Below are 72,089 nucleotides of genomic sequence, written 5' to 3' on the forward strand. Positions count from 1 at the left end.
TTGAAGGATCGAGCATCTATAGGGTTCCGTTTGTGAGGGTGTCCTGCCAGAGCGAACCGGTGGAGTCTTCGTCGACCGAACCTAACTGCAAGAGGAGAAAAGTAGTTGGCCCGACGACGCTTCCCCGCCATCGTCTCCCTCGCCGTTCACATCGTCTCACGGGGCGGCTGTCTGCCGCCGAGGAATAGGAGGGGGCTGCCCCCCCAGCCCAATAGTCGGGCAGGTTGTGAATTGTCAGGAGGAGCTTAGGGTTGTCAGTATTTGCAGGTTGTGAATTGTGTTTTGTGTTGTGTATTTTGAGAGTACTTTCAGATATGAATGTCTTTTGAATTTCAGATTTGTAGTATTGAGCATATGAAGTATTTTATGAATTCTAGAGATCTATTTTTAGCACTTAAAAAATGTAGTTTCATAGGAGTATAAAAGTGCAGACAATGTGATTCTCAGAGAAGAAACTGCAAGTTTCAGTTTCAGATAAGAAACTGCAAGTTCAGTTTCCGATAAGAAACTGCAACTTTCAGAGGCAGAGCATTTATATTAACACGGCCTTTTCAAACAGGGTTAACATCATGTTGGAAGTTTTATTCATGGTCGAAAATGGAACTACCAGCCAGTTAACATCATGCTGATCAACATTCATGCATAGCACATCTTCATATGATGCACAGTCAAAATGCCCACACAATGTCGAGTGTGCGAAACACAGAGAAAAAGAGGGACGAAATTTTGGCAAGTGTTGGACGTGGTTTTGGGCTGCCCCGTCTAGGCCTGCTCCCTCCTCCCCGCGGCCGGCTCTACTGCCGCGCAGGCCTCACCGCCCCACCGTACTCCCATCGCTGGCCTAGCCATCCCTCTACTCACCCACACCTGCTGTTATTCTCCGGCGACGGCAGACGAACCAGTAAACCCTCGTACAGTCGTACTCCCCTCCGCATGGGAAACAACTGCCGAGTCTTCCCTGCCTCCGTGTCGTTCCCTTCCTAGGCCTCGCCGTCGTCCATCGCCCTGGTGCTCCCGGCGCGGCCTGGTCAACGTGGTCAACGACCAACATGCATCTGAAGTGGACTGTACATGGAGAGGCCGACAGCTGGGTCCACGGCCGCACGCAAGGAAATGCCTCCTTATTACGCGCAAAATAATGATTCCTCCACCTGACATCAGGGACCCACCGAAAGGGCCTCTGTATTTCATGAAAAAAACGTTACCACCGCTGACAGCTCGGACCCACCAGCTATATCTTCGCACGCAATGAAGTGCCTCCTTATTACGCACAAAAAAATGAATACTCCCCCTGCTAGCTGGGACCCACCATGGTGGGAGGCTGACTTGTGGGCCTACTAAGTTGACTGGGATGGGGGCCTTTGTCAACTTTAGTCAATATGAACGATTCTAGCTCCAGTGACCGTACGATGTCCATCCAATGGCCGTAGTGCTTCTTCAACCTCTGGTCTTCTTGCTCCAGCCGCCCAAAGCAGCGCCGGTCGTGCCGCATGCTCCTGCCTCCCGTGGCCGGCTGTGTTGCCGCGGAGGCCTCACCGCCACTACTATTCCCACCGCTGGCCAGGCCCTGCGGTGACGGCAGCCTCACACCGCAGCCGAACCAGTGAACCCTCGTACTCCTCTTCGCGCGGGCTTCCACTGCAGCGTCTTCCCCGGCTCCGCGTCGTCCCCTTCCTAGGCCTCGCCGTCGTCCACCGCCGTGGTGCTCTCCGCGCGGCGTGGTCAACGTGGTCAAGGAACGACTTCCATCGGAAGAGTACTGTACGTGGAGAGGCTGACAGCTAGGTCCACGGCCACAGCCCAGTTTTTTTGTGATTTGCCAAGTAAGTCGCTTTGTCAGGCCTGTTGGGCTGCAAATCTTTCAAGACGAGGAGAGCTTTCATTCGGTTGGTCGAGAAAATGGCCCATCAGTAATGAGAAATGGGTTGTACATTTTTAAAACACATCAAACCAGCAATTAGTTTCAAATATCTTTTTTTTCATTTCGAGATTTTAAATTACATTAATTTTTATGCGTGGAGAATTTGTTGGATTTTATATTGATATACATTTATTTTTAAAATCAGTTTGAATGTGAGTCGAAATTTCGGGATTAAAAACAGTTCGGACCGCACCAAAATATGCAAAATTTCATATAATTTTTTAACCGTGGCCACAATATGGGCTGTAATGCTAACATAAAGAATATGGGCTCCAAAAAAACCTTCATAATTAGCAAATGGGCTGTAAATTATTAGAAATAATGGCAGATGGGTTGTATGCTGTTTTCCACAGATTTGAGGCTTTCCTAAAAAAAGGTTGACGCACAAGCAGTGACTGTTGGATGGCCATCCAACGGCCGTCGTGCTTCTTCAATCTCTGCTCTTCCTGCTCCAGCCGCTCAAACAAGCGCCGGCAGGATTGCCTGCTCCCTCCTCCCCGCGGCCGGCTCTGCTGCCGCGCAGGCCTCACCGCCCCACCGTACTCCCATCGCTGGCCTAGCCATCCCTCTACTCACCCACACCTGCTGTTATTCTCCGGCGACGGCAAACGAACCAGTAAACCCTCGTACAGTCGTACTCCCCTCCGTGTGGGAAACAACTGCCGAGTCTTCCCTGCCTCCGTGTCGTTCCCTTCCTAGGCCTCGCCGTCGTCCACCGCCCTGGTGCTCTCGGCGCAGCCTGGTCAACGTGGTCAACGACCGACATGCATCTGAAGTGGACTGTACGTGGAGAGGCCGACAGCTGGGTCCACGGCCGCACGCAAGGAAATGCCTCCTTATTATGTGCAAAATAATGATTCCTCCACCTGACATTAGGGACCCACCGAAAGGGCCTCTGTATTTTGCGAAAAAAACGTTACCGCCGCTGACAGCTCGGACCCACCAGCTATATCTTCGCATGCAAGGAAGTGCCTCCTTATTACGCACAAAAAAATGAATACTCCCCCTGCTAGCTGGGACCCACCATGGTGGGAGGCTGACTTGTGGGCCTACTAAGTTGACTGGGACGGGGGCCTTTGTCATCTTTAGTCAATATGAACGATTCTAGCTCCAGTGACCGTACGATGTCCATCCAACGGCCGTAGTGCTTCTTCAACCGCTGGTCTTCTTGCTCCTGCCGCCCAAAGCAACGCCGGTCGTGCCACATGCTCCTGCCTCCCGTGGCCGGTTGTGCTGCCGCGGAGGCCTCACCGCCCGCTACTATTCCCACCGCTGGCCAGGCCCTGCGGCGACGGCAGCCTCACACCGCAGCCGAACCAGTGAACCCTCGTACTCCTCTCCGCGCGGGCTTCCACTGCCGCGTCTTCCCCGGCTCCCCGCCGTCCCCTTCCTAGGCCTCGCCGTCGTCTACCGCCCTGGTGCTCTCGGCGCGGCGTGGTCAACGTGGTCAAGGAACGACTTCCATCGGACGTGGATTGTACGTGGAGAGGCTGACAGCTGGGTCCACGGCCGCAGCAAGGAAGTGCCTCCTTATTACACAGAAAATAAGGATTCCTCCACCTGACAGCTGGGACCCACCGGACGGGCCGCTGTATTTCGCGAAAAAAACATTTCCCCCTGACTGCTGGGACCCACCAGCTACATCTTCGCACGCAAGGAAGTGTGTCCGGGCAAAAAAAACGATTTGCCCCCCTGACTGCTGGGACCCACCAGCTACATCTTCGCGGGCAAGGAAGTGCCTGACAGTCGGGACCCACCTGGTCGAAGCGTACGTAGCGTTGTCATTCTGGTCGCGAACGTGTACGTACATATATACTGGTGGATGTAGAGGCGCGCACGTGTCGTAGTAGAGGCGCGTACGTGTCGTAGTAGAGGCGCGCACGTAGCATGTACACGTACGTACAACGGCCAGGGTGCAAGAAAGAAAATACGGCCACGTATGTGTACATACGGGCGGGGTCTCGAACGCCTACTCGCGCATACGTACGGCCAGGGCTCGTGTACATGGCTGGGTCGGAATGGAGAAACAACGTCGTCGTCGTGTTCATGGGGAGGCAACGGAATGCGTCGTGTTCATGGGGAGGCAACGGAATGCGTCGTGTTCATCGGGAGGCAACGGAACGCGTGGGAGCCAACCGGCTGGGTCGGAACGGAATGCGTGGTCGTGTTCATCGGGAGGGCTTGGACGGAACAGGCGATGGAAACGAGGCCTGGTGTACCGCACAACGGAGGAAACGGACCTCCTACGTTCGGAACGGGGTCCTGTTGATCGGGGGGTGTGGCGTACCGCAAAACGGAGGAAACAGACCTCCTACAGTCAAAACGGGGGTCCTGTTGATCGGGAGGGGTGTGGCGTACCGCAAAACGGACGAAACGGACCTCCTACGGTCGAAACGGGGGTCCTGTTGATCGGGAGGGGTGTGGCGTACCACAAAACGGTCGAAACAGACCTCCTACGGTCGAAACGGGGGTCCTGTTCATCGGGAGGGGTGTGGCGTACCGCAAAACGGGACTCCACGGGATAGTGTTCATCTCCACCGTCGACCTCCTCCAGCCTCCACGGGATATCGTCGACCTCCTCCAGCCTCCACGGGCTCCTGTTCATCCAGCCTCCACCGCGCGCTACTCCACCGGCTACTATTCAACCACCCCTCCACGGGCACCCCTCCACCGTCTACTGTTCATCCAGCCCTCCACACCACAGGGTCCTGTTCAACCACCCCTCCACGGGCACCCCTCCACCGTCTACTGTTCATCCAGCCCTCCACCACACCACGGGGTCCTGTTCATCCAGAGGCAACGCCACCGCTCACTGTTCATCCAAACCCCCCCCCCCCCCCCGCAACGCTCACTGTTCATCCCAGAGGCAGCATCGATCGGCTTCAGTTAGCAGCAGTAGCGAAGGAATCGCTCGATCGGGTTCAGTTAACAGCCATCGATCGATCGCTCGGGTTCAGTAACGCGTAGCCTGCAGTGCAATCGCTCGGGTTCAGTTAGAGCCCAACGCCTCACTCGGGTTCAGTTAGAGCCAACACCTCGCACACACGCGCGTACGTGTACGAGAGAAACGCGCATCGCTCGGCCCCCGACCTCCCACCGTAACCGGGAACTCCCCGAAATTTTCCTCGCCCTCGCTTCTACCACGGTTTTTTCCGTCATGGACGGCCCAAAGAATGTCATGCAACTGCGTCTCCGGCCCGCCCAGGACGAAAAGCCCATTTTCTGTCATGATTTTTTGTCATAGAAGTAGGAGCCCACCACATCTATGATGATACCGGGTTTTGTCACAATTATCGTCAAAGAAGTGTCATATGTATGACAGAAAAAAAATTTGTTCGGCCCAAAATGTCACGGATGTGTCTTTTTTTTCTAGTGATATGAAAGCTCAGCGAAAGAAACTAAGTGGGTGTGCATCCAACTCGCTTGCTCACGAAGACCTAGGGCATTTTGAGGAAGCCCATCATTGGAATATACAAGCCAAGTTCTATAATGAAAATTTCCCACTAGTATATGAAAGTGACAAAATGAGAGACTCTCTATCATGAAGATCATGGTGCTACTTTGAAGCACAAGTGTGGTAAAAGGATAGTAACATTGTCCCTTCTCTCTTTTTCTCTCATTTTTTTCTTTTTTTTCTTTTTTTTATTTGGGCCTTTTCTCTCTCTTTTTTATGGCCTCTTTTTTTTATTTTTTTATTTTCCGTCCGGAGTCTCATCCCGACTTGTGGGGGAATCATAGTCTCCATCATCCTTTTCCTCACTTGGGACAATGCTCTAAAAATGAAGATCATCACACTTTTATTTTTCTTACAACTCAACAATTACAACTCGATACTTAGAACAAAATATGACTCTATATGAATGCCTCCTGCGGTGTACCGGGATATGCAATGAATCAAGAGCGACATGTATGAAAGAATTATGAACAGTGGCTTTGCCACAAATACGATGTCAACTACATGATCATGCTAAGCAATATGACAATGATGGAGCGTGTAATAATAAACGGAACGGTGGAAAGTTGCATGGCAATATATCTCGGAATGGCTATGGAAATGCCATGGTAGGTAGGTATGGTGGCTGTTTTGAGGAAGGTATATGGTGGGTGTATGATACCGGCGAAAAGTGCGCGGTATTAGAGAGGCTAGCAATGGTGGAAGGAAGAAAGGTGCGTATAATCCATGGACTCAGCATTAGTCATAAAGAACTCATATACTTATTGCAAAAATCTACAAGTTATCAAAGCAAAGTATTACGCGCATGCTCCTAGGGGGATAGATTGGTAGGAAAAGACCATCGCTCGTCCCCGACCGCCACTCATAAGGAAGACAATAAATAAATAAATCATGCTCCGACTTCATCACATAACGGTTCACCATACGTGCATGCTACGTGAATCACAAACTTTAACACAAGTATTTCTCAAATTCACAACTACTCAACTAGCATAACTCTAATATCACCATCTTTATATCTCAAAACAATTATCAAGCATCAAACTTTTCTTAGTATTCAACACACTCATAAGAAAGTTTTTACAATTCTTGAATACCAAGCATATTAGGATTATTTAAGCAAATTACCATGCTATGTAAGACTCTCAAAATAATCTAAGTGAAGCATGAGAGATCAATAGTTTCTATAAAACAAATCCACCACCGTGCTCTAAAAGATATAAGTGAAGTACTAGAGCAAAACTATATAACTCAAAAGATATAAGTGAAGCACATAGAGTATTCTAATAATTTACAAATCATGTATGGCTCTCTCAAAAGGTGTGTACAGTAAGGATGATTGTGGTAAACTAAAAAGCAAAGACTTAAATCATACAAGACGCTCCAAGCAAAACACATATCATGTGGTGAATAAAAATATAGCTCCAAGTAAAGTTACCGATGGAAGTAGACGAAAGAGGGGATGCCTTCCGGGGCATCCCCAAGCTTTGGCTTTTTGGTGTCCTTCGATTATCTTGGGGGTGCCATGGGCATCCCCAAGCTTAGGCTCTTGCCACTCCTTGTTCCATAATCCATCAAAATCTTTCACCCAAAACATTAATTTCTTCTATTGCATGCACCTTTTTATTAGTAGATCTTTCAGTGTGCCATTGAGAATAATTAACCATAATATTATCTAGGAGTTTAGTAGCTTCTCCTAAAGTGATTTCCATAAAAGTGCCTCCCGTGGCCAAATCTAAAATATTTCTAGAAGCAAAATTCAATCCAGCATAAAAAATTTGTATAATCATCCACAAATTCAAACCATGAGTAGGGCAATTACGTATCATTAACTTCATCCTCTCCCAAGCTTGTGCAACATGTTCATGATCAAGTTGCTTAAAATTCATAATATCGTTTCTAAGAGAGATGATCTTAGCGGGAGGAAAATACTTAGAGATAAAAGCATCTTTGCACTTGTTCCAAGAATCAATACTATTTTTAGGCAAAGACAAAAACAAGCTTTAGCACGATCTCTAAGCGAAAAAGGAAATAGCTTCAATTTAACAATATCATTATCAACATCTTTCTTCTTTTGCATATCACACAAATCAACGAAGCTATTTAGATGAGTAGCGGCATCTTCACTAGGAAGGCCGGCGAATTGATCTTTCATGACAAGATTCAACAAAGCATCATTGATTTCACAAGATTCGGTATCGGTAAGAGGAGCAATCGGAGTGCTAAGGAAATCATTATTGCTGGTATTGGTAAAGTCACACAATTTTGTATTATCTTGAGCCATCGTGACAAACAAGCAATCCAACACACGAGCAAACAAAAAGCAAACGAAAAAGAGGCAAACAGAAAAGAGAGGGCGAATAAAACAGTAAGGGTGAAGTGGGGGAGAGGAAAACGAGAGGCAAATGGCAAATAATGTAATGCGGGAGATAAGGGGTTTGTGATGGGTACTTGGTATGTTGACTTTTGCGTAGACCTCCCCGGCAACGGCGCCAGAAATCCTTCTTGCTACCTCTTGAGCACTGCGTTGGTTTTCCCTTGAAGAGGAAAGGGTGATGCAGCAAAGTAGCGTAAGTATTTCCCTCGGTTTTTGAGAACCAAGGTATCAATCCAGTAGGAGGCTACGCGCGAGTCCCTCGTACCTACACAAAACAAATAACTCCTCGCAACCAACGCGATAAGGGGTTGTCAATCCCTTCACGGTCACTTACGAGAGTGAGATCTGATAGATATGATAGGATAATATTTTTGGTATTTTTGTGATAAAGATGCAAAGTAAAATAAAAGCAAAGGAAATAACTAAGTGTTGGAAGATTAATATGATGAAGATAGACCCGGGGGCCATAGGTTTCACTAGTGGCTTCTCTCAAGAGCATAAGTATTTTACGGTGGGTGAACGAATTACTGTTGAGCAATTGACAGAATTGAGCATAGTTATGAGAATATCTAGGTATGATCATGTATATAGGCATCACGTCCGAGACAAGTAGACCAACTCCTGCCTGAATCTACTACTATTACTCCACTCATCGAGCGCTATCCAGCATGTGTAACGCCCATGATGCGGCTATATCTCCCACGTGTCGAGGCACGACTTAGAGGCATAACCGCATTGTGGTATTGTCGCAAGAAGGGTTATCTTCACACAATCCCATGTAATGAACAAGAATGGGATAACGAGAGTTGGCTTACAATCGCCACTTCACACAATACATAAATTAATTCATACATCATCCAAAATCCACACATAGACCGACTACGGTCAAATCCAAATGAAAATAAGATAACCCCAAATGCTAGATCCCCGATCGTCCCAACTGGGCTCCACTACTGATCATCAGGAAACGAAACATAGTAACGACCACGTTCCTCGTCGAACTCCCACTTGAGCTCGGTTGCGCCATCTGCACTGGCAGCGTCGGCACCTGCAACTGTTTTGGTAGAATCTGTGAGTCACAAGGACTCAGCAATCTCACATCCGCGAGATCAAGACTATTTAAGCTTATAGGAAAGGATGGTGTAATGAGGTGGAGCTGCAGCAAGCACTAAGCATATATGGTGGCTAACATACGCAGAAAAGAGCGAGAAGAGAAGCAACGCAACGGTCGCGAAGCTAGAAATGATCAAGAAGTGATCCTGAAACTACTTACGTTCATGCATAACCCAGACCGTGTTCACTTCCCGGACTCCGCCGAAAAGAGACCATCACGGCTACACACACGGTTGATGTATTTTAATTAAGTCAAGTGTCAAGTTCTCTACAACCGGACATTAATAAATTCCCATCTGCCTCATAACCGTGGGCACGGCTTTCAAAAGATAATACCCTGCAGGGGTGTCACAACTTAGCCCATTATAAGCTCTCACGGTCAACGAAGGATAAACCTTCTCCCGAGAAGACCCGATCAGTCTCAGAATCCCGGTTTACAAGACATTTCGACAATGGTAAAACAAGACCAGCAAAGCCGCCCGAATGTGCCGACAAATCCCGATAGGAGCTGCACATATCTCGTTCTCAGGGCACACCGGATGAGCCAGACGTCGGGTTGGCATAGTCCCTGGTTGCCCAGGGGGCGCCGGACATCGCTCGGTTTGGGCCAGCACTCGAAGGAGCACTGGTCCGGGGGTTTAAATAAAGATGACCCTCGGGCTCGCGAAAACCCAAGGGAAAAAGGCTTAGGTAGGCAAATGGTAAAACCAAGGTTGGTCCTTGCTGGAGGAGTTTTATTCAAGGTGAACTGTCAAGGGGATCCCATAAATCACCCAACCGCGTAAGGAACGCAAACTCAAGGAACATAATACCGGTATGACGGAAACTAGGGCGGCAAGAGTGGAACAAAACACCAGGCATAGGGCCGAGCCTTCCACCCTTTACCAAATATATAGATGCATTAATTAAATAAGAGATATTGTGATATTCCAAAATATCCATGTTCCAACATGGAACCAACTTCAACTTCACCTGCAACTAGCAACGCTATAAGAAGGCCTGAGCAAAAGCGGTAACTTAGCCAAACAACGGTTTGCTAGGAAAGGATGGTTAGAGGCTTGACATGGCAAATATGGGAGGCATGATATAGCAAGTGGTAGTTATCGCAACATAGCAATAGAACGAACAACTAGCAAAGCAAAGATAGAAGTGATTTCGAGGGTATTGTCATCTTGCCTGCAAGGTTCTCAGAGTTGTCGAAAGGTTGATCCTCGTAAGCGTACTCAACAGGTTCCTCGTTCACGAACTCTTCTCCCGGCTCTACCCACAGCAAGAACACAAGCAATGGAACCACAATAATTCACGAGAAATGCACAAGCAACATGATGCAAAACATGCATGATATGCGAGATATGATATGCGATGCATATGCGTGCTCCGGAAGAAAAAGGATGAACAAGGCAGTAGCTTGGCAAACCAAGTATGCCACTGGAAAGATGAGATGATTTCGGTCGAAAACGATATAAAGATCACCGGAAACGGATGCACGGTTTGCAAATGGCAAGCAAAACAAGAATGACACGATTCTACGATTAACAGCATGATAGCACTTAGAATGCGTCAAGTAACTATGCTACAGCACCCCAACATAGCAACAAAGTATATGACTGTAATCTACAGGAGATGCTTGACAAAAGATGAACACTGAGCTACGGCTAGATCACAAAATAACAGGCTCAAACAAGCATGGCAAAAGTGCAAAAGATATCAGCTTCACTGACTTGGTAAAAATACTGGACATGGCAGAAACAGCATCAGGTAGCAATGTTCAGAGCAAGCAACCAACATGCTATAGGAACTTAACATAGCAAAACAAGGCATGGCATGAATCTACTAAATTCATATAACAAAAGTCCCTTACTGACCATGAGCCAAAAATGATCAGAAGATATGATGGCACCCATGTAAACATAGCAAGTTTCGTTAACAGTTTTCAGACTTAGCAGAAAACAGAGCATGGCATTAACAGAAATTATGAGGGCATCTTGGTGAGCTTGATTAACTCACCACAAAGTAATGCATGACAAAACAAGCATACCTACAGCAAGAAGACATGTTTATGAAACTATACATGGCAAGAGCAAGTTCATAGCATGTATGGATCAACTACAACAACCTTGGCAAAATTGAATATCATGTTAACAATCTGCCAGGAATATTTTATAGCAAAAGTAGAGCAAGCTTGAGACATTCTAGGGCACTCCATAATTGCAAACAAGGGCATGGATGGATATAGCACAACTATATCTACAGAACATCCTTAGTCAACATACCCAAAAGAAGCATGGATCTCACTTAGACACATGGATACGTAGCAACAAAATAACAGCAGATAAAAGACAGCAAAATCAAATCCCTAAAAACAGAAACACCACGAAGCCTAGTTTGCATGCTTGTGCTAGTCACCACATAGATCACAAAAATACATGGAATACACCTCTATAAATATGGCATGGCACAGATCGAATCACCTGTAGAGCTCATGCCCAGAAGATGCACACATCAAATGCAACAAAAATAACAAAACACCAAGTTCTGATAAATAACAGCAGTAAACATCACATAGCACACTTGCACCAGAGATTTGGGAATCAAGATGGACTCAAACGAGCATGGCACAATGGAACAAAATGAAGAGCATCTCGTGACGAACATTTCGATATATCATGGACGCAAAATAGAGCAGTATGCAAGGAGATATGATGCGATGAACATGAGCACATAATGCAATAATTTCGGGTACTTAGAGAAAAAACGGGTGAACCTCTCTAGATCTGGATCTGAGCAGGCACGCGAACCGAGGCAGCGGGGCGGCTCGCCGGAGTTCTTGCCGGAGAGGGGAGAGGAGGCGCCGGCGGGCGAGGACGGTGGGGACGGCGTCGAGGCGCGGGCACGGGTGAGGACGGGCACGGACGCCGAGGCGTTGGGGAGCGGACGGCGGTCGGCGGCCGCGGGTATGGGCGTCGGCGCCGGCGGGAGAAGAGGAGGCGGCGGCACGGGTCGACGAGGCGGCGAAGACGGCGAGGCGGTGGGGTGCGGTCGCAGTCGGAGGCGCACACGGGCTCGGGCGGCGGCGCGAGGAGATGGGCCAGGAGGGCCCGATCCGGGCTCCCCGGGCCGCGGCGGCGGAGGCGGACGGGAGGACACGTGTCGCACCCCGATTGGTCAGGCGTGGCGGAGGGATTCGTCCGGCCGGACCGGACACGTCCGGCTGCGGAGAGAGGAAGGGTTAGGGTTTTGATCTGCGCGAGGAATCCGAGAGGGATCACATATTTATAGGTAGAGGGAGCTAGGAGACTCCAAATGGAGTGCGGTTTTCGCCCACACGATCATGATCGAATGACCGAGAGCATGGAGGGGACTTAGAGGGGTTATTGGACTGTTTGGAGGGGAGTTTTTGCTGCAACACACAAAAGACCTTTGCGGTTACCCGGTTAACCGTTGGAGCATCAAACGACCTCCAAATGGAACGAAACTTGACAGGTGGTCTACCGGTGGTGTACCAAGGCCACTTGACAAACCTCGGTCCATTCCGAGAACGTTTAACACCCGCTCACGAAAAGAAACAAGAGGGGTGCGCCGGTGCGTGTGGGGGGGTGCCGGATTGCAAAACGGACAACGGGGAAAATGCTCGGATACATGAGACGAACACGTATGCGAATGAGATGCACATGATGACATGATATGAGATGCATGACATGAACAAAATGCAAAACGAGAGACAAAACCCAACCACGGAGGGAATATCATAACACATAGCCGAAAATGGCAAGAGTTGGAGTTACAAATATGGAAAGTTACATCCGGGGTGTTACAGCATGCATCTAGAGTATTAAGTTCATGGAAACAGAGTAACGCCTTAAGCAAGATGACATGATGTAGAGGGATAAATTCATGCAATATGATAAAAACTCCATCTTGTTATCCTCGATGGCTACAATACAATACGTGCCTTGCTGCCCCTACTGTCACTGGGAAAGGACACCGCAAGATTGAACCCAAAGCTAAGCACTTCTCCCATTGCAAGAAAGATCAATCTAGTAGGCCAAACCAAACTGATAATTCGAGAGACTTGCAAAGATAACCAATCATACATAAAAGAATTCAGAGAAGATTCAAATATTGTTCATAGATAATCTTGATCATAAACCCACAATTCATCGGTCTCAACAAACACAGCGCAAAAAGAAGATTACATCGAATAGATCTCCATGAGAGAGGGGGAGAACATTGTATTGAGATCCAAAAAGAGAGAAGAAGCCATCTAGCTACTAACTATGGACCCGAAGGTCTGAGGTAAACTACTCACACTTCATCGGAGAGGCTATGGTGTTGATGTAGAAGCCCTCCGTGATGGATGCCCCCTCCGGCGGAGCTCCGGAACAGGCCCCAAGATGGGATCTCGTGGGTATAGAAGATTGCGGTGGTGGAATTAGGTTTTTGGCTCCGTATCTGATCGTTTGGGGGTACGTAGGTATATATATATAGGAGGAAGGAGTACGTCGGTGGAGCAACAGGGGGCCCACGAGGGTGGAGGGCGCGCCCCCCTACCTCGTGGCCTCCTCTTTTGTTTCTTGACGTAGGGTCCAAGTCTCCTGGATCATAATCTTCCTAAAAATCACGTCCCCGAAGGTTCCATTCCGTTTGGACTCCGTTTGATATTCCTTTTCTGCGAAACTCTGAAATAGGCAAAAAAACAGCAATTCTGGGCTGGGCCTCCGGTTAATAGGTTAGTCCCAAAAATAATATAAAAGTGAATAATAAAGCCCAATAATGTCCAAAACAGTAGATAATATAGCATGGAGCAATCAAAAATTATAGATACGTTGGAGACGTATCATTCAGCTATCACTCTTTCAACATAATCTTTTTTAGACATTAACTGTTTTCAATCTTCATCTCTATTTAGGCACTAACACACGGAAAAAAGGTATAACCAATCGATGGTTCAAGAAGCACCGGAATTTTCTCAGATCTCACGACATTCGTTTGAAGACAGTAACACTGGAAGGATATGCATCCAACAATGCAAACACTAGCTTTGTCACATTCTTCATGTCGAATGCGAGGGCACTATTATCCGTGAGGATTAAGTTTTTCAACAAGAAATTTCTTACGGCTGCAGGTGTTGAACAACCTAAAAAGAAGTTTCATGTGGACCTAAGGGCTTCTGATCGTGCTCGGCTTCTATTTACAACAACTTGTCATCATGGACCAGTAGAATTTTTGGCCGTTGATCTTGATTTTATGGATCAGACCGATCCATTTGATTGTGACTGCCGAAAACTTTGGTTGACTTAGATGTCATTGTCCTGTTCAATCTGGATTTAGTCTAAACCTGATGAGCAATTAATCCTCGTGCTTTTGTATTGTTTGTTAGCTGGAGTTAGATATTGTTGCCCTTTTCAACTCGGCTTTGACCCATATTTTCTTTCATACTTGGCCAATGGCTGGCCATCTCTTTAATTAAGACATAAATATTATAAGCATTCACAACATAGGCAAAGAACATCACTCTCTCGGGATCCTTGAGATCTTTGTTCATTACAGAACCACAAGTTTTTTTGTTCCGCCTCATCGCATGAACCGTATGCTCTATATCGCACACGCTTCATCAGGCTGCCCGTTTCTTTTGTTCCGCCTCATCGCAAACAGTTCATTGGACTGAACCGTATGCCCTGGATCGCACACACAACTAAAATCTGAACCGTGTTTGATGGCTCCCCCATTGCAAACGTTTTGCACCTTTTTTACGGTTCTTTTACACCACTGTTTGCGATTATTGCATCGCACATAGTTTCGTCGAAGGGTCTCTGATCGTAGTGTCGCGTTAGCAGCATCCTGCAGTAGTGGGTACTAAGTTCATGATAAATTAAAGTGTAATTAATCATATTACTTAAGAACTCCCACTTAGATAGACATCCCTCTAATCATATAAGTGATCACGTGATCCATATCAACTAAACCATGTCCGATCATCACGTGAGATGGAGTAGTTTTCAATGGTGAACATCACTATGTTGATCATATCTACTATATGATTCACGCTCGACCTTTCAGTCTCAGTGTTTCGAGGCCATATCTGCATATGCTAGGCTCGTCAAGTTTAACCCGAGTATTCTGCGTGTGCAAAACTGGCTTGCACCCGTTGTATGTGAACGTAGAGCTTATCACACCCGATCATCACGTGGTGTCTCGGCACGATGAACTGTAGCAATAGTGCATACTCAGGGAGAACACTTGTACCTTGAAATTTAGTGAGAGATCATCTTATAATGCTACCGTCGTACTAAGCAAAATAAGATGCATAAAGGATAAACATCACATGCAATCAATATAAGAGATATGATATGGCCATCATCATCTTGTAACCTTGATCTCCATCTCCAAAGCACCGTCGTGATCACCATCGTCACCGGCTTGACACCTTGATCTCCATCGAAGCATCGTTGTCGTCTCGCCAACTATTGCTACTACGACTATCGCTACCGCTTAGTGATAGAGTAAAGCAATTACATGGCGATTGCATTTCATACTATAAAGCGACGACCATATGGCTCCTGCCAGTTGCCGATAACTGTTACAAAACATGATCATATCATACAACAATTTATATATCATCACGTCTTGACCATATCACATCACAGCAAGCCCTGCAAAAACAAGTTAGACTTCCTCTACTTTGTTGTTGCAAGTTTTACGTGGCTGCTACGGGCTTAGCAAGAACCGTTCTTACCTACGCATCAAAACCACAACGATTTTTTGTCAAGTGCTGTTTTAACCTTCAACAAGGATCGGGTGTAGTCACACTCGATTCAACTAAAGCTGGAGAAACAGAGACCCACTAGCCACCCGTGTGCAAAGCACGGCCGTAGAACCAGTCTCATGAACGCGGTCATGTAATGTCGGTCTGGGCTGCTTCATCCAACAATACTGCCGAATCAAAGTATGACATGCTTGTAAGCAGTATGACTATTATCGCCCACAACTCTTTGTGTCCTACTCGTGCATATAACATCTATGCATAGACCTGGCTCGGATACCACTGTTGGGGAACGTAGTATTTCAAAAAAAATCCTACGATCACGCAAGATCTATCTAGGAGAAGCATAGCAACGAGCGGGGAGAGTGTGTCCACGTACCCTCGTAGACCGAAAGCGGAAGCGTTTAGTAACACGGTTGATGTAGTCGAACGTCTTCGCGATCCAACCGATCAAGTACCGAACGCACGACACCTCCGCGATCTGCACATGTTCAGCTCGCTGACATCCCTCGAACTCTAGATCCAGCTGAGGCCAAGGGAGATTTTCGCCAGCACGACGGCGTGGTGATGATGAAGTTACCGACACAGGGCTTCGCCTAAGCACTACGACAATATGACCGAGGTGGAAAACTATGGAGGGGGGCACCGCACACGGCTAAGAGATCAACTTGTGTGTCTATGGGGTATCCCCCTCCCTCGCATATAAAGGACAGCAGGAGGGGGTCGGCCGGCCTCAAGGGGCGCACCCAAGGGGGTGGAATCCTACTCCTACTAGGAGTAGGTTTCCCCCTTTCCTAGTCCAACTAGGAGGGGAAGGAAGGATGAAGGGGAGAGAAGGAAGGAGGGGGGCGCCGCCCCCACCCCTTGTCCAATTCGGACTGGGGGCGCGTGCCACCTCCTAGCCGGCCCTCTCTCCTCTAAGGCCCATGGTGGCCCACTAACTTCCCGGGGGGGTTCCGGTAACCCTCCGGCACTCCGGTTTTATCCGAAACTCTCCAGAACACTTTCGGTGTCCGAACAACATGGTCCAATATATCAATCTTTATGTCTCGACCATTTCGAGACTCCTCGTCATGTCTGTGATCTCATCCGGTACTCCGAACAACCTTCGGTACATCAAATCACGTAAACTCATAATACCAATTATCATCGAACGTTAAGCGTGCGGACCCTACGGGTTCGAGAACTATGTAGACATGACCGAGACTCATCTCCGGTCAATAACCAATAGCGGAACCTGGATGCTCATATTGGCTCCCACATATTCTACGAAGATCTTTATTGGTCAAACTGCATAACAACATACGTTGTTCCCTTTGTCATCGGTATGTTACTTGCCCGAGATTCGATCGTCGGTATCATCATACCTAGTTCAATCTCGTTACCGGCAAGTCTCTTTACTCGTTCTGTAATGCATTTTCCCGCAACTAACTCATTAGTCACATTGCTTGCAAGGCTTATAGTGATGTGCATTACCGAGAGGGCCTAGAGATACCTCTCCGACAATCGGAGTGACAAATCCTAATCTCGATCTATGCCAACTCAAGAAACACCGTCGGAGACACCTGTAGAGCATCTTTATAATCACCCAGTTATGTTGTGATGTTTGATAGCACACTAAGTGTTCCTCCGGTATTCGGGAGTTGCATAATCTCATAGTCATAGGAACATGTATAAGTCATGAAGAAAGAAATAGCAATAAACTAAATGATCATAGTGCTAAGCTAACGGATGGGTCTTGTCCATCACATCATTCTCTAATGATGTGATCCCGTTCATCAAATGACAACACATGTCTATGGCTAGGAAACTTAACCATCTTTGATTAACGAGCTAGTCTAGTAGAGGCATATTAGGGACACTCTGTTTGTCTATGTAGTCACACATGTACTAAGTTTCCGGTTAATACAATTCTAGCATGAATAATAAACATTTATCATGATATAAGGAAATATAAATAACAACTTTATTATTGCCTCTAGGGCATATTTCCTTCAATTTACATATGCAAGTTGTCAAGGACTTGGGAGGCGCTCGAATCTAAATTCGGTGCAACCAATGCTGGTAGCGAGATGTATGCAATCAAGAAGTTCCACGATCACTAAATGGTTGAGAACCGTTCTATATTGGAACATGCTCATGAGATACAGTGCGCCGTTAAGGAACTTGAGCTTCTTAACTGTAATTTACGAGACAAATTTGTTGTAGGATGCATAATCCCGAAGCTTCCTAATTCCTAGAGGAACTTTGCTACTACTCTGAAACATCAGAGACGAGAATTCTCAGTTGAGGATGTCTTAGGTCATCTAAGTGTTAGCAAAACTCGAGAGCAAAGGACTCACACGGAAAAGGGAATGAGGGAGCCTCTGTCACCAATGTGGTACACAGAAACTTCTGCAAGCCCAAGGGAAAGAATGGTCTCCAACAAAATACCGACTTTAAGAAGAAGGGTAAGAAGACCTTCAAGAAGAACAAGAAGGGGGGTGGCTGCTTCACTTGTGGTTCAGAGGAACATTGGGCTAACAAATGCCAACAAGTACAAGAAGCGAGGGCTGGACTCTAAGTCTGCAAATATGATCGTGAGCAGCAATGAGAGTGGTGCATCTATGCACGATAATCTATTTACTATATTTTCGGTTTGTCAGTCCACCGATTAGTAGGTGGACACATGTGCAAATATTCATGTGTGTGCTGACATTTCATTGTTATCTTCTTACCATGTCACAAGCCATGGGTCTGTATTGATGGGGAATGGTGCGAGTGCTTCTATTCATGGTGTTGGCATAGTCGATATGAAGTTTACTTTGGGAAGGATCGTGCAGCTGAGGAACGTACAACATGTCCCTGCCATCAAGAAGAACCTCACTATTGGCTCCCTTGTTTGTAGAGAAGGGTTTAAGTTGGTCTTCAAGTCTAATAAAGTAGTTACGAAATATGGACTATTTGTTGGAAAAGGTTATGAATGTGGAGGTTTGTTCCGCCTTCCCCTCATGAATTTTGGTAATAAAGTCATGAACAATATTCATTTGAGTCTTAATGAATCTGAAGTTTGGCATTCACGTCGTTGTCACATTAGTTTTGGTGTTATGAGACAACTAGCAAAATTGAATTTAACCCCGAGTTTCACTTTAGCTAAATGTTCTAAGTGCCATTCGTGTGTGCAATCAAAGCAACCTCACAAGCCTCACAAGGCTGGTGAGGAGAGACGCTTGGCACCATTAGAAATCATACTTTCTGATCTTTGTGAGATGAATGGTGTGTTGACTAAAGGTGAAAAAAAATTCATTTCATAATGTTGATAGATGATTCCACTAGATATTGCTACGTTTATCCGTTAAATACTAAAGATGAGGTTCTACACTACTTCAAAATCTATAAGGCAAAAATTGAGAATCAACTTCAAAAGAAAATTAAACGAGTCCGGTCAGATCGTGGTCGAGAGTACTTCTCTAATGAGTTTGATTCTTTATGTGCAGAACATGGTATTGTTCATTAGAGGACGACTGCCTATTCACCCCAGTCGAACAGGGTTGCCGAATGGAAAACTGTACTCTAACGGATTTGGTTAACGTCATGTTAGGTACATCGGTTTTATCCAAGCCATGGTGGGGGAGGCTATATTGACATCATGTTATGTCGTGAATAAGGTTCCCATAAAAGATAATGATACCACTTCCTATGAGCAATGGAGAAGAGAAGAACGACACTATCGTACTTACGTACTTGGGGTTTGGACACCAGCATGCATGTGCGTAGATTAGCTTTCCATTTTTGGACACATAGGGGACATATCTATGCTGCCAGATTTAAATCTACGCCATTTTAAACTTGTAGTTCTCCTTCTCCTATATGTGATTGTGATTGCACCTCTTTCATCTAATACATGTATGTGGCATATGTTTTATGTACAAAACAGTGTTAAAAAGTGCAATTAGACATGTAGATTATATTTTTATATTATGTTTACATCTTTAAATCTTAACCGTTTATATTAAAATTAATGGTTGAGATAATTTAATATATGTGAACGAATGTGATGGCTTATTTTTTTTAAATATTTTTGAAAGACGACAATGTTATGTCATAAGATACCAACATGATAATTGCTGGGTGCGGCGAAGTGAGCCCATTATTCTAGTAATGGTATAAAGATAGATTGAATATAATAAAATTATAGATACATTTGAGACGTATCACAATCCTGAATGGTTTGGCAATGCCATACTGGTCTTCATGGATCATGGGATACTTTTTCTTTTTGTAATTTATAGTAGGGAGCTTCGTAAGAATTTTCAAAAGCAAGATTGTCTAAGGAGATGGGCCTATAATTTGAGGTAATTTCTGATTGCTTTTCTTAGGAACGAGAGTGACAAATGTAGTGCTAATACTCCTGGTATTAAGGTTTCCCTTGTAAAGGTCCTTGCGCAATTGGATGAATTAATCCTTGACAAAACACCACCATTTTCTCCTTCAGAAACGTACCATTAGAACCTTCTAGTCCCGGGCTCTGTCAGTTAGCATGCATTTTACCGTATCCTCAGTTTCCTCCTTCGGGCACCTCAAGCACATAGAAGTCAAGTGCAACAATGATGACATATGCTGAACACGAAAGGACCTAGATGCCACCGAGTGGGCTAGGTTGGGTTTGGTGGGGGTGCACGATACATGCATAAACCCCATACGCGATATCATCACTCATCGGGAGTAGGTGGAATCCCCTATCCCTCAAAAAAGATGGAATCCTCTATTCTCGCTTGTAGCGAATGCTAAGAGATATTCGTAAGAACTGCACACCCAATCGCTCTATTAGACTAACCCATCTACTTCACACCCAAACGTTAACCTAGCATGAGCCGATTTTCTTCCATTTGTCATTTTTTTTCTCTGTCAGGTTCAGCGGCCTCCTTCCTTTCTTTCTCATTTTCTCCTTTTCCTTTTCCTTTTTTCTTTTTCCTCTTCTCCTAAAATTCGCGAACATTTTCAAATTTCATGAATATTTTAAAAATTCATGTTTTTCTGTTAAAATCAGTTACACATTTATTAAATTAGAGGAAATTTTAAATTAATTAACAATTTATTTAAATTAGTGAGCATTTATTTAAATCCATTGAATTTTAAAAACTATGATTTTTTAACATTTTTTATGTCTATCAATAAACCCATAGCATGTTTATTTCAATATAATATATATTTTAATCTGTTTTTCATGATTCTTTATTCTTTTATTAAAGATAAAAGAAACCTGAGGCAGCATCTTTAGCTTTCTTTGAAGGCGAAGACTGCAGCTGTTCGGTGCAGCCTACTTTTAATTTCGCGAGAACGACGAGAAAGGGAATGAGAGCGCTGTTGTCGGTCAGCCCATATCCGCGATACCTCCGGAGTAGGCCTGCCAAGAAGATGCACAAAATCTACTATACGGCCCGTACAAGGCCTGCTACGCTCCCAATTCGGCGGCTGGCCCATCGACGAACGGCGAGACATCCCCCCACCCCCCCAGTCCTGCAAAGACTCCGGCCGAGGGAGCAAAGGGGCAGAGGCAGTTCGCTGCTCCACAGTCCCAGACCAGATCCGACGTCGCGGCCATGGATCCCCCGCCGCTGCCGCGCGTCCTCCCCGTCGCCCTCCCCCTCCTCCTCCTCCTGCTCGCCTCCCCCGCCGCGCTCGCCTGGAAGAGGGACGAGTTCCGCAACTGCAACCAGACCCCCTTCTGCAAGCGCGCCCGAACCCGCGCCCCGCACTCCCTCGACGCGCCGCTCTCCCTCGTCGCCGGCTCCCTCGCCGTCTCCCCCGAGGGCTCCCTCACCGCCGAGCTCTCCCACCCCTCCCGCCCCCGCCCGCTCCTCCTCCGCCTCTCCGCGCTGCCCCCGCACGCCCTCCGCCTCCAGATCGACGAGGACTACTCGGCCAACACCCCGCCCAGCCGCCGCTTCCACGTCCCCAACGTCCTCCTCCCCGACGTCGACTCCCGCGCGCTCCACCTCTCCAAGCCCAAGACCGTCGGCGGCGCCTCCACCGTCGCGCTCTCCTCCGACCTCGACGTCGTCGTCAAGCACGATCCCTTCGAGCTGACCGTCCGCCGAGCTGGCTCGGGCGACCCCGTGCTCTCCTTCAACTCCCACGGCCTCTTCGACTTCGAGCCGCTGCAGGAGTCAAAGCCCGAGGGCGATACCTGGGAGGAGCAGTTCAGGAGCCACACCGACACGCGCCCCCGCGGCCCGCAGTCGATCACCTTCGACGTCTCCTTCTATGGTGCCGACTTCGTGTATGGCCTCCCCGAGCACGGCTCCACATCGCTCGCCCTCCGCCCCACACGCGGCCCGGGGGTTGAGGAGTCGGAACCTTACCGCCTCTTCAACCTCGATGTGTTCGAGTATCTCCACGACTCGCCCTTTGGGCTGTATGGGTCGATCCCCTTCATGATTGCACATGGCGCAAGTGCATCTTCAGGATTCTTCTGGCTTAATGCCGCGGAGATGCAGATTGATGTGCTTGCACCAGGGTGGGATAGCGCGGCCTTGATGGAGAATGGGAGAATTGACACGCTGTGGATGGCTGAGGCTGGTGTGGTTGATGCGTTCTTCTTTGTTGGTTCCGAGCCGAAGGATGTGATCAAGCAGTACATTAGTGTTACAGGTACGCCCTCCATGCCGCAGCAGTTTGCAGTGGCATATCACCAGTGCCGGTGGAACTACAGGGACGAGGAGGATGTTGCTGGAGTGGATGCTGGATTTGATGAGCATGATATTCCATATGACGTGCTCTGGCTCGACATTGAACACACTGATGGCAAGCGATATTTCACATGGGACCGTTCCACATTCCCGGATCCAGAGGAGATGCAGCGGAAGATAGCAGATAAGGGGAGGAAGATGGTAACTATTGTAGACCCACATATGAAGAGGGACAGTGGGTACCACATCCATGAGGAAGCTACTGCCAAAGGTTACTATGTTAAAGATGCAAGCGGGAAGGACTACGATGGGTGGTGCTGGCCTGGGTCATCATCATATCCTGACATGTTGAATCCTGAAATACGGGACTGGTGGGCTGACAAGTTCTCCTATCAAAACTACAAGGGATCAACTCCAACGCTGTACATTTGGAACGACATGAACGAGCCATCAGTTTTCAACGGCCCTGAGGTATGTTGCTGAATTGCAATATTTCTGTGCATTATCTTGTGAAGGCGAGGTTTACAGCAAAACTGAAACATTTTATGCATGAATCAATCTTGTTAGGTCACCATGCCTAGGGATGCATTACATAACGGTGATGTTGAACATCGAGAACTGCACAATGCATATGGGTACTACTTCCATATGGCTACATCAGATGGGCTTCTCAAGCGAGGTGAGGGTAAAGACAGGCCCTTTGTTTTGTCAAGGGCCTTCTTTGCTGGAAGTCAACGGTATGGGGCAGTTTGGACTGGTGACAACACTGCAGATTGGGATCACCTTAAATCCTCTATTCCGATGGTTTTAACTCTTGGTCTTACTGGCATGACCTTCTCTGGTAGGTGGACCTACATTACAACTTCACCTCATAATCCTGATGTTAAAAGCCTTACTAACATGTGAACCTTTGACAGGTGCGGATGTTGGTGGATTCTTTGGCAATCCTGAGCCTGACCTATTGGTGCGTTGGTACCAAGTAGGAGCTTTTTATCCTTTCTTTAGAGGTCATGCTCACCATGACACCAAGAGGCGGGAGCCATGGTTATTTGGGTAATGCCACAAATAATTAAATTTAAATAGTTTTGTTTATCTTGGAAATTCTCAACATGGCTGGTAATCCCCTCTGAGAAAATATATTAAAGAACTGGCTGATAATCGAGGAAAATTTATTACCATGACATGACTTCACATTGTCATCTAGAAAATTTAAGCTGATAACTTAGTTTGGAGAAGTAGATTATAAATGATATTTGTTTCAAGGCTAACATACTCATTGTACTTACTACAGAGAGCGAAGAACTGCCCTCATGAGGGAGGCAATACATATGCGGTATTCATTGTTGCCCTACTATTACTCTCTGTTCCAAGAGGCTAGTGTAACTGGTGTTCCTGTTATGCGTCCTTTGTGGTTGGAATTTCCTGACGACAAGGAAACATATAATAATGGTGAGGCTTTTATGGTTGGGCCAAGCATTTTGGCCCAAGGAATTTACGAAGAGGTGAGTAGTGATACTGCATATATATTTTTTCTAAATCACTCATGTTTTGCTGGAAAATGCAACATGCATTTTAATATAATAACTACATGCAGGGCCAGAAATCAGTGTCGGTTTACCTTCCTGGAACGGAGTTATGGTATGACTTGAGAAATGGATCTCCATACAAGGGAAGTGTGTCACACAAGCTGCAAGTTTCAGAAGATAGCATACCAAGCTTCCAAAGGTCCGGCACAATTGTGCCAAGAAAGGATAGATTCAGGCGCAGTTCTACTCAGATGGTGAACGATCCATACACCCTGGTATGTCAAACATGTTTGCCTATGTAAACATCTTGCTCTTTGGTAACTCATAATCCCATTTACTAGTTCTCTCTGTGATGTGCAAATAGTCATTAATAGTGTTAATATCTACCTGGTATTTCATAATATTTTTTACCGATGAAAAGTTGCATGTGAACCTTTTTCTGTACTAAACACATGCTGCATGTGAGCCTTACTTAGCTAGCCCCTTCCAGATTAGTCGATGTGGTTCTGAGGATCAACTATACATCATATTGCAATGCTTGTTAAATTATTAGGCTCTAAACTAGCTAAATATATGACCATGCAAATCTGTTTGGTTGATGTAGCTACTACCTACATACTAGTGCGGTTTATTCTCTGTAGTACTATTTAACTCTGTATTTTTGCAATGATCAGGTGATAGCCCTCAATAGCTCTGGTTCTGCAGAAGGTGAACTTTATGTGGATGATGGGAAAACTTATGATTATCAGCAAGGGGCATTCATCCATCGGCGTTTTGTATTTGCAGACAATAAACTAACTTCGATCAATATTGCGCCTGATAGTCTGGGCAAGAAGGTATATTCAACTGAGTGTGTGATTGAACGAATTATAGTGCTTGGGTTATCATCGGGAGCAAAGAAGGCTATCATTGAACCTGGGAACCAAGAAGTGGAAATTGATCTGGGACCGATTAGTTTAAGGAGTGGTTCAAAGTCTGTTGCGCCAACAGTCAGGAGGCCCAATGTTCGTGTTGTAGATGATTGGACGATAAGGATCGCATGATATGCAGCCCATTCACATATGGAGCCTGATGTCTCCGTTGTTCGCTGTCTGGCTATAAACTTGGGCAATGCTAGAAGCGTAGTTTCAGACTCGTAAATGTTATCTGTGGACACCCAAATTTCATTGTTTCAGACTTTCAGTGGACCCAAAATTTCTGCATGTACCTGGTACGCATGCTGTTTGTACTCCCAATTTTGACATAAGTCGTGACATAAATTGCTGATGTATACCTGTAGCACTTATACTGAAATTGGTGTGCCACGTATGATGTATGCGATATGAAGTTCTTGCAACATTGCAATTTAGTAGTTTTTTTTGTGTGTGTAATCTTGGATAGTTCTTTGCCTAAGATTGTAACCCCATCAGCTTCTCTGTCCATGAAAATCTTTTATAGGCAACATAGACCACACACTATCCTCCAACACAATGGTAACAAATAATACCTTCTCAGACAGAATGCACATACTTTAAGAGCTTGAGTTGTTAGTTATGGCAGCCATCAACTGGTCCTGCAACTGCAGTTGTGAGTTGTGGCAGGCAGACCAAAGTGTAGTATCCAGTTATAACTGCTTTCAGTCCTGCGGCTAGTTAGTATTATAACGTTTACATTCACTGGCTGAAGTAGGAAATGGCGGTAGGCAATGCATCCAGCCCCCAGCCTCTGTTCCGACCTAAAAGGGTAAAATGCCTTGAAAGTGGCGTATAACAACATAAGTAGTACAAAGTTCACTTTTGTAAGTCGTTTCAGACAACTCAAAATGGACTGTTTTGCACATTGTCTGAAATGTCTTAAAGGCCTTATAAAAGTGAACAGAGGAAGTACTAATTTTCAGCTTGGAGGTTTGTTTGACAATCTTTTTTCCGTCAAGACAATTTTATTTCTCAGCTCGAAAACAAAACCTCATCTTCGGTAAGAAGAATGACCTCGCGTACATCCGATACAAGGATTAAGAGAGGAAAAACGACATAACTAGGGATAGACCAATGTATCAATGTAGTATGATTTTTACAGAGCACTGGTCCAATTAAATAGCCATCTCCGGCACAGAACAAGGACATGAATCACAAGATCAGAGTAGCCTCTCTCTCCCCCAACAAAAGGCAGACGGCCGCGAAGCAAAGCAATAAGCCCCATCATCTAACTCCAATACCCCAAGCTTAGAACAGCAACACAATACTACACTTATTCTAATTACATGGAACGAGCGTATGCATATGGCTATCTACCAGCTATGCACTGTAGACAAACCGCCATCAATCTTGCGAGCCGATCCATCACTTCCGGAGGAAAGCCCATGGCCCGCTCGCTGCCCCCATCCTGCAGACACCAGTCACAAAGCCATAATTGAAGATTATGGAACACAGATTTTGCAAGGATTTCACAGAGAACAGTTCAATTTCAGCAGGATTTGAAAACATTCCTCCTGTAAACGGCACTAGAAAAGGGCCGGGGATACCGAAGAAATGGATATACTGAAGAAGTGATGAGGAGGGGGTTAGGGTGGAGCATCGTATCATTCATACCTCCAGGTGCTGGCTACGGTCCTGAGGCTCATGTAGATGGTCAATGCGACCCATATGCCGATGAATCCCTTGTGCGCAGAAAGGTACACCAGGCATGGTATGGATATGGACGCCACCCCAACCTGAAGGTTTCCATGGGATTCAGTTTCAGTCTCGGGACAAGTTTCAGAGCTAAAAAATTTATGCTGCTGTGTAAGGATTTAGGGTACCATGGAGTATGCAGAGTAGGTGTAGTCTTGTGCTCCGAAGTTGATGCCGTCGAACACGAACGCCAGGGCGTTTATCGTCTGCGTGCCGGCGACAAACTGATCATCCCCAAACAAAGCTATATTCAGTGTCCGAATCCTGGGAAATAGTCATCTCTCGTATGGAGTTTCAAGTGTTTTGAAGAGCCAAGGCTCTTACCGGGATGCCTTTGTGGATGACGTCGATCACAGCGGCGTCCTTTGTGAAAACGCCGGCGCCGAACTTCATGAAGAGACCGAGCACCACTGTGAGACCCATCCCCAGAACAATGCTCAGCTGCAAGGTGAAAGACATGGCCATTAGCCTCTTCTTCTCAATGAACCAAACACATTTTGCGCGTTCTAGGGGGGGAAAAGGGAGAAGTGGCAATAATCAACTGTAACAAACCTGCAGAACACGAGAGGTCGCGGCAATCACCTTCTTGGTATCGTTCTTGGCGAACGCGCTTGCGAGCACTGCCTGCAAGAACTCATCCACAACACGCCCCAGTTCAGCACACTCTCCAGTCTCTACCGAAGCTGCTTCTCATGGACTAATAATTAATCTATGGGAGCATGACATGGCAATCTGACCTGTCCAGCAACGGCCAATCCATCGGCGAGAAGCGACGTCGCGAGCCAGAGCTGGCAGCAGATCTGGAAGGCCGCCATGATGGTTGGCCCGTCGCGGGCTGCCAGCGACGACGCCAGAGTGACGCAGAATGTCACCGCTACCACCCTCGCGAGCAGCAGGAATCCTGAAGAAAACAGAACACTTTCAGAGCCATTTCCAGGGGACCAGTGAGGGATGTTATCCAGTTCCAGGGTTCCAACTGTATCTCACCACACCCAAGAAACCGCCCAAATTTCAGGGATTTAAGGCTCGGTGGGATAACATCAACTTGCTGGACGAGCCGACATATCAAGATCATGGTTATCAGATACCTGAAGAAAAAGATGGAATGGGGAGTTGTTAGGACGGACTGAAATACATAGGCAGGTCTAGATGCTACTGGTAGCGAGGTGAAACCTACTGGGAAATGACATGAGCAACTGCGGCACCAGTGACACCCATGTGGCAAACAAACATCAAAATTGGGTCTAGGATGATATTTGTTGCATCTCCAACCACTGCAAAAGAAATTGTAAGGAAATGTTAGCAACGCTTCAAATATTTCTCCTTGAAAACAGATATCCATATTCCAGCTGAAAGAATGTAAATCATCACCAGGTATTCTTACCGGTAGCATACAACGGTGTCTTTGTATCTTTGAAGCCTCGGAAAACACCCTGCATTGCCAAAGACAGGAGAACAGCGGGAGCACCAAGTGATCTGATCGTTAGGTATCGAACCGCGGGTTCTAGCATTGGTGAGTCCTGGAATAGTGTGATGTAGATGGAAATATGAATTAGCATCATGGATAGCAAGAAACTACAGAAGTAAAATAAACTTGGACAGATAGAGACACCTACATGTTTCACACCCATGATGCCCAACACAACTTTCGCCGAAAAGATGAGGAACACGGCCTGGACTAGCCCGAGAAATGAGCCAACAATTAGAGCCGATGTCACAGAAGGTATGTACCTTCTCTTGCACCCTTGATTGGAGAGATCAGCACACTCTGTGGGTATACAAGAATTAGCGCACACTGGCGTATCACCACCTGTAAAACAGAGTTCCACATAGGGATTCATGAAGAATACTTCAGTCCTGAGGTCAAATCAAATTACTGTTTAGGAACATATGAAACCAGGTATATTGCGAGAAATCGGTACCAGATGCGGGCACATTGCAGGCATCTGAATGCACATGAGCGGCTTTCTCAAGGTCTTTGCTGTTATTTTCTTCTAGGTACTTGCTAATGATGGCATCTTCTTCAGCGACGAATGATGTTGTTACGCTAACGAGTGGGTAGATGCAGACTTTCGAGACTTGGTTAAATATGGCAATAGAAACACCAACAGCTGCTATCTCCACCGAACCTGATCATTGAAAAATTGTGCACATATTTCACCGCATTAAATCTCAGAGCAGTAGCAGCAGCCTATCTCTTACAACGCACAAAGTAATGTGAGATAACTATGAGAACAGATGTCTGAAAGACTAAAATTATCTTTTGCGACTAGCTTAGACAAGCAACGGAAAACTAAAGCCAAGGACCTGGCATACTAAAAGTACAGAAAAAATGAGTATCTTTCAAGAGAATCACACTTCTTTTGTGTGTGTAAATGGGGAACATACTCAAAACAGAAAAAAAAAATCAAAATGGGGCTGTGGTGACGCCTTTCGACAAGAAAAGAAACGGACGAATGGTTATTTCAAGGTAACAAAATGAAGAGAACGAACTCAGCATGTGCCTGGCTAACCAATTGTATAACGAGAAATTGCCAGTGACACGCAAAGGAGTATTCGGAACAGAAGCCTTTGTGATGCACAAAAGAACAAATAAAAACTGAAAACACTGTTACTTTAGATCTTCTATATAAGCATATGAAAACACCAATGTAACCGAATCAAAGGAAAGAAATGAGCAATTTATCAGCCATGACCATTAGCAAAAAAAGAAGAAGAAGGTGGGCGCAATTGTCGGCAAAGGTGAAAATTCTCCGGTGCGCATTTCGTGGAAGGTTTTTTGGCGCCAAATGAGCCGGTTACATGTCCAAATCAAGTGATCGATACTGTAGACCGAAGTCGGTTACTTTGCCAAACTGACAAACCGGAAACTGAAGTAGGGACTATCCACTGACAGAAACAGCAAAGGTGGTACATATCCGGAAATTCCCTTGTAGGACTGCCTAAAATCAGGACTGCCGGTGAAAATTAATTGAGAAGCTCTATCTATCCCGCGGAAATTCCGCGAGGGAGGTGCTACAAGTGAACATGGTGCAGCAACAGCGACGCATAGAGGTTTCTTCTTCATTGCATACATAGACAGATAGATAGGTTGATTGGATGGCCGTATGTATTTACCTAGACGTCCGATGAATGCTGTGTCCACCAAGGAGGCGAGGGGATCGGCGGCCAAGGCAAGCGACGCCGGCACCGCAATGCGCAGCACCTCCGACCCGAGCTCATCGAGCTTGAAGACGCTCCTGCGACAGGTTACAGTTAAGCACATCAGACGTGAGGAACACGAGCACTCCCAAGACAGACGTACTTGGGCGCAAGGTGGAAGGAAATCAACGAGATGCATGGGACAAGGACGAACCTGATGTTCATGACGAAGAGGTACATCCCTGTCGTCCTGGGCCAGCCGGACAATGCAGACGGCGCTGGAACATCCTCCGCCGCCTTCTCCTCCGGGCCGTGCCCGTTCGCCGCCGCGGCAGCGTCCGTGGGAACGTCGACGGCCACCCGCTTCTCCCCCACGGTCATGCTCGCGGCCGCGCCCTCCTCCATACACAGTGGATGCTTGCCTGAGAGGTCGATCGATCAACCGATCGTTCGCTCGCTCGTTCAGGGTATATACGTGCTCGGACGGAGGACTGTGAGAGGAGGGATGAGAGCACAGGGAGAAGCGGCAGCTCGCCCCTACTTATACGGAAACCGATCAGCAGCTGTCACATGGAAAGGCGAACGTGGGCAGGGCGTGTCAGTCAGTCCGTCAGATGTGGCGATGTGCTCCACAACGGTGAAATGTCTCTCTCAAGAAATAAACCAGCTTTTTCTCAACAACAACAAAAAGATAGATAAATCAGCTGACATGGAAAAAAGGAATCGGCTCGTGCCGTGCGTGCGGTTATGTGTGCGTGTGGTCTCTGTGCGCATGCAGCGGAAGCAAAGGCAGAAACAGAAAGGAATCGAAGTTTTTTTCGTTACAAGAGCAGGAAAGCGACCACCCGCCGTGACGACCGGGGCCGCAACGCGACATGGCCGGGCGTTACGGCCGGCTGGCGACGCATGCGGCGAGGCAACGGCGAGTTGCACGACGTGCATGCTCCTGCCGACGAGAATGGAGGGGAACGCCCGTGGTCCAGGGCCGGCCGCCGGGAACGCTCCGATCGCCGAGTGCCCGGCGAGCCGAGGGACCGATGCAGCCGGAACGCGTGACGGTATGCGTGTGCGGGACGCCGCCGCGCCGGGCTGGCCGGGGTTCCGGGCGGGGTATTGGTTGGTGCCGTTACGTTGCGTGATCAAACGCACAAGCTAGTGGACATGGCGGCCCAGCGGTGCCGTCGGCGATCCGTCAGTGCCGTCCCGGCAACTACCATACGTACCACCGTTGGGATGGCCTCGGCGATACGTACGGTACGGCCTCGCCGGCCGGCGTAGGCTGCATGGGCGATCGATCATCGTCTCGACCAGCTTTTCTGACCGGCCGGAAAGAGTTTCTGTTACCGGAACCCCCCTCATCTCTCGTACGGCAAAGGCACGCTTTAATTTGCTGGGAAGCAAGCTGCAATTGTGATAATACTAGTCCTACAGCATTTGAAACGCAAGAATGTTTTTGTCGCGAGAATGGCCATGCACATTATTCATGATTTTTCTTCACCCATCGAACCACAATTGTTGCATGCAATTGCATCCCAATTGTTAATTTCCCAAGTGCCGTGTCATCCGGTCAGATGCAAGTAACAGGATAGAGATTCGGATCAACAACGGACAGCGGCAAGGCGGCATGGCAAAAAGAGGAGGATTTTTGGGGTCTCGCTCAACGCCTTGCCCATTTGTAGGACGCCTAAAGATCATGATGAAGCTTCAGCGCGACGATTCTCGTAGAGGGGACCTCAGATGTTTGGATAAGCACCGGTTTTGAGTATCGGAGGGGAACAGCTAGCTTGATACCTAGACGCCGATAGAACTACCGGTTCTCTTTTTTCACGCCGCAAATAATACCTTGAAGCATACAAAGCAACTGATGTGATATTGTTACTCTAGATATGCAACGTAGTAATTTTTACGACTGTCGCAAATTAATTTCTTACGTCCATTTTCATGTAATAAATTGTGTGCGTGCAGTGAAAGATCATCTTACTAAATGTATTACTCAAACTACGGATGCATATCATTTCTAATGTAGTTTGGGCCATTCTAACATCAAGTTCACTATAATTTTGGTACAAGATTATAGTAAACAAAAATGGTTACGAGATAGTGCATGCTTATGGGTTACCCACTAGTAATTTAGTAGATCTTTTTTTGACATATCACATGCATGGTTTTCCAATTGTGTTTCTTAGCCACCCCATCCTAGTCTCCTTTTTACCCATTCTATACTAGAATCTTCCTCCTCTTCAAGGTGGGAAGACGAAAAGAGGCAGTGATCTTGGTTTCCCCACTACTCATGGCTATTGCTCTCTCTACTCATGGCTATTTCCCTCTCCACTCTTTCCAATGAGAAAGATGACAGGAGTCCCTCCCATCTTATTTGGATATATTGCTGAGACTACTTGTTATCATGTTTTTTTAGGCAATTTCCCCCATCTAGCATTGGGGAAAGGAGAGGCGAATATGCATTCAATGGAGTGAACTGTAGTCCAAACATCTGTAGAACTAAAATGATGCTTGAATATACCAAAAGGTAACACACGATTCTTGGTTATTCCTCATCAACAGTACGCGAGTAAATATAACGCAGTCCCCTCAGCTACAATATATGCGAGGCTTTTAGTATGCCATAAGTTTGCGCCTCCATCGCTTCATTCCATCGCTTCATTTTCTAGAGTGGATTTTTACGCAACTATTTGCCACTACATTTAATTGTTCAAAAACAATTCACCAAGTTTCCAAAAAGTTGTGAAATGAGCAACCCTACACGCACTACTCTTTCTATCTGACATGTTAACAGCCACTATCGCTTCATCGACTGCAACCATCAATCGCAGCTTTGTATGAAAATCGAACGTGAAGGTGTCGCATGCATAGTGATCTAATTGTGAAATAATGTGTGCACGTAGTAAGTCATGCTATACTGTGTGGACTGACACACATTAATCAAAAAGTTTGACTCACATGACATGTACCAAAATGAATGTTTTTTGGTTAGATCTCACACACTATTCATTCTTTTTATGTTGAACAGTTAATTAGCTAACTTGCATTCACCAATTTTTGGAAACTCTGGAAAGTATTGAACAGACAAAATATGTGTTGTGTCATGGCAACTAAGTGCCAAATTTAATTTCCATATTTCTGGTCCATATCCTTTGCAACAAAATGATTTGGTTAGATTCATATTAAATATACCACAACCATTTAGTGTACCCCATGTCAACTAAGCCACAAAACATCAAACATAGTTCATCGCCAACTTTTATGAAAAGCAAACTGATCGTAAGCCACAAAAACATCAAACATAAATAGTATTGGGCGCCACTAACTCTCCTAGTGCTGTGATTATGTTGCTGATGTGCCACTAGCAATTTGGACTGACCACTTACATAAATAATTCCAATCATACACAAGTTGGTACGTTGCTCTTTCTATGTTTGATTGGCTAGCAAGGTAACCTTGCTCCTTTTGACCATAATTTGTGTATCAGGGTGCAGTCATCTAATTGTATGTTGACAAAACTCAAAAGGCAAAAGACTCAGTGGTAAAAGCAAATTTAGTGTACGACATGTACGACAGTATGGTGTCAGCATATCATTTGTCGTATCACGTTAGAAATTTTTAGTGACGTTGAGAACAAGACCGGGCCAAGAGTCAAGGGAGTGTGAAAAGGTCTAAGCATTAGAATTAAAGGATGGAAGAAACAACAACATTAAATAAAGAGAAAACAATCATGTACTGTAACAATATTGTTCTTGAAACAAAATTCTCTACGGCTACATTGCTATCCTTTTGTGCCATCTTCAGGTGGCATGGTTAAATACAACAAGAGAAGCCAACCATCTGTACCAGAAATAAAGAACACGGTAGTGCGAGACTTTGTTTTCATGGATAACAATGTCCTATCAAAGTTGCGGTGTTTCTATTCCCTATGCTTAGATACATCTGAGAGTTGCGACCGACGATTCAGACTCCAGAGAATGTGTTAAAATAGACTGCTCAAAATTTAACTTGTTTTTTGTGATAATCAAATTTAACTCAAATACCTGGCATTCGGTCTCACTATAAGTTTCCTCAAGAATATCTTGCCCAAGATAGTGCTTCAAGGATAAGGCTACAAATAGACAGATGTGACCATTGACTTGAAGCTCCACAACAAACAATTCTGGGGGAGAATGCATAGCATAAGATGTGATACTAATGCTCGACAAAACTTGTCATACCTGGTGATTCCAAAATAAAGTTAGGGCTTACTGGCTAGCACCATCTATGTTGGGCCAGCCAGGGTTCGACCATCATGCTCACCAAGTTCCTCTTATGCATGGCCATTTTTTTGTAATTCTTATATTCTTAAATCTTCTGGTTGAACAAAGTATCACCGCAGACAATCATAGTTGTGCATATTTGTATATATTCTGTATATTTTTACTAAATCTTGTTTGTTGTGACCGCAGAAAAGTGTACAACTAAAAAGACACGAGTTGGCCAGCCATCACAATCACAGTGAACAAAATAGCTCGAGACAGTATCATTGAATTTGAAAAGGTTCGGTGTAAACCAATCAACACACTTAGAAAACAAGTACAGTAACAAAACTACCAGTGTTCTGTCTAGTGCGTATTTGGCCAGTCACATATACTCCGCTCTTATCATCTCCTGCATCCGTAGTCCGTACATTTGAGTATTATCACTAGCAGACAAACAAATAAGCAGTGTTTGATCAAATGGTTTTATCCCGAATGTTGGCCACTCTAAAAGCAAAAGAGCCAAGAAATGTCGCATTATATATATCCCAATCGAACTGTTTATAAATGTATCCAACAAAAGCGGAGTGGAATGCGAGCTGCGTCATCGGCAAGTTAAGCAGCTTTAGGAGACTAATACCATGCTGATATGTGGTGCCTGCCAGCTTTGGAGTGCTTGGTTGAAATGAAGCAACAAAAAGGCGTTACCATATCTGAATCTACTGACGTGTGGTTACCCTGATCGCTCTTCCTTCCGGAACAGCAACCAGGCCAGCTTTGGACTGGTGCCGGCCAACTTTAGAAAACCACTACCCGATGCGTGAAAAAGAAGATTTAAAGGTGCACATAAGCGCGCGAATAATATAGCTATCAACCGATTAAGCTTCTCTGGCACAACATCTATATTCCCGGAAATGCAGCTTTTGCATGGTTTTTACTTTTGATTTATGTGTGTATATATCAATATATATGCATTATTGTTTGGTCAACTACGTAGTACGTAGCAGACTCATGCAGAGTGCCTAGAAGGATACAACCAAGTTCTACTCCTGCGTGGTACTTCGCCAAAAAAAAGACAGTAATCCACCTCATAGCGACTGCATCTGTGTAGAGTGTTTGATTAGTCTAGTATCCTAGCTTCTTGTAGTGCAACGATCAATCACAGTCGGCGCGTACACCGTGGACAGAGACACCTCGACCCGGCCAATTTGTGGTTAGGAAAACACTTGCACTTGCTCGGATAGTTGGTTACGTTTAACGATCACCTACTCTAGCTAAAACGTCGGTACGTACATTGAGAACTACGCATCACGGCCTGCCGTGCAACACGTCACCGAGACCCGTCACCGTCGATCGCTACGCTCGGCTCAGCCATGCCGCCAAGACATTAGCTATGTTCTTACGATCGATTGAGTTCCCGTCCGAAGAGTGCTCTATCGATACGCGATCGATTATCTAGCTACCTGGAACTGGAAGAATGATCAAACAGAAAGAGAAGCCATATCAAAGCATGCGCATGCGTACCTCTGGCCTGAAGTAGCAAAGTGGCCGGCCACTGGGTGCAGAGCGGCTGTGTGTCTTGGGTTGCACTCGCACTCTTGGGCGCTGAGTGCAGAGAGCTACTGGCTGCTGCTCCACACTGGCTCGTGGCCCCTATTAATAGGCGCCGTGCGAGGGCGTCCGGAGGCACGATTCACGCGTGGCGCGGCTCGCGTACTTGCGGTCGCGCGACGGCTCGAGGGTCCGTTGGATTCCCGCTGCCTTTTTCGCTAGCTCTGGAGTCCAGCTCGGAGTCGCAATAGCTAGGAGAAAATCCTTGTTTAGTCGCGGGCCGCGTGGCCAGCACAGGCCCGCGCGTGTCGCCGCCGTACGCCGGGCCGCGCACCGGCGCCCCGTCCGCCGTGTCACCGCGCCATTGGCGGCTCGCCGACCAGGAAAGGTCCGGCTGCAGCGGGAGCGCGGTGGTGCGGTTTGCGTTCACCAGTATACAAGTCGAGGATATAGGTCACTCACTAGGGGCTCTGTGAATAAAAGAGGCCAGCAATGGAAAGCCTGGCCTACTTCTTTTCCTGGGGGATGATGGCTCAACTGTTAGGCCCGCCCGCCTGCGTCGCTTTCGTATCACTCCTAGTTTACGCATACGTCTCTGTGTGGAAACTGGTAAGGAGCTGCACCGAGGAAGGAGAAGGGCGATGGAACCCGTGGGAAAGTTAGGTTGCGGGGGTCGGTCAGAGTAGCAGTGACCGTGAGAGTGGTGCACGCGCCATGGATTTTATTTTATATGTCTCGACCGAGGACAAGCTAGGCCACCAAGGACGGCCTGAGCTACGCCGGTCGCCGGGCGAAGCACTCCCGAATAATTTTCCTGCTGATAAGTTGATCTGGTGATTCCTTTTTGGTCTGAATTCGTGTGCGTGCGCGCCAGTGGTCGCTTGCGTGTGAGATGTCGCGCTCGCCGTCGGTGCTGGTTGGGTGGCGGCTCTCTCCATCAACCGCGTTGCCAACAGTGGAGAAGAAGCTTGCGTCGACTACGGTAAAATTACTGGCTGGTGTCATTACATTCCACCCAAACCAGAAGCCTAGGTACAGTAACTGACGCCGACGGGATAAAATTGAAGGGTCTGTCTAAGACTCATTTGACTGAGACCTTGTAAAGGCTTAGTGGGCTGACATGGGGATTAGGACATTTTTAAGATGGACCTGCAAACCTCCCACATTTGTTTGGACCGCGGAAGCCATACAGCGCACCCCTGTATCGCTCCGCGGCGCGGTTCGGACGCGATTTCTTCCGCAAACCAAAGACAAACGTGGAGGAGCTTAGCGGGAGTCCGGACTGCTCCCAAGCTCGCTTCTGACCGTCCTGGCCCATAAAAAACCACCCGCCCCTCCCGCGCTTTCCTTCCGATGCATGCGCCGCTTAACACGTCGTATTCATGCCGGCCTAGAGCACGCAGCAGCCGGCACCGATGCCGTGATGTGACCGGAGGGACGGATGGCGGCGCTGACCGAGCGACCTCTCGGGAGTCGCCGCTTCAATGTGGACGCAGCTTCTCGTGGAACAGACTTCGGCCGCTGGGCCGTATTAAAGCCGGCTGACGGCCCCTTCACATGGCCTGGCCGCGGCTTTATAAGTCATGCTCCGGCCAAGCACAGAGTCGCAATCCCCTTCACCCAACACCTCCGCACTCCTTCGCCTCCCCGTCACCCACCTCGCCGAGCCCTTCCTCCTCTCCGACCCCAGAAGCGATGCCGAAGTCATGATGCTTGATACGTCTCCAATGTATATATAATTTATGAAGTATTCATGCCATGCTTACAACAATTTTATATGGTTTTGGTATGATTTGGATGGAACTAACCCGGACCGACGTTGTTTTCAGCAGAACTACCGTGGTGTTGTTTTTTGTGCAGAAATAAAAGTTCTCCAAATGCAACGAAACTTTTTGACTGGATTGGTGGTATGGGGAGTCCACTCTTGCTGTGGCGTTCCCGGTGCTTTTTTCTTACTGTCCGGACCCGGAGATCTCTATCTCCGAGCTCTCGGAGAATAACTGGGACCTGGGCCTTCGTAGATCTCTGTCTCCTGTAGAGTTGGACGATTGGCAGCGACTTGTTGCCTACTTCCCTTTGCTCTCGGAGGGAGAGGACTCGGTTTTCTGGCCCCATACTGCTTCTGGTCGCTTCTCTGTTAAGTCATTATATGCTAAAATTATCTCAGGGTCCCCTACCTCTAAGTTTAAGATCATCTGGCATGCCCGTGTCCCTCCTAAGATTAAAATTTTCCTTTGGCAAGCATTTCATGGAAGGCTGCCAGCGGCTGACCAGATCCGCAAGAGGAACGGCCCAGGTTCGAATAGATGTGCTTTGTGTGGTGAGCTCGAAGATACGGAGCATATATTCTTTCAGTGCTCCCTGGCCAAATTCGTGTGGTGTTGCATCAGATCTTGGCTCCACGTTTCTTGGAGTCCATCATCCTTTGCTGAACTTAGGATCTTGACAAATGGCCTGTCTGGGATCTCCATACGGGTTTTCTGGGTGGAGTTTACGGCGATCTATTGGTCGCTGTGGACTACTAGAAACAAGTTTACTATCGAACACTCCTTCCCGGCTAAATCTGTTGACTGCTTATTTAAATCTGGCATATTTTGCAGCAGTGAAGATCATTGACTAGGGACGCTGACCACGAGGCTTTCGACATGTTGACTTCCAAGATTCGGGCTACTGCTTCTTCCCTGGCGCGCAGGCAACCAGGAGTTTAATGGAACCTGGAGGTCCCCTTGTTGCTGTTTTCTCGTCTTCTGGCCTGCACGGCTGCGCGCCATGTATGGCTTGGGTGCCATGTATCAGAACTTTGTTTACTTTGTCTGTCTTTTTGTTGTGGTTACCTGTCTATGTGATTGTGGAACTCTGCCTGGTGGCTTTATTTATAAACGAAACTTTTTGACGATTTTTTTGAACAAAAGAGGCACTAGAAGCTCCGTGGGAGGACCAGAAGGTGAAGGAGGTGAGCACAAGATACATGGGCACGCTAGGAGGCCCAGGCGCGCCCAGGTGGGTTGTGCCCACCTCGAGGCCCATCTTCGTGTGATTCCAACGCTGAAAAATCCTATAAATACAGAAACCCCCAGAAATAAACCTAGATCAGAAGTTCCGCCGCCGCAAGCCTCTGTAGCCACGAAAAACTAATCTAAACCCTGTTCCGGCACTATGCCGGAGGGGAAAATCATCATCGCTGGTCATCTTCATCATCCGGGTAGCCACCATGATGAGGAGGGAGTAGTCCACCCTCGGGGCTGAGGGTTTGTACCAGTTGCTATGTGTTTAATCTCTCTCTGTCTCTCTCGTGTTCTTGAGATGTCACGATCTTGATGTATCGCAGGCTTTGTTAATATAGTTGGATCATATGGTGTTTCTCCCTCTCTATCTTGTTGTGATGAATTGAGTTTTCCCTTTGAGATTTCGTTTTATCGGATTGAATATTTTTATGGATTTGAGATAACTTGATATATGTCTTGCATATGAATACCCATGGTGATAATGGGGTATTATATTGATTCACTTGAGATATGTTTTGGCACTCAACTCGCAGATTCCCGAACTGACATTGGGGTAATCTATGCATAGGGGTTGATGCACGTTCTCGTCTTTTGTTTCTCCGGTAGAAATCTTGGGGCACTCTTTGAGGTTCTTTGTGTTGGATTGAGTATTATGAATCTGAATTTGCTTTGGTGTTATTTTAGTACGAACTCTTGATAGATCGATCGAAAAGAATAACTTGGTGTTATTTTAGTACGAACTCTTGGATAGATCGATCGGAAAGAATAACTTGGTGTTATTTTAGTACGAACTCTTGGATAGATCAATCGGAAAGAATAGCTACAAACAATTTCTTCTTATGTTCTCCGCTAGATAGGAACTTTGGGGTGATTCTTCATCACACATTGAGGGATGGTTATATGATTCAATTAGATTAGCATTGTTGAGAGATTTCACTAGCGAAAGTACGGACCCTAGGCCTCATATTCAAGCATTGCAATACCGTTTGTGCTCCATTTTATCAATTGCTACCTTGCTGATTTTTATTGTTCCTATTAGAAAAAACAATATCTACTATCATTACTACACTTGTATCACAATCTCTTCGCCGAACTAGTGCACCTATACAATTTACCATTGTATTTGGTGTGTTGGGGACACAAGATACTTTTTATTATTTGGTTGCAGGGTTGTTTGAGAGAGACCATCTTCATCCTACACCTCCCACGGATTGATAAACCTTAGGTCATCCACTTGAGGGAAATTTGGTAGTGTCCTACAAAACTCTGCACTTGGAGGCCCAACACGAGTCTACAAGAACAAGTTGTGTAGTGGACATCAAGCACTTTTCTGGCTCCCGTTGCCGGGGAGGTGAGTGCTTGATGGTATATCTTTAGATCTTGCAACCGAATCTTTTAGTTTCTTTTTTATCACTAGTTTGGTTTATAATAGAAAACTACAAAAAAATGGAATTGAGGTGGCCTCATATTATTCGTCTTTATAATGTCTTTCATGAAATTGATGGAAAGGGAAATTGTGCTCAATTGATAGAAGAAGAATTCTATAAAATGTTTGACAAAAAATCGTTGAATGATGAGCATGATTGCAATGTTGTTGGTATGTGAAAGCACAAGTGCTCCCTGGGTGATTTTGGTAATTAATGTCAACATATCTCTTGTTGGACTAATGTTTTTATCTAGAATATTTCAGACAAGTTCAACAGATGGAGTGGCATGGACAAGAGGATGTGGAACCCCTTCAAGATGCTAAGGACAAAGGATTAGCTCAAGCTCAAAAGCTCAAGACTCTACATTTTACTTTTAGTGATCCAAGATCACATTGAGTCCATAGGAAAGCCAATACTATTAAAAGGGGATGAGGTGTTGCTTAATGGCTTGCTTGCTCAAAGTGCTTAGTGATATGCTCCAAAACCCTCAAACACTTTCTCATATCCACATATGTCCCAAACCAAAAGTCAAACTCGGCCCCACCAAAATATTCTATCCAGCGCCACCGAGTTCATTTGACATAGCCACTGCCACAAAGCCCTAGTCAATTCGGTCTCACCGATGGGATCCCGGTCTCACCGAGATGGGCTTGCAAACTCTCTGGTTCCTATTGCAATAAATTCGGTCTTACCGAGTTTTGTGATCGGTCCCACCGATTTTGCCTGACCAACTCTCTGGTTAACCTATTACCAAAATCGGTCTCACCGAGTTTGTGTAATCGGTCAAACCGAGATGAGGTTTTACCCTAACCCTAGCACATCGGTCCCACCGAGTTGATCATATCGGTCCCACCAAAATGCCTAACAGTCACATTATGAACTAAATCGGTCCGACCGAGTTCTCTGATTCGGTCCCACCGAGTTTGGTGATTTGTGTGTAACGGTTAGATTTTGTGTGGAGGCTATATATACCCCTCCACCCACTCTTCATTCGTGGAGAGAGCCATCAGAACATGCCTTGTCGGAGTAATGGGCCACGGGTAGGCTAACCCGAGTCCCTGAGCCTTTCAAGACAACAGGGCTGGCAGCGCCCCTCGAGGCGTCAAGACGAGGTGCCGCCTTCTGGTGGCCGGCTGGAGGAATAGCCGGCTGCTCGTAGACGGCCGAGTTCCAGAAGCCGGCATCAAGACAAGCCGACTCCTAGTGGGCGGCTTCCAGAGAAGCCGGCCCCTAGCAGTCGGCCCGTGGCGCCTACGAAGCCTGCGCCCTCACCAAGAAAGACAAGACAGGGAGTGGCTATAGTATAGCCCATCCCTCCCAAATCCAGGGATGGGCGTGGCCACAGTGCACCGTACCAGCGGAGATCTCCGCCCGGTGCGGCATTGTTGCCACTCCACCCCTGACGTCACCACAAGCAGGCGGGGCCCTACTCCCATGACGGCCTGTTGGTACGGCCCAAGGATGACGGGCCCCACCGATCAGCGAGAGCCCGGAAGACGGCTAGAGCCCCACCAGTCGGATCCGAGGGAGGTCGGTCCCCAGCAGTCGGCCCGCCCCTTCCTCGGGGCCCACTCGCCATTAACCAGACAAGACACAGAGTGGCTACAGTAATCGCCCGCCAGGCGGCGGGGCTGTAGCCACGCTCCCCTGACCAAGCCGGCGTCATTAGCATCACGGCTACAGTGATCAGCAGCCGACAAGACCCGTGAGCGGCGGAGGCGGCCTGTCGGCTCCGTACCAGACCAGTCGGCGGGCCCCAGCAGCCGGCGGAGAAGCCGACCACCAGAGAGACTGACAGCTGGGTCCTACACCCGGCCGGATTACTATTGTACCCCTGGGGGGTAGGCCTATATAAACCCCCCAGGACACCCATGCAAAGGGTTCCCAACCTGTTAGAACTAGACTGACCCATAGAGAAAGGAGAGAGCTAGCCTTGCTTTCTTCCACCTCTAGCAAACAGCTCGAGGAGCACCATTGTACTCACTATTGCCTTAGAGATCATGCGGAGACCCCGCAGAGCAGGACTAGGGGTGTTATCTCCTAGGAGAGCCCCGAAACTGGGTAAAGTGCACCGACGTTCGTGTCTACGCCTTATCCCGCTTCCAGGCACCGGCAACGTTCTACTCGCTCCCACCATGATAAGCCATCCATTGGCATATGTCGCACCCAACCCCCGACATGCCTACACTTCCATCATACATTTTCTGAGAGAGAACCACCTACTCATGTGTTGAGGTCAAGATATTCCACTCCAACCACATAAATCTTGATCTCTAGCCTTCTGCAAGTTGCTTTCCACTCAAATCATCTTTCCACCAAATCCAAATCTGTGAGAGAGAGTTGAGTGTTGGGGAGACTATCATTTGAAGCACAAGAGCAAGGAGTTCATCATCAACACACCATCTATTACCTTTTGGAGAGTGGTGTCTCCTAGATTGGTTAGGTGTCACTTGGGAACCCTTTTCTTCCCTGGCGAGCGCAGCCAGCCCGGCACGCCAGACGGAGTCTGCGCTGACGCGCTGCATGGCGCGGAGGTCGCCTGCGCGGCTAGCTGCCTCGCCGATCTTGTTGGCGAGGTTCGCCTCTCCGATGAGCCTGCATCTGACGCGGGCACCGAAGGCCCTGAGAGCCGCCTCGCGAGCCTCCTCGATCAGCTCCATGTCACCAGCGAGCCTGCTGTAGACTTTGAGTCTGTAGGCTCCACCGACCCGATGCTCGTCGACTCCGACACTGCGTCGCTTGACACGTTCCCCACCAACATGGTGGTCTACGATGAGCCACCTCCTCGCGCAGAGAGCGGCGGAAGCACCATCACGGAGGTGCTTGTCATCGGTCACAGCGATCACTCCGGCGGAGGTGCTCATGACCCGCTCGATGCGGCACTGCAAGAACTGACGGCGCCCATTCCAGAAGACGCCGACGCCGAGATGCTGGAAGCACGCCGCGCCCAGCTAGTCGAGAGCGCCAAGAAGCTGGCCAACATGAGACGCCTGTCGGAGGCTTACCAGCGCGAGATGGACCGCGCTGTGGGTGGCACGCCGGCTCCTGGTGGGCCTAGCCGCATCGGCACGGTCCAGCAACGCGGCGCGGCCATCGCTAGCCTATTCGGGGCAGATCGCCCCGTCTACGCCACGCCCGCGGAAAACATACGAGCTGCCCAGGCGGCAGCAGAAGAGCTGGACAAGTTTGACGGCGAAGAGCGTCGCCAGATGGCGGAGCGCGTCCAGCGACTCCTTGACGCGGCTGCTGAGCAGCACGAGGCCGGCTGCCGTACTGAGGCTCCCAACCGGCAGAATGACGATCCGCCTCCCCGCCGAGATCAAGGCGCGACATCCCGGACGCCGACTGGTGGCGTCCGCGGAAGAAGAGACAAGGAGCCGGCTGCCAGCCGCAGCCGGACTTGCCTCACCATCGAGCGCGACCAAGACGGCCGCCCAAGAGCAGTAGAACGACGGGATGACTGTCCGCCTCCTCCCCCTCGTCGGGAAAGGCGCGTCTCTCCGCCGCCTGTTGAACACCCGACACTCGGCAACCGCCTTGGCCGCCGAGAAGGAGTCAGAGAGAATGATGCTCGCCACCGGATCGACCGTCTCAACCGATCCCTGGCGCTAGAAGAAGAAGATGAGCTGGGTCCGCCTTGTTTTGGCCCCCGCATTCGAGATGAGCCCTTCCCCAAAGGGTTCACACTCCTGAGAGACACGCCCAAATACACCGGCTCCGTGAAGCCGGATGACTGGCTGATCGACTACTCCACAGCCGTCAGCATCGCGAACGGCAACAAGCGCGTTGCCGTGAAGTATGTTCCGCTCATGCTCCAGGGCACGGCCCAGACATGGCTGAACATCCTGAAACCCCGCAGCATCAACAGCTGGGTCGACTTCACCGAAGCCTTCATCCGCAACTTCACCAGCACATACAAGTGGCCGCCCAAGCCTCGGCAGCTCTCCTTGTGTGTCCAAAGTCCCAACGAGTCGACTCGTGACTACCTCACGCGCTGGGCCGAGCTCCGCAACTCTTGCGAAGGCGTGCACGAGGTGCAGGCCATCGAGTACTTCACCACCGGGTGCCGAGAGGGCACCCTTCTCAAGCACAGGCTTCTCTGCAACGAGCCGGTGACCCTCGACGAGCTGCTGATCATAGCAGATAAATACGCCACGGCCGACTCCTCCATGAAGGCAGAGATCCAAGTTGATGCGTCTGGCAAAGTGGCTCCTCCAGCTCCTCGGGCCCCGGCTGGTGACACCAGTCGGCGTCAGCAACCCAACGACAACAAACGCAAGGCCGCGTAGCCGGCTTCTACAAAGCCGGCAGGTGGCGACAGTCGAAGACCAGCAGCCGGAAGGGCAGCCTCCATCCAAGCACCAGAAGGGTGGCAAGCCCAATTGGCTGCCCGCTTTCTCGTATGAGCAGACCCTTGATGAGCCCTGCAAGTTCCACAGTGGTGCGAAGCCGTCCAACCATACCACTCGAAAGTGCCATTGGCTCACCAGGATCGCCAAGGGTGACGGCCTTCTGCCTCCTCCGCCTGCTGGGCAGCCGCCTCCTCCTCCCCCCAGTAGCCGGCGGTTCGACCAGTCGGAGCCATACAAGACAAGTATCCTGAAGAACACGGAGCTTATGTCGTGTTCACAAGTGTGGCCGACGATAAGCACAGCAGACGGCAACGACAGCAAGAAGTGAATGCGGTGGCATCAGAGACCCCCGAGTTCATGCATTGGTCTGAGAAGCCCATCAGCTGGGGCAGAGCCGACCACCCGGAAGTAATGCCCAATCCTGGCTCCTACGCCCTGGTTTTGGATGCCACTTTTGCCACAGAGAGGCGAGCTGCTCGTTTTTCCCGAGTTCTGATAGATGGCAGCAGCAGCATCAACATCCTGTACAAGGATACCATGGAGAAGTTAGGAATCAAACAAAGGCAGCTTCAGCCCAGTCGGACCGTATTCCACGGCATAGTCCCTGGCCTTTCCTGCTCACCAATCGGCAAGATCCAGATAGACGTCCTCTTTGGAGACAAAGATCACTTCCACCGAGAGCCAGTCCGGTTTGAAGTGGTGGACCTTGAGAGCCCATACCATGCACTACTTGGACGGCCTACTCTGGACAAGTTCATGGCGGTCCCCCACTATGCTTACCTCAAGATGAAGATGCCAAGTTCCAAGGGAATTCTAACCATAGCGGGGGATTACAAGAAGTCATCCGCTTGTGCAGCAGATAGCAGCCGGCTGGCCGAGTTCCTTGTGATCGCGGCTGAGAAGCGGCTCCTTGACCGAGTTGTGGCGATGGCAGGCAAGCAGCCGGAAATGTCACCCAACCCCAAGGAGTCGGAAGCCGAGGGCTCATTCAAGCCGGCCAAAGAGACAAAGAAGATACCCTTGGACCCGGAGCACCCGGAGAGGTACGCTGTCATAGGTGCAAACCTTGACAGCAAATAGGAAGGCGAGCTCGTCGATTTCCTCCGTGAGAATCGGGACATCTTTGCATGGTCACCTAAAGACATGCCGGGTGTTCCGATGGATTTCGCCGAGCACAAGTTACATGTCCGATCCGATGCCAAGCCAGTCAGGCAGCCCTTGCGCCGCCTGTCAGAAGAGAAGAGTCGTTGGAGAAGAGATAGCCTGGCTGCTGGCAGCCGGCTTCATCATGAAAGTGTTCTTTCCAGAGTGGCTGGCCAACCCAGTCCTTGTGCTGAAGAAAAACAAGCAGTGGCGCATGTGTATTGATTACACCAGCCTCAGCAAAGCCTGCCCCAAAGACCCATTTGCTTTGCCGAGAATTGACCAAGTGATAGACTCGACAGCCGGATGCGAGTTGTTGAGTTTTTTGGACACATACTCAGGGTATCACCAGATCAAGCTGAACCCGGCCGACAGGCTGAAGACCGCCTTCATCACACCATTTGGAGCCTTCTGCTACTTGACCATGACGTTCTGCTTGAGGAATGCCGGCGCCACGTTTCAACGTTGCATGCAGAAGTGCCTCCTCAAGCAACTCGGTAGGAACGCCCACGTTTATGTGGACGATGTTGTGGTGAAGACGGAGAAGCATGGAACGCTGCTAGAATACCTCAAGGAGACCTTTGAGAACTTGCGCCGATTTCAAATCAAGCTCAACCCGGAGAAATGCGTCTTCGGAGTACCAGCCGGCCAGCTTCTTGGCTTCCTGGTCTCAGAGCGCGGCATAGAGTGCAACCCTGTGAAGATCAAGGCCATCGAGAGGATAGAAGTGCCCACCCGACTGCTTGACGTACAAAAGTTCACCGGCTGCTTGGCGTCCATCAGCCGTTTCATCAGTCGGCTGGGAGAGAAGGCTCTTCCCCTGTACCAGCTCATGAAGAAGACCACTTTTTTCGAATGGAACGACAAGGCAGATGAAGCTTTTCTTTAGCTCAAGAAGATGTTGACTACTCCACCTGTCCTGGCGGCTCCGACTCCTAAGGAGCCCATGCTCCTCTACATCGCCACCACCAGCCGGGTGGTCAGCACAGTCATAGTGGTAGAGCGCAAGGAGGAAGGCAAGGCACTACCAGTCCAGAGACCGGTGTATTACCTGAGTGAAGTGCTGTCAGCCTCCAAGCAAAACTACCCCCACTATCAGAAGATGTGCTACGGCGTGCACTTTGCCGCCAAGAAATTGAAGCCGTATTTTCAAGAGCACCCAATCACTGTTGTCTGCACTGCTCCGCTTGCCGAGATCATTGGAAGCCGGGATGCCTCAGGCCGAGTGGCTAAATGGGCCATAGAGTTGGCCCCCTACACCATCTACTACCAGCCCCGCACCGCCATCAAGTCACAAGCACTGGCCGACTTCCTCGTCGACTGGGCCGAGACCCAATACCTGCCGCCAGCGCCGGACTCCACCCATTGGCGGATGCATTTTGATGGTTCCAAGATGCGCACTGGTTTGGGAGCCGGCATAGTCCTCACCTCTCCCAAAGGCGACAAGCTCAGATATGTGCTGCAAATCCATTTTGCCGCCTCCAACAACGTAGCTGAATACGAAGCACTTATTCACGGACTCCGGCTTGCCAAAGAACTCGGCATTCGCCGGATCCCGTGCTATGGTGACTCTGACTTGGTAGTCCAGCAGTCGTCGAGCGACTAGGACGCCAAAGATGCAAACATGGCGAGCTACCGCTTCCTCGTACAGCAACTCAGTGGATACTTTGAAGGGTGCGAGTTTCTCCATGTGCCAAGGAATGACAATGAGCAAGCAGATGCCTTGGCATGAATCGGCTCCACCCGTCAAGCAATACCAACCGGCGTCGCCCTACAACGCCTCCTCAAGCCGTCTGTCAAGCCATCGCCAGAGTCGGATTCCATCTTTGTGCCGGCTCCTCCTGAAGCAGCCGGATCCGACTTGAGGACCCCAGCAGCCGGCACGAGGAATCCGGCAGGCGACCCGAGGACTGCAACAGGCGCACCCGGCCCGGGGACTTCAGAACCTGGCTCGGGAACTGCAACAGTCGGCCCGGGGACTTCATCGACTCAGCGAGCGGCAGCTGACTCCAACCCGCCGCCTCCCGGCCCAACCGCCCTCGTGCAAGTAGCGGCCTTAGCGATCAAAGAAATCATAGCGCCCTCATGGGCCAAGCCCATCCTCAACTTCCTGGTAAACAACGAGCTGCCGACTGATGAGATCTCGGCCCGACAAGTGCAACGCCGGGCAGTAGCATACACCATAGTCAACAGAGAGCTTGTGAGGCGCGGTGTCACTGGTGTCTACCAGCGGTGCGTAGAGCCGGAGCAAGGCCAAGCAATCCTCAAAGATATTCATCAAGGCGAGTGTGGTCATCACGCGGCTTCAAGAGCATTCGTGGCCAAAGCTTTTCGCCATGGTTTTTTCTGGCCGACTGCTTTAGAAGACGCCAAAGACTTGGTCCAGAAATGCAAAGGGTGCCAGAAGTTCCGCTCCAAGCCACATCAGCTGGCTTCTGCACTCAAGACTATCCCCATTGCCTGGCCCTTTACTGTCTGGGGCCTGGACATGGTGGGACCATTCAAAACAGCACGAGGTGGCATGACTCATCTGGTTGTCGCAGTTGACAAGTTCACCAAGTGGATAGAAGCAAAACCAATCAAGAAATTGAATGGTCCGACTGCCGTGACTTTCATCTCCGACATCACCATCCGGTATGGCATACCACACAACATCATCACCGACAATGGCACGAACTTTGCCAAAGGCGCCTTGGCCCGTTTCTGCGCGACGCAGGGCATCCGACTGGACTTAGCGTCCGTTGCCCATCCGCAGTCAAACGGCCAGGTGGAGCGAGCAAACGGCCTCATTTTGTCTGGCATCAAGCCCCGACTGGTCGAGCCTCTGGAGCATTCGGCTGGCTGCTGGCTCGACGAGTTGCCAGCCGTCCTATGGAGCCTGCGCACAACTCCGAACAAGTCAACCGGCTTCACGCCTTTCTTCCTCGTCTACGGTGCCGAAGCCGTCATCCTGACGGACATAGAATTCGACTCTCCTCGAGTCACCATGTACACCGAAGAGGAGGCAGAAGAAGCGCGACAAGACGGCGTCGATCTGCTGGAAGAGGGCCAGCTGTTGGCACTCAGCCGGTCCAGCATCTACCAGCAGAGCCTGCGCCGATACTACAACTGGAAGGTCAGGCCAAGATCTTTCCAAGAGGGAGACCTTGTGCTCCGGCTGATCCGGCGAACAGCCGGCCAGCACAAGCTCTTAGCGCCTTGGGAAGGCCCCTTCATCGTCAGCAAGGTGTTGGGCAACAATTCCTACTACCTGATCGACGCTCAGAAGCCTCGAGCGTGCAAGAGGGACGACTCCGGCAAGGAGACGGAGCGGCCATGGAATGCAAATCTCCTCCGAAGATTTTACAGTTAATGCAGTATGTGCCACGCTACCTTTTGTATTAAAGTACGAAGACTCCGGGTCCCCCGAGAAGAGCTCGCGGACTGCCCTCTTTTATCTATATGATAAGAATTATGCCTATGAATGTATCATTTCCTTTATGCCGCTTGGCACCGGGTCCGACCAGTCGGCCCGGGGACTCGCCGCCTTATACTATGAAATGCTTCCTGCAGTTGGACAAGTAATGTGTTGGCACCTAAGCCGTCTCCTGCCAAAGCCACAGCTCGCGGAGCGACTGTCTGGTGGGCAGGAGTAAGGCAGAATGGGTGCCCACATGAAAAATGGCTAAGGACCCAAAGCATGTGCATAGTTTAAGCCGGCTTCCTGCCTTCTACGACCGGCTGTTGAGCAGCCGGCCGGCTTCTACTTAACTTGCTAAAACGTTCTAAATCGGCTAAGTACTTGCCTTCCCGAAAGTAGCTAAGTACTTGACCCAGCCACAGTCCGTAGAGCGGCTGTTCGGCTGGCAAGACGGCAACTAAGGGAGGGTGGCAAAGGAAAAAGCCAAAAGAGCAGAAAGCAAGGAAAGATAGAACCCGGAAAAAATATTTTACATAGCAAAAGGCCCTTCGCCGATATTCAACGGAAGTTTGAGATACACCCCGCGGGTGGAATTGTGCAAAATTAACAAGTTCATCGAGACTGATAGGAAGGTAAAGCAAAAGATAAACTGGCAGCCTAGGGAGCGGCAGACGGGTTCGGTGCGAAGGAGTCGGTGGCGCCGGTTGGTGGAGCGGCCGGCTGGTTAGTCTCCGCTTGGTCGCCTCCAGTGGTAGCCCGCTCGGTTGGGCATGGCTCGTTGCTGGAGGCGCGGTCGAGCTAAGGCTGGCCGTCCGCTCCGACCTCTGGCGCCTCCTCTTCGCATTCCTCCTCCTCCTCGCCTTCTTCCTCGCCGCTGGAGCCGATCACCTTGGCCGAGTCCTCGCCGTCCTCCGGGTTCAGCCCGAACCATTCTGGTGGCGCCTCGGCGCCGTTCTCAACCCGCTCCGGGACGAAAACACTGGTGTCGGTGTACTCGGCGATTGCCGCCGCGCGCTTGACAAGGTCATCTTCCACGACCGCCAACTCCTCCTGAGCCTCCAGCCGAAACGTGGCCAGCTGGGCTAGACTTAGCCTAGGGTACCACGCCTTGACGAATTCCAAGGCCTGGCGCGCTCCAGCCCAGGCCGAGGAGCCCTTCCAGGCCTCAAGACGGCCGGCCGCCACCTCCAGTCAGTCGGCAGTCCGACTGGGAGTGCGCGGTGCTGGCATGTCCGGCCACAGGGCGACGATCGCCTGGGCGCCGACACGCTGAAGACGGCGCAGCATCCGGTGAGCCGGCCGAAGACGGGCCTCGATGCTCAGGAGCTGCTCGCTAAGGGTTCGGGGGGCGTCTGCAGCGATCTGCGCGCCATCCGCCCTTCGTCCTTCGCGATCAGCTTCAATGGCCTGATTGGCGGCGTCAGAGTGACCAGGGAAGAAGTCTGCCAAGACAGAAAGCAAAGAGCCAAAGTCAGAGACAAGAGGCCGGCTCGACCTGCAGCCGGCAGCTCAAAGAAGGAAAAAGAGGGAAGCTCACCATCAACTATGTCTTCAATCTTGTGAAAGCCGGAAGTCAACATCGCCTCCTTGTCGGTCCAGGCAGAGCATTCGGTCGCGAACTCAGCAAGGAGGCCGGTCTCCTTGTCCTCCGCCTCCTTCTGGGCCTTCTTGAGAAGCTCCGCCTGCTCCGCCAGTTGCACGACCAGCCGGTCACGCTCTTCAGCCAGCTTGCCGCACTCCTCCTCCTTAGCGCGCAGCGCGGTGTTGGCTTCGCCCAACTGCTGCTGCAAGACGGCGTTGGCCTCTGCAGAAGAAAATAAGAAGGGAAAGGCGTTAGTAACAAGCAGAAAGAAGAACAGTTGCCGGGGAGATCCGGCCCGATTGCTCAGCAGTCGGCCCGAATCTCGGGGACTACAGCCCGCGGGTGCGCCAGCGCGCCCCCGCAGAGAAAGAAGAGGACTTACTTCGGCTCTCCGACAAGTCGGCAACACGTTGATCCAACTCCTAGACTTTGGAGTTGAAGGCGGCTGCACGGAGGTTATGATAATCCTACAGGAAGGATATGAGCGCTCAGAGCCTGCTAATTAAAGTTCCGAGCCGCCTGCTCAGCAGCCGGCCCGGAACTCGGGGACTACACCCAGTGGGTGCGCTGACGCGCCCCCACGAAGCAATACAAGAGTTAAAAACGAAGAAGCAAGAAGCGTACCTGGATGGCCTCTCGCAATTCCAGGAACGTCTTGTTGCAGTGCTTGATAGCATCAGCCTCGGCGCGGAGTTTGGCTTGAACATCCAGGATCGCCTTGTTCAGAGGGCCCGTCCCGCCTCCCCGCACCCATCCAGTGGGTGCGATGCTGGTCGCCTCGGTGTCTAGGATCGAGGAGCTTGCGGCGCCGGTCTCCAGTGGGCGTGGCGCCGAAGCCGCCTTTGCGAGTCGGCGGCGCGTCGGTGTGCAGACCTCAGGTGTCGGGCCCGTCACCACCTCGTGTTCGGTTGGCGGCACCGGTGGGTCCGCCGGCTGCTCGCCTTGCGCGCTCCCGGACGGCGGCGGTGGAGGCACAATCACGTCCGGCATGGCGACGTCGCCGCCGTCCCTCTCCATGATCGGGTGCTCGTCGCCGGCTTCCCCAGTCTGCACCACGAACTCAGGTGGTGGCGGCGCAGAGTTCAGGGGGTGATGAATATCACCGACTGGCGGTGCGCGGCTTCCTCGGCCTGCTTCTTCGCCGCGTCGGCTGCCTCGGCCTCCGCGAGTTTCTTCAGGGCGGCGGCCTCCGCCTTCTCCGCTCTCGCCTTCTCCAGGCGGGCGGCTTCCTGCTCCTCGCGCGCTTCCCGGGCGTTCCGCTCCGTCGCCTCCCGGAGGTCGGCGGCCGGATCAATTCGCGGAGCGGTGGTGGAAGTCTCCGCCGACCCCACGATGGAGGCGGCGGCCGACTTCTCAAGAGAAAGCGGAGCCCTAGATCAAAGGAAACAAAACAAAGAAACTCAGACAAGATCAGCAAGGAAGGAGAAAGTACGAGATGAAGGCGGTACTTATGCGGAAACCAGCTCCGGCTCCTTCACCGCCTTGCGGAAGCGGATGGCCTTCGCGGCTGCTTCATCCCGCTTGGTTGCCGCGGCCGAGCCCTTGGGCTTCTTCGGCCGGCTGCCGAACAAGCTCGGCGCGGCCCTGTGTTTTTTCGCGCCACCTTGGGCATCCAGCGCGGCAGACGAGCTCGCGCCTGGCTGGCGGACCCTGGCTGGTGGCGCGGGGTGACTTCCCCCGCATCATCGTCGGGCCAGTCCTCGAGGCTGGCTCCGAGCCTCGAGCCGCCTGCTTTGCCGGCTCCTCCCTCGGCGTCGTCCTCCAAGGCCGCCGCCCCAAGTCGGGGTCGTCGACGTCGCTCTCCGCTCGGTCGGGGAGGAATTGGCGCTCCGGCCCCGCGGCGCCGGCTGCCGGCTGGAGGGGGGGGCTCTGTTCAAAGGACGATTGGTCAGGTTGGACAGGCCGAACTCGGCAACAAAAAGGATAGAGAAAAAGAAAGATAACTTACCATAGGCGGGGGATCGGCGCGTGAATACGACTCCTTGCCAAACCGCCACTCCTCCGTGAGCTCGCAGTTCGCAAGATAGTTCACCATGTGAGCTACCTCTGCGTGAGGCATCTCCTTGGTGCACAGCCGGCTTGGGTCCCGATGCCCGCTCATCTGACAGATCATATGAGGGCGGCCCTGGAGTAGGAGCACTCGGCGCGCCACGAAGGCGGACAGCAAGTCGGGCCCGGTCAGGCCCTCTGACTGTGTCAACACTCGGAGCCGCGCGATGGCGGCGGCTCCAGAAGGCGACAGTGTCTTGGCCCGGTACGACCAGTTGGGCCGCCTCCCAGCCGGCGCGCCGGCTGCGTAAGCCGGCAAGTTGCCCAGTCGCCCTCCGGGAAGACGCTCTTCATGTAGAAGTACGACCGCTGCCACATCTTCAACGACTTGATCAGCGCGATGGGAGGAAACGGATTTTCGGTCGTCGGCCTCCGCACCGCAATAAAAGCGCCGCATTGAGCCGACACGCCCGCGACGAGGGTGCCGAGCTTGGTGTAGAAGAACTCCCCCCAAAGCTCGATGGTGGGGAGGACGCCGAGGAAGCCTTCGCATAAAGTGACGAAGGCGGACAGCAGCACCACCGTGTTCGGGGTGAGGTGGTGCGGCTGAAGACCGTAGAACTCGAGGAAGGACCGGAAGAAGCTGCTCGCCGGTAGGCCGAGGCCGCGCAGGCAGTGCGAGTGGAAGACGACCCGCTCGCCGTCCTCCGGCGCCGGCGAGATCTCCCTCTCTGGTGCGACGCGGACCTTCACGTAGTCCTTGCCGGGCAGCCGCCGCGTCTGGCGGAGAAAGTCGATCTGGTCGTGATGAACCTCGGAGCCGTCCCATGCTCCGGAGCGTGCCATGGGGGGCGTGGGGTTGGAAGATGAGCTCATCGGAGACGAACCATTGCAGCTCTCAGCGTGGCTTGGAGGCGCTACGGCGAGAGGAAGAAGGAGGAAAGAATGGGGCGGAGGGGCGCGCGTGCTCCGCCGCTCCCCCTCCTCCCCCTACTTATAGGCCTACGGGCTGCGAAGCCGAGGGGGCGATCGTGGGATTTACTGCGCCCACGACCCCACGTCCCGCGCATTTATCGCGCGAGTTACTGCGCACAGTAACTCCGTGGAAAAACTCAACCGCCCACCTCGGCCGCAGCAGATCTGCTCGCGTGCCGAGGCCTGGTAGTGGCGGGCCCCACCAGCAGGCGTGTCCCATCACGAGCGTGGGCTGGCAGACTGGCCCGGCCGCTCGACGCCACATGACATGCCCACAGCGAGCGGCAGCCTGGAGGCTTAGCAAGCACGCCACTTGGTTCCGGCCATCGCATTCGAAGTTAGGATAAGTCAGACTGGACGAGGCCGACTCCCGCCAGTCGGCTCGGCAGAAGTCGTACGAAGCTCCACCTCAAGCCCTCGAAGAAAGAAACTGCTGAGGCTCCTCAGCTGCTCAGCCGCGGCACCTGACCAGCTTCGGGGACTACTGTCGGAGTAATGGGCCACGGGTAGGCTAACCCGAGTCCCTGAGCCTTTCAAGACAACGGGGCTGGCAGCGCCCCTCGAGGCGTCAAGACGAGGTGCCACCTTCTGGTGGCCGGCTGGAGGAATAGCCGGCTGCCCGTAGACGGCCGAGTTCCAGAAGCCGGCATCAAGACAAGCCGACTCCTAGTGGGCGGCTTCCGGAGAAGCCGGCCCCTAGCAGTCGGCCCGTGGCGCCTACGAAGCTTGCGCCCTCACCAAGAAAGACAAGACAGGGAGTGGCTACAGTATAGCCCACCCCTCCCAAATCCAGGGATGGGTGTGGCCACAGTGCACCGTACCAGCGGAGATCTCCGCCCGGCGCGGCACTGTTGCCACTGCACCCCTGACGTCACCACAAGCAGGCGGGGCTCTGCTCCCACGACGGCCTGTCGGTACGGCCCAAGGATGACGGGCCCCACCGATCAGCGAGAGCCCGGAAGACGGCTAGAGCCCCACCAGTCGGATCCGAGGGAGGTCGGTCCCCAGCAGTCGGCCCGCCCCTTCCTCGGGGCCCACTCGCCATTAACCAGACAAGACACAGAGTGGCTACCGTAATCGCTCGCCAGGCGGCGGGGCTGTAGCCACGCTCCCCTGACCGAGCCGGCGTCATTAGCATCACGGCTATAGTGATCAGCAGCCGACAAGACCCGCGAGCGGCGGAGGCGGCCCGTCGGCTCCATACCAGACCAGTCGGCGGGGCCCACCAGGCTGCGGGCCCCAGCAGCCGGCGGAGAAGCCGGCCACCAGAGAGACTGACAGCCGGGTCCTACACCCGGCCGGATTACTATTGTACCCCTGGGGGGTAGGCCTATATAAACCCCCCAGGACACCCATGCAAAGGGTTCCCAACCTGTTAGAACTAGACTGACCCATAGAGAAAGGAGAGAGCTAGCCTTGCTTTCTTCCACCTCTAGCAAACAGCTCGAGGAGCACCATTGTACTCACTATTGCCTTAGAGATCATGCGGAGACCCCGCAGAGCAGGACTAGGGGTGTTATCTCCTAGGAGAGCCCCGAAACTGGGTAAAGTGCACCGACGTTCGTGTCTACGCCTTATCCCGCTTCCAGGCACCGGCAACGTTCTACTCGCTCCCACCATGATAAGCCATCCATTGGCATATGTCGCACCCAACCCCCGACATGCCTACACTTCCATCATACATTTTCTGAGAGAGAACCACCTACTCATGTGTTGAGGTCAAGATATTCCACTCCAACCACATAAATCTTGATCTCTAGCCTTCTCCAAGTTGCTTTCCACTCAAATCATCTTTCCACAAAATCCAAATCTGTGAGAGAGAGTTGAGTGTTGGGGAGACTATCATTTGAAGCACAAGAGCAAGAAGTTCATCATCAACACACCATCTATTACCTTTTGGAGAGTGGTGTCTCCTAGATTGGTTAGGTGTCACTTGGGAGCCTCTGTCAAGATTGTGGAGTTGAACCAAGGAGTTTGTATGGGCAAGGAGATCGCCTACTTCGTGAAGATCTACCCTAGTGAGGCAAGTCCTTCGTGGGCGATGGCCATGGTGGGATAGACAAGGTTGCTTCTTCGTGGACCCTTCATGGCTGGAGCCCTCTGTGGACTCGCGCAACTGTTACCCTTTGTGGGTTGAAGTCTCCATCAACGTGGATGTACGATAGCACCAACTATCGAAACCACGCCAAAAATCTCCGTGTCTCCAATTGTGTTTGCACACTCCAATCCCATCCCTTTACATTCTTGCAAATTGCATGCTTTACTTTCCGCTCCTCATACGCTCTTGTTATGCATGGTTGATATGTATTGGGAATGTTTAAATTTGTGCTAAAACTCCACCTCAACTTAAAGAAATTAAAAACTGCAACTTTTCTTGCTAAGAGTCTATTCACCCCCCTCTAGACACCTCTTCTCGATCCTTTCAATTGGTATCAGAGCATTGGTATCCATTTCTTTGGTTTAAACACCTTTGGAGGAAGATGGATGAGTCTATGTTGGGGAGTCTTAGACATAGAGTGCCTATACTTGATGGAGAGTACTTTCATGAGTGGAAAAATGAGATGCTTGAGATTTTCAATGAATATCACTTAAACAAGTACATTACTAGTCCTTGCATTCCCCCTAGTGATCCTTTGCATCCTTCTCCCGATGAGGATCTTGACATGATTCGCAATCTTAGAACTATCAATCTTATTGTTAGAGGATTGCCCAAAAATTTGATTGCTAGTTTACCTTCTCTTGATTGTGCTTACACCATATGGAGATTTCTAGAGGAACGATTCCCAAATTATTCCTTGAAAAATCTAGACGAGATTCTCCATAAGTCTATTGCCTTGAACAGGATGAGTACTAGTGATCCTAAGTTTGATGATTGCCTGTTTGAGCTTCATGATCTCATGCGTGCCAAAGGAGATGTTGGAATTATTAGCAATATCATTTCCGAAGTCATTAGGATCCATAGAGATGAACATTGTTACGGTCATACTTCTAATGGATCACCTTCTCTAGGGAATGATCAATTACAAGATGATGTTGAACATGGATACTATGATGAGGATGATGATAGTGACTTTGATCTCGACGAGTCTATGAGACACTTTGGTCTTATGGCAAATCTTCGTGGCTACATGGCCGGAGGAAAGGAATGGGTCCTTAATAGTGGATGTACTGATCATATGACCGGAGACAAGGATATGTTTCAAGAGCTTGCTGAAAACGACGGCCCTCGGAAGTACGTCAGTTTTGTTGATAACTTAAAGGGTAAGGTGGTTGGCCTTGGTAAGGTGGCCATCTCACATGATAGCTCCATACAAAATGTTATGCTCGTTGAATCTCTCAGCTACAATTTACTTTCCGTATCTAGACTTGCTGACTTTGGTTTCAACGTTCTATTTACTGAAGTAGATTGCCAAGTTTTTCATAGAGATAATCATAAAATGGTCTTTACTGGTATACGTCGAGGTGATCTTTACATTGTTGACTTCACTAAAAAGGCTCAACCTAGAACTTGCTTTATTGCTAAATCTTCGAAAGGTTGGTTGTGGCATAGAAGGTTAGGCCATGTGGGCATGCGAAATCTTGATAAGCTTATTAAAGGTAATCATATCCATGGAGTGAAAGATGTTATATTTGACAAGGATAGATTGTGCAGTGCTTGTCAAGCAGGAAAACAGGTTGAAGGAAGTCACCCCGTGAACAACATCAAGACCATGAGAAGACCGCTCGAGCTACTTCATATGGATCTTTTTGGTCCCAATGCCTACAAGAGTCTTGGTGGAAACTCATTTGGTCTAGTTATAGTCAATGATTTTTCAAGATTTACGTGGGTGTTCTTTCTTGATGATAAATCGCAGGTCCAAAAGATCTTCAAGAACTTCGCTAGGAAGGCCCAAAATCAATTTGAAGTGAAGATCAAGAAGGTTCACAGCGACAACGGAACGGAGTTCAAGAACGCAAATGTGGATACATTTCTTGACGAAGAAGGGATTTCACACGAGTTCTCGGCTACGTACACGCCTCAACAAAATGGAGTTGTTGAGAGGAAGAACCAAACTCTTATCGAGATGGCGAGAACGATGCTTGATGAGTACAAGACTCCAAAACACTTTTGGGTGGAAGCGGTTGAGACGGCTTGTCATGCAACAAATCGCTTGTATCTTCACAAGCTACTCGGCAAGACGGCATACGAGTTCCTCACCAGTAACAAACCCCAAGTTGGATACTTTCGAGTATTCGGCTCAAAGTGTTACATTCTTGATAAGCATCGTCGTTCTAAATTTTCTCCTAAATCTCATGAGGGTTTCCTACTCAGTTATAGCTCAAACTCTCACACTTACTGTGTCTACAACAATTTCACCCGAAAGGTTGAAGAGACGGTAGATGTAAAGTTTGATGAATCTGACTACTCGCAAGTAGAGCAATTGCCAATTGATGTAGGAGACAAAGTCCCTTCGGAAGCTATTCAAGACTTGTCTATTGGCAAGATTCGTCCAACGGAGGTGAAGGAGAGTACCTCATCCGTCCAAGTGGAAGTTTCTACCTCACGACAAGATGAACCAAGAGTTGACATGGAAGCATCCACAAGTGGGACACATCAAGATGAAGAAAACGAGGAAATGCATCAAGATGAACCTCATCAACCTCCTTCTCCACCATGATAAGAGAACGACGACGTCAACAATGAAGAAGGCCAAGAAGAAGTACAAGATGATGAAGAAGATGTTCCACCCGACCCAAGCAAAAGCTCTCACGAGTTCGAGCAAGAGTCTCAAGAGACCATCCCGTCGAACAAATCTTCAATGATATTCAAACCGGGAGAATCACTCGCTCTAAAACTCATTTGGCTAACTTTTGTGAACATTATCCATTCATCTCTAGCATTGAACCTATGAAGGTTGAAGAAGCATTGGAAGATCCGAATTGGATAAACACCATGCATGAAGAGCTACACAACTTTGAGAGAAATCAAGTGTGGACATTGGTCGAGAAGCCCGACACCAACCACAACATCATTGGTACCAAATGGGTGTTTCGCAACAAGCAAGACGAAGATGGTCAAGTCGTCCGCAACAAAGCACGTCTCGTCGCCCAAGGCTACACTCAATTCGAAGGTATGGACTACGGTGAGACATATGCCCCCGTTGCTAGACTTGAGTCCATCCGCATCTTACTTGCCTATGCTAATCACCACGATATTACCTTGTACCAAATGGACATTAAAAGTGCCTTTCTAAATGGTGAAATTGAGGAGGAAGTTTATGTTAAACAACCTCACGCTTTTGTCAATCCAAAGAAACCCGACCATGTTTACAAACTTCACAAAGCTCTTTATGGTCTTAAACAAGCTCCTAGAGCGTGGTATAAATGCTTGACCAAGTTCCTTATTGAAAAAGGCTTTGAGACTGGAAAAATAGATTCTACTCTTTTTACTAAAAGGGTTAATGGTGAATTATTTGTGTGCCAAATTTATGTTGATGATATCATATTCGGTTCGACTAACCCTCGTTTTAGTGAAAAGTTTGGAAAGCTAATGTCGAAGAAGTTTGAGATGTCTATGATGAGTGAACTCAAGTTCTTTCTTGGTTTGCAAATCAAGCAAACTAAGGAAGGCACCTTTGTTTCTCAAACAAAGTACACCAAGGACTTATTCAAGAAGTTCAACATGCAAGAAAGCAAAGGTATGAAAACACCCATGCTTACTAGTGGACATCTTGACTTGACCAAGGAGGGCAAATCGGTTGACCAAAAGGTTTACCGCTCTATGATTGGTTCATTGTTATATCTATGTGCCTCCCATCCCGACATTATGCTAAGTGTGTGCATGTGTGCACGATATCAAGCAGCCCGAAAGAATGTCATCTTAAGGCTGTGAAAAGGATAGTGAGATACCTAATACATACACCAAATTTTGGCATTTGGTATCCTAAGAGGTCTTCTTTTGATCTTGTTGGCTACTCCGATTCGGACTATGCCGGAGACAAGGTTGATAGAAAGTCCACTTCGGGTACTTGTCAATTTCTTGGTAGATCTCTTGTGTCTTGGTCCTCCAAGAAACAAAAATCGATATCCTTATCCACTGCCGAAGCGGAATACATTGCCGCCAGTTCATGTTGTGCTAAATTACTTTGGATGACCCAAACTCTTAAAGATTATGGTATCAATGTGAAACATGTTCCATTGCTTTGTGACAATGAGAGTGCTATTAAGATTGCTCCCAATCCCGTGCAACATTCTTGAACTAAGCATATTGAAGTTCATCATCATTTCATTCGAGATCATGTTGCTAAAGGGGACATAGATCTTAAGCATGTTCGTACCGATAAGCAATTGGTGGATATATTCACCAAACCGCTTGATGAGAAAGTATTTTGCCGCTTGAGAGGTGAATTGAACATCATTGATGCTTCAAACTTGGAGTAGGAACTCCATGTGGATACATGCAAGGCATCAGCCTTTGACTAATCCTTGACTCTTCTCTTATGATGATGATCATATGTCTTGGATACATTTGTACCCTTGCATGCTATCTAACCCTTGTAGGTACTTGGATGAATCTAAATCCATGAGATTGCAACTCACTCACACCTTGAGCAATCTCTACATCACCAAGTCTCTACAAGATGGTGGTTGAAGACAAGGAAGCATGAAACCCTTCAACATATCTTTTGACAAATTCTATATATCAAATTTCATTTGGTATCAAGTTTCATGATTGTCATTTTGGATACACAAGTGCTCTTCCTTGCAAGCCTAACCCATGTAGGCAGATGAACTCAACTCCAAGTGGTGTTCCCAATCCTTGATGCGCTACATCAACCTTGAGCACTCCACGCAAGTTCAACTACATGATCAAGTTCAACACCACCACCCAAGGTATGTTATTCCATCTTAGAGAAGCTTTACTCCAAGTCATGGGTCAAAGCAGCTCAACAAGATGAGAATACATCAAATGCTTAAACGAAAAATGGTAACCCCATTTTGAGCTTAAACGATGAGTATGACTTATGATCAAGTATTCTCACTTGACTCCTTAGTCAATACACTCTAACACAGGTGACTTTGTCACCGCCCAATTCTAGATGAAGTTCTCTAGTGTTTCTCTGAGTTCTTGCATTTGTTCCTTGCATTTTTGTTCCCCTTCCCTTTATAAAAAAAAACTTCATCTAGATATTCTTTTCTCTGTTTTTGTTCTGCATTCCCTGCATCCAATTCATTGTAAATCCTTCAGTTAATTCCTTGCAAATCTTTGTGAGATCTTATTTGCCTAGTGAGCTGAGGTGACTATTGCTCTTTCTCTGTGTTGAACTCGGTCACACCAGTTTGTCACTTTCGGTCCAACCAAACTCTTTCGGTGCAATTGAAGACCACAACTCGGTGTCACCGATTTCACTGCAAAGTAGAAATTTGCCACTTGTGTTGAGGATATAACCATTAGAGTCACCCGCCCAGGAGGGGCCGGGTTACGTCATAATGGTCATCACGCGAAGCCCAGTACCGAGCTTGAAGACGACGGGTCAATAATGGGCTTAAGACCCGGAGATGGCTTAAGGCCCGTAGTGATAACCGCCATTATGGTGGAACTTGTAGTGTAAGGCAAGAATAGTTGAGAGTCCGAGCCGGACACTCTTATGAGCTGGCCGGGACTCTGAGAGCCGCTGGGCGTCAACCTCTCTATATAAAGGGACGACCCGGCAGCGGTTTTGGGACAAGTAAGATCTCGTCGAGAGCCAGGCATAGCGATTAAGCTCCCTGGTCATCAAAACCGTAATCAATACCACCTCAACTGGACGTAGGCTTTTACCTTCACCGTAAGGGGCCGAACCAGTATAACCCCCGTGTTCCTTGTCCCGTTTAACCCCTTTAAGCTTCCTAGCTGCGATGGCTCCACGACTAAGTCCTAGCTCGAGGACATCTGCCGTGACAATTCCACGACAACTTGTTTCTGCGCTTTTGTTCTAGATCCACTCAATGATTCTTGTCCTCTACCAGCATGACATTTTATATCCTGCTTTGCTCTGTGACTCAAGGATCAAACCTATTTTGACTCACACTCCAGAAGATCCCTTCTTGGAAATTGATGTCAAAGGGGGAGAGAGATCACATCAAAGCTTAATCCTTCAAAAGGGGGAGAGAATACTTCAAAAGGGGGAGAGAGGAATCACATGCCCCAGATGCTTGGTGTTCAGGAGGAGAGAAGTCACATGTCTTTAAGAGAGGAAAGACATGTCTATGTCTATGTTTCTGTGATCTGATCTATTTTTGCTCTGATTTGTTTCCCTACTTTCTCCCATTATCCAATATAAGATTCAGGGGGAGAAAGACTGTCAGGGAAGGAAGTATTTGAATACATTGCACATCTTTTACCTTTGGGGACATGTCTGTATCCAATAGAGTACCTAGTACTCACTCTCTACATGTTATGGCAAATCTTGGTACTCTTGTGGCTTCTTTTGTTTGCTCTGTCTAGTAGATGTATCTGTGTTATTTAACCTTGTTTACTCAGTTTCATCTCTTCCTAAGCTAGCTCAAGACCACAAGGTAAGTATATGAATCACACTCATGTGCATGAAGATTTCTCGCTAATGTACATATTGTTTGCAAGAAGGAATCATGAACATGAAGTTATACCTCATATATTCATATCATTTGCTCTGACGCATATAGCCAAGATACATGTAACACATTGCCTGCTCTGTCATGGTTATGCAATCATTTGCTCTTACATTCTATATTGACATGATTGCATACATGTAGGGGGAGCCTATGCATGTTACATGTCCTTCCAAAGCTTTACTTGTTATTCTCTTTATCTTTATCTAAAGCTTTGATGTATGTTATCATCAATTACCAAAAAGGGGGAGATTGAAAGCACAAGTGCTCCCTGGGTGATTTTGGTAATTAATGTCAACATATCTCTTGTTGGACTAATGTCCCAAACAAAAAGTCAACTCGGCCCCACCGAAATATTCTATCTAGCGCCACCGAGTTCATTTGACATAGCCACTGCCACAAAACCCTAGTCAATTCGGTCTCACCGATGGGATCCCGGTCTCACCGAGATGGGCTTGCAAACTCTCTGGTTCCTGTTGCAATAAATTCGGTCTTACCGAGTTTTGTGATCGGTCCCACCGAGTTTGCCTGACCAACTCTCTGGTTAGCCTATTACCAAAATCGGTCCCACCGAGTTTGTGTAATCGGTCAAACCGAGATGAGGTTTTACCCTAACCCTAGAATGTCGGTCCCACCGAGTTGATCATATCGGTCCCACCGAAATGCCTAACGGTCACATTATGAACTAAATCGGTCCGACCGAGTTCTCTGACTCGGTCCCACCGAGTTTGGTGATTTGTGTGTAACGGTTAGATTTTGTGTGGAGGCTATATATACCCCTCCACCCACTCTTCATTCGTGGAGAGAGCCATTAGAACATGCCTACACTTCCATCATACATTTTCTGAGAGAGAACCACCTACTCATGTGTTGAGGTCAAGATATTCCACTCCAACCACATAATCTTGATCTCTAGCCTTCTCCAAGTTGCTTTCCACTCAAATCATCTTTCCACCAAATCCAAATCTGTGAGAGAGAGAGTTGAGTGTTGGGGAGACTATCATTTGAAGCACAAGAGCAAGGAGTTCGTCATCAACACACCACCTATTACCTTTTGGAGAGTGGTGTCTCCTAGATTGGTTAGGTGTCACTTGGGAGCCTCCGTCAAGATTGTGGAGTTGAACCAAGGAGTTTGTACGGGCAAGGAGATCGCCTACTTCGTGAAGATCTACCCTAGTGAGGCAAGTCCTTCGTGGGCGATGGCCATGGTGGCATAGACAAGGTTGCTTCTTCGTGGACCCTTTTGTGGGTGGAGCCCTCCGTGGACTCGCGCGGCCGTTACCCTTCGTGGGTTGAAGTCTCCATCAACATGAATGTACGATAGCACCACCTATCGGAACCACGCCAAAAATCTCCGTGTCTCCAATTGTGTTTGCACACTCCAATCCCATCCCTTTACATTCTTGCAAATTGCATGCTTTACTTTCCGCTGCTCATACGCTCTTGTTATGCATGCTTGATATGTATTGGGAATGTTTAAACTTGTGCTAAAACTCCACCTCAACTTAAAGAAATTAAAAACTGCAACTTTTCTTGCTAAGAGTCTATTCACCCCCCTCTAGACACCTCTTCTCGATCCTTTCAGTATGAACTCTTTGAATATCCATGATGCTAATGATATGCAAAGCCATAAGCTTGGGGATGCTATATTTGATGAAGATGATATTTTTACTCCCCCAAGTTTTGATGAGAAAATTTATTATGATGAAAGCATGCCTCCTATTTATGATGATTATATTGATAAAAGTGGACTTGGTGAGGTCATGACTTTATTTAGTGAGGAATCCACTATCTTGGAAGAGGTTTCAATTGATTATGACAACAAAGTTCCTATCTATGATGATTATGGTGATGCCATGTATGCTATAAAGAATAATGATTACCTTGAAACTTGTCATCATGATTTTAATTTTCAATTGGATTATGCCAATCAAGTATCTCATGATAGTTATTATGTTGAATTTGCTCCCACCAATATTGATGAGAAGAAATTTGCTTATGTGGAGAGTAATAAAAAATTTAATCATGTGGATCATGAAAATAATGCTTTATGTGATAGCTATATTGTTGAATTCATTCATGATGCTACTGGAAATTACTATGAGAGAGGAACATATACTTGTAAGTATTGCAATAATATCAAGTTTCCTCTCTATGTGTTGAAAATCTTGAAGTTTTGCTTGTTTTTCTTTCCTATTCTAGTTGATTCTTGCTCCCATAATTTTTTTGCTCTCGTTATGATTCAAATCTTCCCTTTTATGTGAGCATCATTGAAATCATCATGCCTAGCTAAAAAGGCATTAAAGAAAAGCGCTTGTTGGGAAACAACCCAACACTATTACCTACTATTTTTGTGTGTTCACATGATTAAGCTACTGTAGTAATAATGTTTTATAGCTTTTGTTTCAATAAAGTGCCATGTAAATGTTGGAAATATGCCCTAGAGGCAATAATAAAAGGTTATTATTATATTTCTTTGTTCATGATAATCGTCTATTATTCATGCTATAATTATATTGTCCGGAAATCGTAATACATGTGTGAATAAATAGAGCACAACGTGTCCCTAGTAAGCCTCTAGTTGACTAGCTCGTTGATCAACAGATAGTCATGGTTTCCTGACTATGGACATTGGATGTCATTGATAACGGGATCACATCATTAGGAGAATGATGTGATGGACAAGACCCAATCCTAAGCATAGCATAAAAGATCGTGTAGTTTCGTTTGCTAGAGCTTTTCCAATGTCAAGTATCTTTTCCTTAGACCATGAGATCGTGCAACTCCCGGATACCGTAAGAGTGCTTTGGGTGTGCCAAACGTCACAACGTAACTGGGTGACTATAAAGGTGCACTACGGGTATCTCCGAAAGTGTCTGTTGGAGAGGTATCTCCGGGCCCACTCGGTAATGCATCATCATAATGAGCTCAATGTGACTACGGCGTTAGTCACGGGATCATGCATTGCGGTACGAGTAAAGAGACTTGCCGGTAACGAGATTGAACAAGGTATTGGGATACCGACGATCGAATCTCGGGCAAGTAACATACCGATTGACAAAGGGAATTGCATACGGATTGATTGAATCCTCGACACCGTGGTTCATCCGATGAGATCATCGTGGAACATGTGGGAGCCAACATGGGTATCCAGATCCCGCTGTTGGTTATTGACCGGAGAGGCGTCTCGGTCATGTCTGCATGTCTCCCGAACCCGTAGGGTCTACACACTTAAGGTTCGGTGACGCTAGGGTTGTAGAAATATATGTATGCGGAAACCCGAAAGTTGTTAGGAGTCCCGGATGAGATCCCGGACGTCACGAGAGGTTCCGGAATGGTCCGGAGGTGAAGAATGATATATAGGAAGTCCAGTTTCGGCCACGGGAAAGTTTCGGGGGTTACCGGTATTGTACCGGGACCACCGGAAGGGTCCCGGGGGTCCACCGGGTGGGGCCACCTATCCCGGAGGGCCCCGTGGGCTGAAAGTGGAAGGGAACCAGCCCTTAGTGGGCTGGGGCGCCCCCCTTGGGCCTCCCCCCATGCGCCTAGGGTTGGGAACCCTAGGGGGGGGAGTTCCCCCTTGCCTTGGGGGGCAAGGCAACCCCTTCCCCCTTGTGGCCGCCGCCCCCCTTTGGATCTCATCTCCAGGGCCGGCGCCCCCCCAGGGGGCCTATATAAAGGGGGGGGGGGAGGGAGGGCAGCAACCTACAGCCTTGGGCGCCTCCCTCCTCCCCTGCAACACCTCTCTCTCTCTCGCAGAAGCTCGGCGAAGCCCTGCCGGAGACCCGCTACATCCACCACCACGCCGTCGTGCTGCTGGATCTCCATCAACCTCTCCTTCCCCCTTGCTGAATCAAGAAGGAGGAGACGTCGCTGCACCGTACGTGTGTTGAACGCGGAGGTGCCGTCCGTTCGGCACTCGGTCATCGGTGATTTGGATCACGGCGAGTACGACTCCGTCATCCACGTTCATTGGAACGCTTCCGCTCGCGATCTACAAGGGTATGTAGATGCACTCCCTTCCCCTCGTTGCTAGTATACTCCATAGATGCATCTTGGTGAACGTCGGAAAATTTTAAAATTATGCTACGATTACCAACAGTGGCATCATGAGCCAGGCCTATGCGTAGTTACTATGCACGAGTAGAACACAAAGCAGTTGTGGGCGTTGAGTTTGCCAATTCTTCTTGCCGCTACTAGTCGTTTCTTGTTTCAGCGGCATTGTAGGATGAAGCGGCCCAGACCGACCTTACACGTACGCTTACGTGAGACAGGTTCCACCGATTGACATGCACTAGTTGCATAAGGTGGCTAGTGGGTGTCTGTCTCTCCTACTTTAGTCGGAACGGATTCGATGAAAAGGGTCCTTATGAAGGGTAAATAGAAATTGGCAAATCACGTTGTGGTCATACGTAGGTAAGAAAACGTTCTTGCTAGAAACCTACAAACCACGTAAAAACTTGCAACAACAATTAGAGGACGTCTAACTTGTTTTTGCAGCAAGTGCTATGTGATGTGATATGGCCAGAAGATGTGATGAATGATATATGTGATGTATGAGATTGATCATATTCTTGTAATAGGAATCACGAGTTGCATGTCGATGAGTATGACAACGGGCAGGAGCCATAGGAGTTGTCTTTATTATTTTGCATGACCTGCGTGTCGTTGAATAACGCCATGTAAATTACTTTACTTTGTTGCTAAACGCGTTAGCCATAGAAGTAGAAGTAATCGTTGGCGTGATGACTTCATGAAGACACAATGATGGAGATCATGATGATGGAGATCATGGTGTCATGCCGGTGACGAAGATGATCATGGTGCCCCGAAGATGGAGATCAAAGGAGCATAATGATATTGGCCATATCATGTCACTATTTGATTGCATGTGATGTTTATCATGTTTTTGCATCTTATTTGCTTAGAACGACGGTAGCAAGTAGGATGATCCCTTATAATAATTTCAAGAAAGTGTTCACCCTAACTGTGCACCGTTGCGAAGGTTCGTTGTTTCGAAGCACCACGTGATGATCGGGTGTGATAGATTCTAATACAACGGGTGTTGACGAGCCTAGCATGTACAGACATGGCCTCGGAACACACGCAATACACTTAGGTTGACTTGACGAGCCTAGCATGTACAGACATGGCCTCGGAACACGGAGGACCGAAAGGTCGAGCATGAGTCGTATAGAAGATACGATCAACATGGAGATGTTCACCGATCTTGACTAGTCCGTCTCACGTGATGATCGGACACGGCCTAGTTAAAGTCGGATCATGTTTCACTTAGATGACGAGAGGGATGTCTATCTGAGTGGGAGTTCATTAAATAATTTGATTAGATGAACTCAATTATCATGAACTTAGTCTAAAATCTTTACACTATGTCTTGTAGATCAAATGGCCAACGTTGTCCTCAATTTCAATGCGTTCCTAGAGAAAACCAAGCTGAAAGATGATGGCAGCAACTATACGGACTGGGTCCGGAACCTGAGGATCATCCTCATAGTAGCCAAGAAAGATTATGTCTTAGAAGCACCGCTAGGTGAAGCACCAATCCCAGAGAACCAAGACGTTATGAACGCTTGGCAATCACGTGCTGATGATTACTCCCTCGTTCAGTGCGGCATGCTTTACAGCTTAGAACCGGGTCTCCAAAAGCGTTTTGAGAAACATGGAGCATACGAGATGTTCGAGGAGCTGAAACTGGTTTTTCAAGCTCATGCCCGGGTCGAGAGATATGATGTCTCCGACAAGTTCTTCAGCTGTAAAATGGAGGAGAACAGTTCTGTTAGTGAGCACATACTCAGAATGTCTGGGTTGCACAACCGCTTGTCTCAGCTGGGAGTTAATCTCCCGGATGACGCGGTCATTGACAGAATCCTCCAGTCGCTTCCACCAAGCTACAGGAGCTTTGTGATGAACTTCAATATGCAGGGGATGGAAAAGACCATTCCTGAGGTATATTCAATGCTGAAATCAGCTGAGGTAGAGATCAGAAAAGAACATCAAGTGTTGATGGTGAATAAAACCACTAAGTTCAAGAAGGGCAAGGGTAAGAAGAACTTCAAGAAGGACGGCAAGGGAGTTGCCGCGCCCGGTAAGCCAGTTACTGGGAAGAAGTCAAAGAATGGACCTAAGCCTGAAACTGAGTGCTTTTATTGCAAGGGAAGTGGTCACTGGAAGCGGAACTGCCCCAAATACTTAGCGGACAAGAAGGCCGGCAACACCAAAGGTATATGTGATATACATGTAATTGATGTGTACCTTACCAGTACTCGTAGTAGCTCCTGGGTATTTGATACCGGTGCGGTTGCTCATATTTGTAACTCAAAGCAGGAACTACGGAATAAACGGAGACTGGCAAAGGACGAGGTGACGATGCGCGTCGGGAATGGTTCCAAGGTCGATGTGATCGCCGTCGGCACGCTGCCTCTGCATCTCCCTACGGGATTAGTTTTAAACCTCAATAATTGTTATTTAGTGCCAGCTTTGAGCATGAACATTGTATCTGGATCTCGTTTAATTCGAGATGGCTACTCATTTAAATCCGAGAATAATGGTTGTTCTATTTATTTGAGAGATATGTTTTATGGTCATGCCCCGCTGGTCAATGGTTTATTTTTGATGAATCTCGAACGTGATGTTACACATGTTCATAGTGTGAATACCAAAAGATGTAAAGTTGATAACGATAGTCCCACATACTTGTGGCACTGCCGCCTTGGTCACATTGGTGTCAAGCGCATGAAGAAGCTCCATGCAGATGGACTTTTGGAGTCTCTTGATTACGAATCATTTGACACGTGCGAACCATGCCTCATGGGTAAGATGACCAAGACTCCGTTCTCCGGAATAATGGAGCGAGCAACCAACTTATTGGAAATCATACATACCGATGTGTGTGGTCCAATGAGTGTTGAGGCTCGCGGAGGATATCGTTATGTTCTCACTCTCACTGATGATTTAAGTAGATATGGGTATGTCTACCTAATGAAACACAAGTCTGAAACCTTTGAAAAGTTCAAGGAATTTCAGAGTGAGGTTGAGAATCAACGTGACAGGAGAATAAAATTCCTACGATCAGATCGTGGTGGAGAATATTTAAGTCACGAGTTTGGTGCACACTTAAGGAAATGTGGAATAGCTTCACAACTCACGCCGCCTGGAATACCTCAGAGAAATGGTGTGCCCGAACGTCGTAATCGCACTCTATTGGATATGGTGCGATCTATGATGTCTCTTACCGATTTACCGCTCTCATTTTGGGGCTATGCTTTAGAGACTGCCGCATTCACTTTAAATAGGGCTCCGTCGAAATTCGTTGAGACGACACCGTATGAATTATGGTTTGGGAAGAAACCTAAGCTGTCGTTTCTAAAAGTTTGGGGATGCGATGCTTATGTCAAGAAACTTCAACCTGAAAAGCTCGAACCCAAATCGGAAAAATGCGTCTTCATAGGATACCCTAAGGAAACTATTGGGTACACCTTCTACCTCAGATCCGAAGGCAAGATCTTCGTTGCTAACAACGGGTCCTTTCTGGAGAAGGAGTTTCTCTCGTAAGAATTGAGTGGGAGGAAAGTGGAACTTGATGAGGTGATAGTCACCCCTTCCGAACCGGAAAGTAGCGCAGTGCGGGAAAATGTTCCTGTGGTACCTACACCGACTGGGGAGGAAGTTAATGATGATGATCATGAAGCTTCGGATCAAGTTACTGAACTTCGTAGGTCCACAAGGACACGTTCCACACCAGAGTGGTACGGCAACCCTGTCCTAGAAATCATGTTGTTAGACAACGGTGAACCTTCGAACTATGAAGAAGCGATGGCGGGCCCGGATTCCGACAAATGGCTAGAAGCCATGAAATCCGAGATAGAATCCATGTATGAAAACAAAGTATGGACTTTGACAGACTTGCCCGATGAGCGGCGAGCCATAGAAAACAAATGGATCTTTAAGAAGAAGACGGACGCAGATGGTAATGTGACCATCTACAAAGCTCGACTTGTCGCTAAGGGTTATCGACAAGTTCAAGGGGTTGACTACGATGAGACTTTCTCACCCGTAGCGAAGCTGAAGTCCGTCCGAATCATGTTAGCAATTGCCGCATACTATGATTATGAGATATGGCAGATGGACGTCAAAACGGCATTCCTTAACGGCTTCCTTAAGGAAGAGTTGTATATGATGCAGCCGGAAGGTTTTGTCGATCCTAAGAATGCTAACAAAGTATGCAAGCTCCAGCGCTCAATCTATGGGCTGGTGCAAGCATCTCGGAGTTGGAACATTCGCTTTGATGAGATGATCAAAGCGTTTGGGTTTACACAGACTTATGGAGAAGCCTGTGTTTACAAGAAAGTGAGTGGGAGCTCTGTAGCATTTCTCATATTATATGTGGATGACATACTATTGATGGGAAATGATATAGAATTCTTCTAAAGTATAAAGGCCTATTTGAATAAGTGTTTTTCAATGAAGGACCTTGGAGAAGCTGCTTATATATTAGGCATCAAGATCTATAGAGATAGATCAAGATGCCTCATTGGTCTTTCACAGAGTACATACCTTGACAAGATATTGAAGAAGTTCAATATGGATCAGTCCAAGAAGGGGTTCTTGCCTGTATTGCAAGGTGTGCAATTGAGCAAGGCTCAATGCCCGACCATGGCAGAAGATATAGAAAAGATGAGTGTCATCCCCTATGCCTCGGCCATAGGGTCTATTATGTATGCCATGCTGTGTACCAGACCTGATGTAAACCTTGCCGTAAGTTTGGTAGGAAGGTACCAAAGTAATCTCGGCATGGAACACTGGACAGCGGTCAAGAATATCCAGAAGTACCCGAAGAGGACTAAGGATATGTTTCTCGTTTATGGAGGTGACGAAGAGCTCGTCGTAAAGGGTTACGTCGACGCTAGCTTCGACACAGATCTGGATGACTCAAAGTCACAAACCGGATACGTGTATATTTTGAATGGAGGAGCAGTAAGCTGGTGCAGTTGCAAGCAAAGCGTCGTGGCGGGATCTACATGTGAAGCGGAGTACATGGCAGCCTCGGAGGCAGCACAGGAAGCAGTCTGGATGAAGGAGTTCATTACCGACCTAGGGGTGATTCCCAATGCGTCGGGCCCGGTGACTCTCTTCTGTGACAACACTGGAGCCATTGCCCTTGCGAAGGAGCCCAGGTTTCACAGGAAGACCAGGCATATCAAGCGTCGCTTCAACTCCATTCGTGAAAGTGTTCAAAATGGAGACATAGATATTTGTAAAGTACATACGGATCTGCATTGACTAAACCTCTCCCTAGGGCAAAACATGATCAACACCAGGACGCAATGGGTGTTCGATTCATCACAATGTAACTAGATTATTGACTCTAGTGCAAGTGGGAGACTGTTGGAAATATGCCCTAGAGGCAATAATAAAAGGTTATTATTATATTTCTTTGTTCATGATAATCGTCTATTATTCATGCTATAATTGTATTGTCCGGAAATCGTAATACATGTGTGAATAAATAGACCACAACGTGTCCCTAGTAAGCCTCTAGTTGACTAGCTCATTGATCAACAGATAGTCATGGTTTCCTGACTATGGACATTGGATGTCATTGATAACGGGATCACATCATTAGGAGAATGATGTGATGGACAAGACCCAATCCTAAGCATAGCATAAAGATCGTGTAGTTTCGTTTGCTAGAGCTTTTCCAATGTCAAGTATCTTTTCCTTAGACCATGAGATCGTGCAACTCCCGGATACCGTAAGAGTGCTTTGGGTGTGCCAAACGTCACAACGTAACTGGGTGACTATAAAGGTGCACTACGGGTATCTCCGAAAGTGTCTGTTGGGTTGGCACGGATCGAGACTAGGATTTGTCACTCCGTGTGACGGAGAGGTATCTCTGGGCCCACTCGGTAATGCATCATCATAATGAGCTCAATGTGACTAAGGCGTTAGTCACGGGATCATGCATTGCGGTACGAGTAAAGAGACTTGCCGGTAACGAGATTGAACAAGGTATTGGGATACCGACGATCGAATCTCGGGCAAGTAACATACCGATTGACAAAGGGAATTGCATACGGATTGATTGAATCCTCGACACCGTGGTTCATCCGATGAGATCATCGTGGAACATGTGGGAGCCAACATGGGTATCCAGATCCCGCTGTTGGTTATTGACCGGAG

The 72,089-nt window shown here is 48.5% G+C and overlaps 2 protein-coding genes across 2 annotated transcripts; one reads left to right on the forward strand and one right to left on the reverse strand.

Moving 5' to 3' along the window:
* The first annotated feature begins 21,134 nt into the window (after positions 1–21,134).
* Positions 21,135–25,195, forward strand: LOC109773518 (probable glucan 1,3-alpha-glucosidase). The gene is made up of 6 exons (XM_020332209.4): positions 21,135–22,770; positions 22,867–23,140; positions 23,217–23,352; positions 23,591–23,801; positions 23,894–24,100; positions 24,500–25,195. Exons 1-6 carry the CDS (start codon positions 21,211–21,213, stop codon positions 24,866–24,868), a joined length of 2,757 nt encoding a protein of 918 aa, XP_020187798.1. The 5' UTR covers positions 21,135–21,210; the 3' UTR covers positions 24,869–25,195.
* Positions 25,196–25,815: 620 nt separating this feature from the next.
* LOC109773516 (protein DETOXIFICATION 42) lies at positions 25,816–35,884 on the reverse strand. Its single transcript, XM_020332207.4, has 14 exons — positions 35,380–35,884; positions 29,829–30,177; positions 29,591–29,712; positions 28,396–28,602; positions 28,090–28,283; positions 27,858–27,993; positions 27,651–27,747; positions 27,461–27,561; positions 27,211–27,374; positions 27,026–27,097; positions 26,798–26,914; positions 26,602–26,697; positions 26,393–26,514; positions 25,816–26,186 (listed from the first exon to the last, which is right to left on the reverse strand). The coding sequence occupies exons 2-14, from the start codon at positions 30,017–30,019 to the stop codon at positions 26,144–26,146; spliced, it is 1,662 nt and encodes a 553-aa protein (XP_020187796.1). The 5' UTR covers positions 30,020–30,177; positions 35,380–35,884; the 3' UTR covers positions 25,816–26,143.
* Between the last annotated feature and the right edge of the window lie 36,205 nt (positions 35,885–72,089).

This window comes from Aegilops tauschii, chromosome 4, assembly GCF_002575655.3.
Source record: "Aegilops tauschii subsp. strangulata cultivar AL8/78 chromosome 4, Aet v6.0, whole genome shotgun sequence".
Lineage (NCBI taxonomy): Eukaryota > Viridiplantae > Streptophyta > Magnoliopsida > Poales > Poaceae > Aegilops > Aegilops tauschii.

Bases quoted from the DNA above. Each gene is read 5' to 3' on its own strand.
- LOC109773518 (XM_020332209.4), top strand. From the start codon at position 21,211: ATGGATCCCCCGCCGCTGCCGCGCGTCCTCCCCGTCGCCCTCCCCCTC. The intron at 23,141-23,216 runs GTAGGTGGACCT...AACCTTTGACAG, and splicing joins TACTGGCATGACCTTCTCTG to GTGCGGATGTTGGTGGATTC. The intron at 23,802-23,893 runs GTGAGTAGTGAT...AACTACATGCAG, and splicing joins CCCAAGGAATTTACGAAGAG to GGCCAGAAATCAGTGTCGGT.
- LOC109773516 (XM_020332207.4), bottom strand. From the start codon at position 30,019: ATGGAGGAGGGCGCGGCCGCGAGCATGACCGTGGGGGAGAAGCGGGTG. The intron at 27,562-27,650 runs GTAGGTTTCACC...CTTTTTCTTCAG, and splicing joins GTTGCTCATGTCATTTCCCA to GTATCTGATAACCATGATCT. The intron at 26,915-27,025 runs GTTTGTTACAGT...TTCACCTTGCAG, and splicing joins CGACCTCTCGTGTTCTGCAG to CTGAGCATTGTTCTGGGGAT.